Source organism: Aedes albopictus, chromosome 3, assembly GCF_035046485.1.
Source record: "Aedes albopictus strain Foshan chromosome 3, AalbF5, whole genome shotgun sequence".
Taxonomy (NCBI): domain Eukaryota; kingdom Metazoa; phylum Arthropoda; class Insecta; order Diptera; family Culicidae; genus Aedes; species Aedes albopictus.
Genome location: NC_085138.1, coordinates 118,662,683 through 118,734,771, shown reverse-complemented (window position 1 = coordinate 118,734,771; position 72,089 = coordinate 118,662,683). Strand labels below are relative to the sequence as shown.

Sequence of the window (72,089 nt, the reverse complement as noted above, 5' to 3'; positions counted from 1 at the left end):
CCCCGAAGGAATTCCAGGAGGAATCCCCGAAGGAATTCCAGGAGGAATCCCCGAAGGAATTCCAGGAGGAATCCCCGAAGGAATTCCAGAAAGAATCCCCGAAGGAATTCTGGGAGGAATCCCCGAAGAAATTCCAGGAGGAATCCCCGAAGGAATTCCAGGAGGAATCCCCGAAGGAATTCCAGAAGGAATCCCCGAAGGAATTCCAGGAGGAATCCCCGAAGGAATTCCAGGAGGAATCCCCGAAGGAATTCCAGGAGGAATCCCCGAAGGAATTCCAGGAGGAATCCCCGAAGGAATTCCAGGAGGAATCCCCGAAGGAGTTCCAGGAGGAATCCCCGAAGGAGTTCCAGGAGGAATCCCCGAAGGAGTTCCAGGAGGAATCCCCGAAGGAATTCCAGGAGGAATCCCCGAAGGAATTCCAGGAGGAATCACCGAAGGAATTCCAGGAGGAATCCCCGAAGGAATTCCAGAAGGAATCCCCGAAGGAATTCCAGGAGGAATCCCCGAAGGAATTCCAGGAGGAATCCCCGAAGGAATTCCAGGAGGAATCCCCGAAGGAATTCCAGGAGGAATCCCCGAAGGAATTCCAGGAGGAATCCCCGAAGGAATTCCAGGAGGAATCCCCGAAGGAATTCCAGGAGGAATCCCCGAAGGAATTCCAGGAGGAATCCCCGAAGGAATTCCAGGAGAAATCCCCGAAGGAATTCCAGGAGGAATCCCCGAAGGAATTCCAGGAGGAATCCCCGAAGGAATTCCAGGAGGAATCCCCGAAGGAATTCCAGGAGGAATCCCCGAAGGAATTCCAGGAGGAATCCCCGAAGGAATTCCAGGAGGAATCCCCGAAGGAATTCCAGGAGGAATCCCCGAAGGAATTCCAGGAGGAATCCCCGAAGGAATTCCAGGAGGAATCCCCGAAGGAATTCCAGGAGGAATCCCCGAAGGAATTCCAGGAGGAATCCCCGAAGGAATTCCAGGAGGAATCCCCGAAGGAATTCCAGGAGGAATCCCCGAAGGAATTCCAGGAGGAATCCCCGAAGGAATTCCAGGAGGAATCCCCGAAGGAATTCCAGGAGGAATCCCCGAAGGAATTCCAGGAGGAATCCCCGAAGGAATTCCAGGAGGAATCTCCGAAGGAATTCCAGGAGGAATCCCCGAAGGAATTCCAGGAGGAATCCCCGTAGGAATTCCAGGAGGAATCCCCGAAGGAATTCCAGGAGGAATCCCCGAAGGAATTCCAGGAGGAATCCCCGAAGGAATTCCAGGAGGAATCCCCGAAGGAATTCCAGGATGAATCCCCGAAGGAATTCCAGGAAGAATCCCCGAAGGAATTCCAGGAGGAATCCCCGAAGGAATTCCAGGAGGAATCCCCGAAGGAATTCCAGGAGGAATCCCCGAAGGAATTCCAGGAGGAATCCCCGAAGGAATTCCAGGAGGAATCCCCGAAGGAATTCCAGGAGGAATCCCCGAAGGAATTCCAGGAGGAATTCCAGGAGGAATTCCCGAAGGAATTCCAGGAGGAATCCCCGAAGGAATTCCAGGAGGAATCCCCGAAGCAATTCCAGGAGGAATCCATGAAGGAATTCCAGGAGAAATCCCCAAAGGGATTCCAGGAGGAATCCCCGAAGGAATTCCAGGAGGAATCCCCGAAGGAATTCCAGGAGGAATCCCCGAAGGAATTCCAGGAGGAATCCCTGAAGCAATTCCAGGAGGAATCCCCGAAGGAATTCCAGGAGGAATCCCCGAAGGAATTCCAGGAGGAATCCCCGAAGGAATTCCAGGAGGAATCCCCGAAGGAATTCCAGGAGGAATCCCCGAAGGAATTCCAGGAGGAATCCCCGAAGGAATTCCAGGAGGAATCCCCGAAGGAATTCCAGGAGGAATCCCCGAAGGAATTCCAGGAGGAATCCCCGAAGGAATTCCAGGAGGAATCCCCGAAGGAATTCCAGGAGGTGCAACAAACTGCCCATTGTAAAAAGGCAGTTTGTTACAAGTTGGCATATTTGATTAAAAGCAGTAGTTGAGTATTTTTGAGTGTCCAAATTTACTTTGGATCAATTAATTAGAATTGAATCGATTTGGCCTAGATCCACTCGCCACTGCGAGCATAACAAGCCACATATAGCCCTGACTTTGAATACTTTTCAAGTTCAAGGGGAGAAAACTTTGCATACACCATATGCGACAATATTTATAAACACTCTTCCTCTAGAACGACCACCGATAGTATGGCGTTTAGCTGAGAGTTGTTTATGTTTGGAGAAATATCGATCGGACGCGCGATCAAAACGCAATGCGTGTTGCAAGCGACAGTCCGTCTTGGGTTTTCTTTTTGTTCTTCCATTTAGAACAGATTACCTCTTATGGAACATGGCCTATGTATCGATGGATAAAGACAGGAATCCATCTACTGATTCATTTAAGGCATAGATTTAGCCACTCGTTCAAGGCGAGAACCTGGGGTAAGGAACAATCGGTCCGACTGTGATTATGAGTATTCGTGCTACAGAGGTTCTCGAACGAATTTGAGTACGAGACATTTTCTTCATATATTTGAGTACGAATCAGTCAATTGGGAAACATCATTTACATCACGGAATAGATCTTATCCCCACCACTTTGTATTAATAGTGTTTGGGTCAACACTTATTTTATTTGTAGTGGAATTTTATTTATGGGTAGGGGTTGCAAATATGGACTAGAATACCCCACCATATTTCATGAATAACTATAACGAACATGAACGAATATGAACCCGATCTCTCCCTTCCATTTATCACGGATAAATATTCCGAAGTTGAACCGAACTCTCCCCACCACTCTTTAGGGATATTCTGTGGGACCCGTATCCCGATCGAGACCGATCGTGGATCCGATCTCTCCCTTCCATTTATCACGGATAAATATTCCGAAGTTGAACGAATATGAACCCGATCTCTCCCTTCCATTCATCACGGATAAATATTCCGAAGTTTAACGAATACAGATCCGATCTCTCCCTTCCATTTATCACGGATAAATATTCCGAAGTTGAACGAATATGGATCCGATCTCTCTCTTTCATTCGTCACGGATAAAAAGTCCGAAGTTGAACCGAACTCTCCCCACCACTCTTTAGGGATATTCTGTAGGACCCGTATCCCGATCAAGACCGATCGTGGATCCGATCTCTCCCTTCCATTCGTCACGGATAAATATTCCGATGTTGACCCGATCTCTCCCCACCATTTTTTTTAGGGACCCGAATTATCCCGATACTGAACGAAAACTTTTTTTTTGTCATGGATAATTAACTCGGACGTGGTCGGATTGTAAAATAGAAAAGGCCCCTTTAGGGTCGGACTTCATGAGGATGGTTTGCCTTCAAATTATAAAATGATGGGTTCGATTTTTATGGGAACACAAGTGATATGGAATGATGTTTAGTTTTCAAGGACGAGAAAAACTATCGGTTTGAAAATATACTTTTGGTGTGTAGAAACGGGTTGGGTTCCAATAGAATCGAAGTTTCATTAGATTTGAATATTTGTTTTTAACTCGCCATGAAAAATCAAAGTTTATCCCGAGCTCAAGATTTTTTTCTAGGCGCAGGGGCTGAAACGCATGCAAGTTCGGGGGGAAAATTTTGGAATGCGATTGGTCAAATGAACCGTTTGAGTTCATGTAATCAACCAAAAGGGGAAATATGATGAATATGATTGGTCAAATGAATCTCTTTGATTCAAAAAGGCATCATATGGGGAAACAGCACAAATGAAAGAAGGATATATGCACATCTCTTTCCAGCTCAGGAACTCCAGGATTCCTTTCTGATTCCAGAGTGGGGATGATTGAAAAGTGTAATGCATATGTATTGTAATGAGAGTTGATGTGTAGGTTGAAATCTCAGGATATAAAAACCGCTGCCGGACCCTTGATCGAGGAAGTGCTTAGAATTTTTTTAAGAGTTGTTATTAAGAAGTTGAGTTATTTAGGGAGTTCTTAGTAAGTGATATTGAAGTGTATAGTGAAGACTAGGAAGTTCGTTTTTATTTTGTGAAAAAAAAAAGAAGAAAAACAGGAAGAGTAATCATTAAGCTCCTGAAAATCTGACATGGAAAACGCAGCTAAGTATAAGAACTAATAAATAACCTATTTTAAGGATTCATTTAGCTTTTCCACAAATATCACATCCGAAAAGTACATTTTTTTTAAATTTTTTTTACAATCGCTCGAGATTGGGGCGGTTGCAGAGGAATCCCCGAAGGAATTCCAGGAGGAATCCCCGAAGGAATTCCAGGAGGAATCCCCGAAGGAATTCCAGGAGGAATCCCCGAAGGAATTCCAGGAGGAATCCCCGAAGGAATTCCAGGAGGAATCCCCGAAGGAATTTCAGGAGGGATTCCGGAAGGAATTTCAGGACAAATGCCTAAAAGAATTTCAGGAGGAATCCCCGAAGGAATTCCAGGAGGAATCCCCGAAGGAATTCCAGGAGGAATCCCCGAAGGAATTCCATGAAGAATCCCCGAAGGCATTCCAGGAAGAATCTCCGGAGGATTTCGAGGAGCAATCTCCGAAGGAATTCCAGGAGGAATCCCCATAGGATTTACAAAAGAAATCCCAGATGAAATTCCAGGAGGAATCTCCGAAAGAATTCTAGGAGAAATCATCGAAGGAATTCCAGAAGAAATTCCAGGAGGAATCCCCGACGGAATCCTGGGATGAATCCTTGACGGTATTCCAGGAGGAATCCCCGAAAGAATTACAGGAATAATCCCCGATGGAATTCGAGGAGGAATCCCCGAAGGAAATCCAGGAGGAATCATTGAAGGAATTCCGGGAGGAATCCTTGAAAGATTTCCAGGAGAAATCCCTGAAAGAATGCCCGAATCCCAGATGGAAGTTTATGAGGACACTCCGTAGGAAGTTCAGATAAAATCGTTGAAGGAAATCCAGGAAGAATATTCCGTAGGAATCACCGAAGAATTTCCAGAAGAAATCTCCGAAGGAATTCCAGGAGAAATTCTCGTAGGAGGGCCTGGAGGTATTTCCGAATGAATTTCAGGAGGAATCCCCGAAGGAATTCCAAAAGAAATCCCCGAAGAAATTCTAGGAGGAATGCTCGAAGGAATTTCAAGAGGAATCCCTGGGGGAATACAAGGAGAAATCCCAGAAGGGAGTCTAGGAGAAATCACCGAAGAAAGTCTGGGAAGAATCCCCGAAGCAATTTCAAAAGGAATCCTTGAAGGGATTCCAGGAGGAATCCCTGAAATAATACTAGGAGAAATACCCGAAGGTATTGTAGTAGGAATCACCGAATAAATTCTAGAAGGAACCCCCGTAGGACTGCCTGAAGGATTCTTCGATGGAATTTTAGAAGGAATCCCCGATAGACTTTCAGTTGAAATATTCGAAGAAGATCCAGAAGAAATCGCCAATGGAAGTCTGGGAGGAATCCCCGAAGGAATTTCAAAACAAATCCCAGAAGAAATTCTAGGAAGAATCTCCGAAGGAATTTCAAAATAATTCCCAAAAGGAATTCAAGGAGAAATCCCCGAAAAAAATCTAGGAGGAATCCATGAAGGAATTCCAGGAGGCATCCCGAAGGAATTCCAGGATGAATGCCCCGAAAGGATTCCAGAAGGAATCTCCAGAGGAATCGCCGGAGGAATTCCAGGAGCAATCACCAAAAGAATTACAAAAGAAACCCCAGATGGAATTCCAGGAGGAATCTCCAAAAAAATTCTAGGAGAAATCCCCGAAAGTATTCCAGAAGGAATTCCCGAAGGAATCCCAGGATGAATCCCCGAAAACATTTCAGGAAAAGTCCGCGAAGGAATCCTGGGATGAATCCCTGACGGCATTCCAGGAGGAATCCCCGAAGAAATTCCAGGAGGAATCCCCGAAAGAATTCCAGGAGAAATCCCCGAAAGAATTCGAGGAGGAATCCCCGAAGGGAATCCAGGAGGAATCCCAGAAGGAATTCCTGGAGGAATCCCCGAAAGATTTCCAGGAGGAATCCTCAAAAGAATGGCAGAAGGAATCCCCGATGGGAGTTTATGAGGAACCCCCGTAGGAAGTCCAGGAGGAATCTCCGAAGGAATCCCCGAAGGATTTTTGTGAGAAATCCCCGAAGAAATTTCAGGAGAAATTCCCGAAAGAATTCCAGGAGGAATCCCAGAAGGAATGCCTCCTGGAATCCCGGAAGGAATTTCAGGAGAAATCACGGAACGAATTTCAGTGGGAATCCTCGAAGGTATTCCAGGACGAATCCCTGTAGGAATTTCAGAAGGATTCCCGGAAAGAATTCCAGGAGGAATCCCCGAATGAACTCCAGGAGGAATCACCGAAGGAATTCCAGGAGGAGTCCCCAAAGGAATTCCAGGAGGAATGTCCGAAAGAATTCCAGATGGAATCTCCGAAGGAATTCCAGGAGGAATCCCCGAAAAAGTTCTAGGAGGAACCCCGAAGAAATTCCAGGAGAAATCCCCGAAAGAATTCCAAAAGGAAACCCCGAAGAAATTTCATGGGAAATCCCGAAAGGAGAACCAGGAGGAATCACCTCAGGAATTCCAGGAGGAATATCCGAAGGAATTCCAGGAGGAAACCCCGAAGAAATTTCAAGAGGAATCTCTGAAAGAAGTCCAGGTGAAATCTACAAAGGAACTCCAGGAGGAATCCCGAGGGAATTCCCGGAGGAATCCCCGGAGGAATTCCTTGAGGAATCCTTGAAGAAATTCCAGAATCAATCCCCGAATAAATTTCTAGTGGAAGCCCTGAAGGAATCCCCGAGGGCATTTCAGGAGGAATCTACGGAGGAACTTCTGGAGGAATCCCCAAAGGAATTCAAGGAGGAATCGCCGAAGGCATTCCTGGAGAAATCCCCGAAAGAATTCCAAGATGAATCCCCGAAGAATTTTCAGGAGGAATTCCCGAAGGAATTCCAGAAGGAATCGCTGAAGGAATTCAAAGAGGAATCTCCGAAGGAATTCCTGGAGGAATTCCCTAAAGAATTCCAGGAGGTATCCCCGAAGAAATTTCAGGAGGAATCCCCGAAGGAATTCCAGGAGGAATCCTCGAAGGATTTCCAGGAGAAATCTCTGAAGGAATTCTAGGAGGAATCCCCGAAGGAATTCCAGGGGGAATTCCTGATGAAATTTCACGAGGAATCCCTGCGGGAATTCCAGGATAAATCCCCAAAGCAAGTCCAAGAGGAATCTCCGAGGGATTTGTAGGCGGAATCCTCAAACGATTTTCAAGAAGAATCCCCGAAAGATTTTCCAGCACAAAATCTTGAAGGATTCCATGAAAAAAAGAAATCGAGGAGAAATTCTTGGAAGAACTTCACGACATTAACGTTAGCCTTGTGTGTTAATACAGTGCTAATGTAGAATTGACACTGGGCTGGTCCACACTTATATGAAAAACAAAAATTTCGAAGCCAAGTCTTACCTCCTAAATTAGTTGTTTTGGACTCCCAGAAGTTACATTCAAAATTTGAGCAAAATCGGTTGAGCCTAAGGGGGTGCTCAAAACGCTTAAAGTTTGTATGGGAAAACTTGGCCAAATGGCAAAATATTGAGATTTCATTTTTGATACAATTCCTTTACATGTATTGGAAAAACAACAATAAAGTTTATCCTTACTTTACCTAGGGTATAACTTTTTTTTGCAATTTCTCATCGTAACAGGCTGTTTTACCTCACGCAAGTATGCCAGGAAAAGGCCTACTTTCCCACACCACATTAGCAGTGCTGTAATGGTTCATTACAGCACTGATTTGCGTTGCGTAATGAACCATTACAGCACTGTTTTCAGTTTTGATCAACTTCTTGATGCTTTCAGGACGCAGTTTTGAAAAATTTTGACAACTGCACAGTATAACCTCCTATGATCAGTCTTTCTTAAGCATGTCTATGATCATCAGTGTGCAGTTTGATAAAAAGGTTTTGTTAAAAACTATCCGCAAGCGGTAATTTATGAAATTGCAAAAAATGTTGTACGCATCTCGGTGCAGAACTCGATTTTTACAGCGCTCGTCGTAATTATTATAAGTGTACGACTCGTGCTATAAAAACCTTCATTCTGCACCTTGTTGCGTAAACTACTATTACAGACGTTGGATCACTTTGCCGTCTTCGACAAAGTTGTTTGGCATATAGTCACCTACAAAAATACCAAAGGGTTTATTCTTTGAATGCTTACTGCGCCACCTAGCGGCAAAATTCGAAAACTTAAAATTTCTGCATACATTTGGCCAAGTTTTCTCATACAAACTTCAAGCGTTTTGAGCGCCCCCTTAGGCTCAACCGATTTTGCTCAAATTTTGAACGTAGCTTCTGGGAGTCCAAAACAACTGATTTAAGAGGTAAGACTTGGAATTTTTTGCAATTTTTGTTTTTCATATAAGTGTGGGCCACCTTAATTGACACCCACTGTATTAATCCTATAATAGCCATATAAAGCCATGCTGCGGAAACGGCTAAACAGTCTCGAGGAAATCAAACGATACTATTTGATTTTACCTAACGTTTCGACTACTTTCTTGGTTTTCTGCAGGAATTAATCATTAACAGGTTATCAATAACAGGTTAACAGCAATTAACCCCTGAAGAAGACCAAAAAGTGGTCGAAACGTTGGGTAAAATCCAATAGTATCTATCGTTTGATTTCCTCGAGACTGCTTAGTCGTTTCCGTAGCATAATTATTCCATTCAGTCGAACCCTCTCAATCCATGTCGATATAGATTGTTTACACTTCAGACTACACCAAAGGTACTTATCGCCCGAAACTCGTGATTTTTTTTCAGAATGGATTGATCTGTAGGAGGCCGGGGTAAAATTATGAAAACCCAAATGACTATGAAATTCTTTCGCAAATTTGTTAGTCTAGTTTTTTAATAGTAGAAAATATAGCATTATTTCTACATGTAATGTTTTAAAATGCCTACTTTTACCATTTTTACCATTCTAAACTACTGTGCGTCGGATGGAAATGGGTGAAGTTCATTCGAACCTAGCAACTACACCTGTTCTACTTAACAATGTAAAAGAAACAAGTGACAAAGATCAAAGGGGCTTTGACCGTATACTTACCAACCCACATACTAATCGTCTGCCTTTTTAGGTCGATTCAAACACTACTGTCTGCCCCACAATGTATAGGTCTTCTTTGTGACTTCACCGTCCTGTGTCACCGGGCGGTGGTGCGTTCAATGAAGCGACCGTCTCGAGTGAAATTTGACAATGTTCTTCTGACTTCGCTAACACTTCAATCATGTATAGATCTCAAACACGTGTGCCATCCATTCGATTGTAGTACCTAAGTTGACACCTACCTGAGAGCATTTTGAAGCAAGTTGTCACTAAACTAAATTTTGACATTTTTTTTCTTCTCTGGGCTGCGCTTGCTTGTCTCAGTTGTCACAGTATAGATTGTCAACTGTTTTCCGGTGCCGCCACCCGTGTAGGAATTTTCCATCAAAGTGATAACATACAGCCCTTGCGGTTTGGCCCCCTGCCAGAGCGGATGGTCGCCCATGTGTAAGGGTGATGTATGATCGTTGTCATTGTCTCGCGCCGGCGGCAGTCCACTGCTGCGGGAAGACTGCGAACGTTCAATAGTAGATAGATAGGGGAGGATATGCTATGAAGTAATCAAAACTGGTATTTCTCTATATAAGCGAACTTCTTCGAGTATGAATCAAGTTGAGAAAGTATTGGTTACTACAATGATTCCAAAGAAATGAAAATTAAAAATAATCATAATAATGGAATTTGTGTAATGATAGAAAAACATCTCTTTGGAAATTAAATATTTCAACCATTTTACATCAGCTAGAAAATATAAGGCGACAAACATATCTAAAGGTCCAATCTGCAAATGAGAGGCTCTCTTCGTTCTGATTCTCTTTAAATTATTACGATTTAACAGTGGGCATTACAATTTGTGATGTGTAGATTGGAAAAGGATCGTTTAATCTAGCACCAGGGATCGAATCCCACTCCCGACATACTCATAAAATATGAGTTCTTCCTTCGGAAGGGAAGTGAAGCGTGGGTCCCGAGATGAACTAGCCTAGGGCTAAAAATCTCGTAAATACAGATAAAAAAAATGTTTAATCTATCTTCCGACGCAAAAAGTAAATCAAGAACAATAAATACAATCACGTTATAGTTGAAAGAGAGGAGACTTAAAGAGATCCTCTCATCTTAGGACCCATAGAAATGTTTGGCCTGATATGGTAAATAGGAGAAAATTCAGTTAGTTCTAGAGTTTCATACAACTTGTACAAAGTGAGAAAATGACAAAAAAAAAACTTTTACCTACACTTTCTTGAAAGTTGCTTAACCTTAAGGCGAAACTGGACGCATTTCCTCATTTTTTTGGTTTTTGATTTTTTATTAAATAACGAAGCAATATTCATACATAGTTAGAGGAAGGATCGAGCTATCTCCTGGATTTTTTTCAGATGTTACACTTTTTCCAATTTTTCAAACACCATATTTTTTAAAATTTTATTCAAGAATGGTTTTCTTAAAACTGAAAAACATTTTCCACCTGAAAAAAAAAACAGGAGATACCTTGATCCTTCCTCTAACTCTGCACGAAAACCAATTTTGAAAATATTGCTTCGTTATTTAATAAAAAATAAAAAAAAAACAAAAAGTGAGGAAATGCTTCCAGTTTCGCCTTAAGTATAACTTTTTTTTTAATGAACTTACAGACATTTTTTAGTTTTTTACTTACCTGAATTTCACATTCGTCTGCCCATTTTACCATACCCTCCTGTACGGAGAAGGTTACATCGCGAGACAACGACAGAGTGGACAGTTAATGTTGGAAGATTCTGCTGGTGAGCAACAAAGTATAGCGCTCCGGAAAAAGCAATGATTCAATCGATTGAATTCCGCACCCAACCGACGACGGTCTGAGTTGAACGCGTAATGCTTGAAGCTTAGTCTTTCCAAGTAGAACGAGTTCAACGGTTTGAAGGTGTTATTTGACTCTTTGATAACGTTAAGCTCTCTAGAACAAATTAGTTAATAAATTCGTAATATACTGAAGCCTGGTGAATAACCGTTAATCACATCGTGGGTTATAGGGTCCTATATCGCTGATATTCAGCAACAGCAAGTCCATGCTTAGGGTGAAGGATTCGATTCGATTCGATCCAGAAAATATTATCGGTAACGGAAATTTATTCGACTTTTTCAGGCATTCAGCCGTAGTAAACTTATAAAATTCATCTAAACACCTTAAGAGGTTTTTGCATAACTGGATTACATATATGGGGTGAATTTGAGTATTTATTATCGGTAGGTTTATTCTCTTCGTCTTGAGGGGGATTTGTCGGTTAAATCGCCAGAATCTTGGTCGTATAGTTCAGCTTGACTGGGAAGGGTTTTTGTCTAACTTTGAGGTGAATGGGTTTAGAAAACACTCATAACAAAAAAAAAACAAAACTGCCGGACATACATAAGTTTCCCTAAATGACATTAAAATACCAAATGTTAGCGCTTATTATTACTGATTTCTTAAAGTATAGACTTATGAAAAAAAAACAGAAAAAAATTGAAAAATGGCACAGACTAACTGGACTGGAACATGACGAATTTCGCCCCAAATCGCATTCGGAGTTGGCAGCACCCTCTCAGATTACAATGAAACTTTCTGGGTATGTACACCAAGACTAGATAAGCCACTTTGCATACTTAGTTTCTTCAAAATTTATCTGGACTGACTTTTGAAAAGGGCTAAACTTTTTTTATGGATTTTTTAAAAATGTTTTTAATCAAAAAATGACTACTCCTAAAAAAATGTGTTGTATGGGTGATTATCACAAAATAAGTCAAATTTTAAGAAAAAAATACTGAAAAAAATCCAAAATGAGCCCTACACTGAAAAAAATCATTTCTTAAAATTCAAAGTTGATTTAAAAAAAAAACATGATTTTGATGAAATTTTGTCTCAAGACACGTAATTATGTTCCCTACCAACCATCCATACATCACAAGATGGGCACTTTTAAGGAAAAAAAAAGTTTTTCTAACAAAAACTTTTTCATGTCCAAATTATTATTTTTTCAGTGTCTTTTATTTAAAACAAACTAAACCAGTGAAGGTTATCTAGTAATCTCAAAATGCAATGAAACTTATTGTGTCATATGCGACAATGCAATGCACCCATATTCACGCAGCAGCACTCTAGAAGTACGAAACAATATACAATTAGAACACGCATTTCATACGTGCTGCTGTAATTTCTACCCAAACGTTTCTACCCCATGTTCTTACCTAATATTAGGTAAGACTATTTATTAGATTCGAACTACCTAATCGAAAAAAAAACAAATCAAGAGTTGTACCTAAAGCAAATATGAATAAAACAAGAAAATGAATCGGTATCATTCAACGTGTTACTTCTCTTTGGTTATTAAAGGCAGTTCTGAAAAGTAATGGATCAATCGTATAAATCAAAATTCAACAAATTCAAGTGCAGTGCAAAAATAAACAATCCAAAGTGCAACCGTCATAATCTACGGGGCATGTCATTAAGATTGATAGATAAAATTCATTCCATGGGATATACACATGAAATCGACGAATCGATGAGTATTTGTGAGTCATGTCGTGGATTGATAAGTCACAACAGAAGCCCGAATACGAAAAAACGCCGATCGGATGGAAACGACGAAACTATGCAACCATCATTTAGTGGGCAGCAACATCATGATGTTCCAGAACCAGAACCGTCAACGAGTGGTCAACAAATCGAACATGAGCTGGGTAAGTAAGCCTTCAACGTGTTAGCTTCTTTTATATAACTCATTTTGCAGCTCGTTGCAAAACTACATTTTTCAGTATTCTTCGTATTTATCCAACCCGGCAAGCCTCGTTGGATAAATGTACTACTTGTGTAAAAAAAAAAAAATCATTTTTGCAACTCGTTGCATAAATAACTATCATTAACTTTCGACTGCATTCATTATTATATTGTTAACCTTAACTTTTATCTTACAGATACGGTACCATCTATTCCATCATTGGAGTCAATTCCGTCAACAGATCAACTACAGGGTCCCCATAATATTGAGAAGTTTAATACCATTGCTGAAACATTGAGTTTATCGCCAATCTCATCTAGAAACATGAGAAGTATGGAATATCGCATAAACAAATCATTGCAGATTACGAAAGCAGTTCGAAAAAATATCTTCGGAATAGATTCAACGGATGTTGGCAAAGTGGAGGCGTATGACGAGATAATTATGCAGTTAAAGGATAAGTTCAATCACCCTACAACTGACAGAAGCGAACAGATTAAAATACTATCTGTACTTGGTCTTGGTCTTGGTCGGTAAATAAATCACAAGAAAATTTAACGCACCAATGTATATGGCGAGGCAGGTGAAGGATCTTGTTTATGAACAGGGTATTCTTTGTACCACCGAAAAAAGCAGGGGGCATGGTATTGATGACGATACAAAACAAATAGTAAGAGAATTTTTTGATGATAATGATATCAGCAGGCCAATGCCAGGAACAAATGATTTTGTTTCTGAGGTTCGAAATGAAAAAAAAACAACAAGTTCAAAAACGACTTTTGATGATGTCGCTCAAAGAGGCTTATATGATTTTTGTAGATATGTACAAAACTGTGAATATTGGTTTCACAGTATTTACACAGTTGCGACCAAAGCATTGTATTTTACTTGATTCCACTGAACAGTACATTAAAATGTCAGAAGATCTCGAAGAAATATATAATAACGCCAAAACAATACCAGGCATTTAGAAATTCCATAGTTTTTTGCCTATTCCTGGCGACAAAGTAAAGGCAAACAGGTATTCTAATTCAGAAGATGAACCAAAAATATTTAGTATGATCGGAAAAAATAGAAAAGAACATGTTTGAAATTGGCTCTAAGACACATATATATATTTGAAAAATTCATAATTATAAATAATTGTATATTTAAAAGTGCACTTCAATACATATTGCGATCAAACATTACATTTCCTAAGAAAATACATTTGTAATATTTTGAAGTTTTTTATGTATAGGAAAACCCTTCCAAATGATTGAATAAATAACACAAAATCTCCTAGAAAATTGAGTTTCATTGGATTCTGGGATTGTTATGGCCTTCACTGGTTTTATTGTTGATAACAAAATACACTGAAAAAAAAAATCATTCGAACAAGAAAAAGTTTTTGTTAGAAAAACTTTTTTTCCTTAAAAGTGCCCATCTTGTGATGTATGGACGGTTGGTAGGGAACATAATTACCTGTCTTGAGACAAAATTTCATCAAAATCAAAAATGGTGTTTTTTTTAAATCAACTTTGAATTTTTAGAAATGATTTTTTTTCAGTGTAGGGCTCATTTTGGGTTTTTCAGTATTTTTTTCTTAAAATTTGACTTATTTTGTGATAATCACCCATACAACACTTTTTCGTAGGAGTAGTCATTTTTTGATTAAAAACATTTTTAAAAAATCCATAAAAAAAGTTTAGCACTTTTCAAAAGTCAGTCGAGAAAAAAAAGCGAAAAATGAGTATGCAAAGTGGCTTATCTGGGCAAGGTCTACACACCAAGAAACTTTCGTTGTAATCTGAGAGGGTGCTGCCAACATTTGTTCGAGTTGGCGCGAAATCCGTCATACAAAATAGTGTTTGACTAAGGAAGTTGTCAGTTAATAACTGTGGAAGTGCTCATAGAACACTAAGCTGAGGAGCAGGCTTTGTTTCCATTGGGATGATCAAGAAGAGGAGAGAGAAGCGTTGCTGAGACAGACCGTTTTCATGGATCATCTAAATAACTTCGAATTGTTCGATGCTCTCTTAGATGTGCTGATTTTGAAACATTTTCCTTAATGATAATGTTATGTACTTCAGAACAAATTAGTTAATAAATCCATAATATTTATACTGAAGCTTGGTGAATGACCGTAATCACATCATTGGTTGTAGGGCCCATATAGAAACGCGCGGGTATTCAGCAAAACCATGCCAAGGGTGACGGATTCGATTCCGGGTCGGTTTAAGAAAAAAATTGGCTATGGAATTTTTTTGGACTTCTCGGGCCGCCCCGAAGTAAAATCACGAAATTCATCAAAACATTTCATGAATGTTTGCCATTAATGAATCCCATATGTGGATGCCTTTAAAAAATGATCGCGCTTGTTATTACTAATTTCATATAAGGTACACCGGGGCAAGTTGAAACGGGTGGGGCAAGATGAAACAATTTGATTGCCATTACACATAGTTTTTGATTCAAACAATTTTCAATTTGTTTTGAAATATGTTTAATAACTTCGTATTTCAACTTGCCCCGGTGTACCTTGACATTTTTATGAAAAGAACTAAATAACCGCAAAATGACTGACTGTAATCGATCCATGAACGAGGAGATCGCTGAGCTCTTCATGCCTGCCACACGATATACACATGCAGGAAACTCTCGATTTATAATTGTAGAAGTGCTCATAGAACCCTAAATAGAGAAGCACAGGACATTACCCCGAATTCCATTACCCCGTCGTTTTAATTTGACCCCCGCTAATCCGCACATCGTTCAAACTAAAAGTGGTTCAAACGACATTCTGCTCATGAAACGGGGTGAAAGGGAACGTAGAACCAAAACAAAACAGTAAAAAGGGTTACCAACACTGTGTTTTTCGATGCTTACCCGGCTACCATAAGTTCTAATTAAAATGAACCCTATTGGTTTGCATGAGGTGTCGTTCAAACCAACGAGGGTAGATGGTAATCAGAATGATTTATGGGTATCTTACGTTTAAGAAGATAGTTTAATACTTTCACTAATAGACGCCAAATATGGCCCGCTTGATACTAAATCTACCCCATCAAATTAACAAACGCACCTTAAGGTAGGGTAATGCGCGCTCTAGAATTCCTGTTTTGACTTGTAATGAAATACTTTGGGACCCCATCGAACTATTCACGGCAGGTTTCCTTCGGGATCTAAAAAAAATGGTCAAAAATGCTGATTTTTCGTTTTTTTTTGTCAATAACTTAGAAACGAGTAGAGATATCGCAATTCTAAACACATTCTAAAATCATTGGTTTTAGTAGAATAGCGTTTTTTTCTTGAAAAAAATCATGGTTTTTTAGTCCCATACATTTTTGGACAATTTCAGGCCCCTTGAGGGATCACTTAGCCTTGAGATACGGACTTCAAATTTTGACACGATCATTTCTTAGCTCAAATGATCATTTTCCACTAACGAACTTATAACATTTCCAATTTTTACAAAATAAGGGACGACCCTAGGGACGACCTATCAGTTAGGCTTAGTAAACATCTTTTAAATTTTAATAAAAATATATGGGGTTTTTCATTTCATTTTGATCTTATGGACAGATTCTTCTTCTTCGTGGCCCGCGTTCCCTCTGGAACTTGATCTGTCTTTTTCAACTTAATGTTCTTTAAGTACTTCGACAATTATCAATTAAAGGGCTTTCTTTGCCTGACGGGCATGGCTTAGTCACAGACAAACAGACGTAACACCTTGAACGATTATCTTGGAAATCCATTGCCCAGTTCACACTACCATCACCTGGTGGAAAAGTTGCACGAATCACTGTGTTGTGCCATATCGTCAACAGAAGGCGCGAGCGTGAAACGTCAAACACAAAGAAAAACGATGCACGCGCCTCTGGTTGTGAATGCTTCAACTATGAAAATTTAAAATGAACGTTAAAAGCGTGGTCGATGGAAATTTCGCAAGTGTTACGTCTGTTTGTCTGTGGCTTAGTATTAAGGGTATGCGGTATGGGATTTTTTCAAGGCGAAACGAAACGAAACGAAACGAAATATAAGATTTCTGGTATGATACGGTACGGAACGCAGTGGAACCACCAACACTGGATGAGGTTAAAAAGGCCCTTAAGGAGCTGAAAAACAGCAAGGCTGCTGGGAAGGACGAGATCCCGGTCGAACTTCTTAAGCACGGAAGCGAGCAGCTACATCAATCAATCCATCAGATTATTATAAAGAATTGGGAGGATGAAGAATTGCCCACCAGTTGGTTGGATGGCCTCATATGCCCAATCTACAAGAAAGGGCACAGACTGGAGTGTGCCAATTACAGAGGGATTACCCTTTTGAATTCGGCGTATAAGATACTGTCGCGTATCCTGTTCAACAGACTGCGACCTCTTGAGGAGTCCTTCGTCAGCGAATACCAGGCTGGTTTTCGTGAGGGCCGATCAACGACGGATCAAATGTTTATTCTGCGGATGATCCTAGATAAATTTCGGGAATATAACTTGCAGACTAACCATCTGTTCATTGATTTTAAAGCAGCGTACGATTCAGTGAAAAGAAATGAGCTTTGGCAGATAATGTCAGAACATGGTTTTCCGGCGAAACTAATTAGGCTGATACGCGCAACGCTGGATGGATCAAAATCAAGTATTCGGATCGCGGACGAAGTGTCTACGTCGTTTGTGACCTTGGATGGATTGAAGCAGGGGGATGCTCTTTCAAATTTATTGTTCAACATTGCACTCGAAGGAGCGATTAGGAGGTCAGGCGTGCAGAGGAATGGCTCTATCATCACACGGTCGCACATGCTCCTCGGTTTTGCGGACGATATTGATCTCATCGGCATCGATCGTAGGGCAGTGGAGGAAGCTTATGCTCCTCTGAAGAGAGAGACAGCGAGGATAGGCTTGACGATTAACTCTACCAAGACGAAGTACATGATAGCGGGTAGAGACAGAAGCAGGCCTAGTGGTGTTAGTGCTGAGGTAGTGATTGATGGGGAAGTGTTTGAAGTTGTTGAAGAATTTGTTTATCTTGGAACACTTGTGACATGTGACAATGACGTTTCCCGTGAAGTGAAAAGGCGTATTGCAGCTGCGAATAGGGCCTTTTACGGGTTGCGAAGCCAGCTTAGGTCCCGTAACTTGCAAACGCAAACAAAATTCGCTCTGTATAAGACGCTGATTCTTCCGGTTGCCCTCTACGGTCACGAAGCGTGGACGTTAAAGGAGGTAGACCGAAAAGCTTTTGGAGTTTTTGAGCGCAAAGTGCTGCGGACAATTTTCGGTGGGAAACAAGAAAATGGAATGTGGCGCAGACGCATGAATCACGAGTTGTACCAAGTGTACGAAGATGCGAATATTGTGAAACGTATAAAATACGGCAGACTTCAGTGGGCTGGACACGTAGTGCGAATGTCGAAAGAAAGAATAGCGAAAACAATATTCAGCAGAGAACCCGGTAGAGGTAGGCGACTTCGTGGGCGGCCGCGAACTCGCTGGCTGCACGCGGTTGAAGAAGATCTACGATCCCTACACGTTCGGGGAAACTGGAGGAACATCGCCCAAGACCGACGAAGATGGTGCTCTACTATACGCTCGGCATTGGAGTAAAGTTACTTTGTAGCCAACAAGGTATCAAGGTATCAAGGTAGGTACGGTACGGAACGAAACGAAATTCAAAAATGTTTAGTGAGATTGTTACGAAATCCGATTTCACTCGGTATTTTTCGAAACGAAACGAAATTTTCAATTACATCAATTTTGTGAGAATTATGAAATATGAAACGTGAAATATGAAAGCATAGATAAACTTGAAGTTCAAAAAATAAAACACAATCATCTCGAGGTATTAGGCCAACAATTCTACCAGATGGGTCTGGACTATGGCGGACCTAGTGTGAGGGATTAAGTACATGCCCTTTTCCCCGAGGGCCTGGGATCAAATTCCACTCCCAAAAGACTTGTAAAATGTGAGTTCTACCTTCGGGTCTGTCGATTCGAGACTGTGGGTTATGAAATCAACTAACCTAGAATTAAACATATTGTTACAACAGTTGAAGAAAAAAAAATAAAAAATAAAAAAGTTTTTTCAGAACTTATGTATTTGAAAAAAAAAATCTCACCTGATATTATCAGCCCAGAGTATGTTGGTGAATAAACTGATGAAATCCAGCTAACAAACGACTATTTTACCGAAATTTAGTATAAAAGTTGGCTGCGCACACAGCGCTGCGCTGGTAGAGTTTGTCATGCTCGTCTGAACTTTTGACATTTTCGATTTACTCCTAAAATTCGTCAAAAAATATCGGTATGTACCCCTACGATCACATACTTTCCACTTAAAATACTTCAAGAATTCCGCTATGAATTCCTACATCGATGTCTTCACCTGAGAATATTTTAAAAATTACATGATTAAGGATTCCATTAAACTTAAATTCATCCATATATCGCCAAAGTACTCTTTTCAGTGTCTCCAAACTTTCTCATTTAAGAAGACCTCCATGAAAAACAAAAAGAAGAACATGAAATTTTACGGATAATTTTTCAGCAAAAGAAATAAGCGTGCAACCGTGTATAACGCGTCGTCATACAGATTTGATGTGGAACTCATTCAAGAGTTCCTCTGGAAACATTTGCTATTGTATCCCGAATTCTATATCATCCTATCCTAATGTTCTCCATTACTCTGCTAAAAATTTCTGTTGGGAATCTAAACTGAAGACAGAAACTAAGCTCGTGTTTTTTTGCATTTGGTTCAGCAGAAAATTTATCTAAAAAATTAAGTATGGTCCCGCATACCGCCAATGTTGAAAGCATATTTATTGAGCAAGATCTTGATGGAAGGTCCAAGATAAGAAGTATATCCGAGATTTTTTTGTCTTTATATTAGAAATTGGGAGTAATTTGTCTCTCGCTTTTCGAGATGGTTTGTTCTGTAACACTTTTGTGTAACTTGAGATTAGCAAGCGGAATTCCGTTTAATTTCGTCAAAATCTATTTTTAGGAGACGCAATTTTTAGAATTTGGCGAAACGAAACGGAATTCAAAATCATAAATTTCGCCTAGGTGAATTCCGTGGAATTCCGCTTGGAATTTCGTTGCGAGATGTATTTGGTGAAATTATTCGGTATACAGCATACCATTACTTAGTATATTGTGAGGCAGGGACAATTATATACAAAGCCCAGGGAAGTCGAGGAAAGTTCTCGACCAGAAAAGGAATAAAACCTGCCGTCTCCAGATTGGCGATTCAAAAGCCTTACCCACAACCCGAGCAGAAGGGAATACCAACAGCATAATAAAATGTGTTATTTTGGCAAAATAACTGAGTAACGCAAAGAGTTATTTTCATGTTATTAACATAACATGCCATGTAATAAACTTGTCTGTCATAAGCGGCAAAATAACAAAAATCGTAACAAAAAATGTTCCTGGAATACCAGTTAAATAACAGGTTTTGTTAGTTTCATAACAACTTAATAACAGGGAATTTATACAATGTTTCAATAACAAATTTTGAAATTATAAAGTAATTGATAACAATATGGATGCAAAATGAGTTTTAATATCAGAATCAAAACAAAGATTTTTTTATCCTCGCAAGGTAGGTTTTAGCCATTTCAGAGGAAAAAATGAATTCCAGATGGTTCCATTTTGAAAATAAAAAGTAATAAACAACCATGATTAAGGCCAAAACTCACTATTACTCATAAGCCAGTCATTCAAAGAGAATGGCACGCTTCCAGTCTTCCTGGCCCAAACGGCCTTGAGATTATTTCAAATTTGTTTTGTTTATGAGTTATGGTGGATCATGGTTCTTCACTTTTTTATTTCCAAAATAGAACCAACAGAAATTATACATTTTATTCACTGAAATGTATCGAACTAAATAGAAATAAAAATTACAAGTAATTCTTAGTTCCATGTCAAAAGTTCAGTCTAACCGATTCATAGACACCGAAGACATGGCTCATAGACTCCGAACATGGCTATTTGTATGGGAATCAGCAAATGTTATTTATGCAATTCAGTAACATAATTTATATTTGATTTACAGTCGACTCTCCACATGTCGATGTTCTACATCTCGATATCTCTCCCTATCTCGATGGTTTGGTCGGTCCCTTCAATCTGCATACATTTTACCTTTCTAAATGTCGATACCTCCTTATCTCGATATCTCTCTATCTCGATGCGATCTCGTTCGATTTTGTTCTAGATTTTCTCTCCATATGTCGATATCCCTGTTTTTACAGGTTACTAGATCTCGTTTCATAGGTGCAAATATTCTGGGAAGGCGAAGTGACATCTGTTTGTTGACGGTTTTTCCTGGTTACGGATGATTTTTCAATCTAGTGTGCATAACAAATTGGTTCTTGAATTCAATCTCTCCCTTTCTCGATGGTCCCTTCAATATCGAGATGTAGAGAGTCAACTGTAATTAGTTTTGATATCATAATGGCCATTTTTTCCGAACTCATTTCAGTTGCATAATGAAAATAGTTGTATAATTTTCATAACTCATTTGAGTTGCATTATGAACGTTATGCAACTCAAACGAGTTGCATTATGAAAAAAATCATTGCATAAAATTTTGTATGGAACTCGTTGCAAAACTCAATTTTTTCAGCACTCTTCGTAATTATCCAACTTGGCAAGCCTCGTTGGATAAATGTACGACTTGTGCTGAAAAAATCAACTTTTTGCAACTCGTTACATAAATAACTATTTTTCATTTCTTTTGCTGTAAATCTCGCATGGTGTAGTTGTGATTGCAAAACTTTATTGTTGTGCTATTGATGATCGAATGATGGTGCACTCTCAATAATACAATAATAACAGAACTTGTTCTACCACAAAACATCTTATTAAAATGTTATTTAACCCTCCAGCGCGCGCGCCGTTGTAAAAAGTAAAACACTCTAAAAAAACCTCGCTTGTCGTATACAGCGCGAGCGCGGTGCAGCTTCAGCTGCTTGATGGCGCGCGTCCTGGAAGGTTAAAGAAAATATACTAATAGCAGGATCATAACACAATAAGGTTGCCCAACGAAACCTGTTATGGAAAAGTTATGCCTCAATAAGTTAATAATAACAAACCAAGATATAAAAACAGGTTTTGTGATTCAGTTGTTATTATTTTGATATTCTCCTCTGCTCGGGAAGGCTAACTGGAGACCCTTATGGTCAGATGGATTTCTATAAAACTTTTTGTTGAAATTGTTTCATGAACGCTGCGTATTTATTCAAAAAGTTTTGGTGGAATCCAACAAGAAGTCTTGCTAGGATTCGTTAGGCAGCTCCTGCTGTTAATTCACTTTCACTTTCACGAAATTTTCGAAGGACTCCTAAGATCTGTTACTGGAGTTTCGAGATGAACTAGCCCCGGGCTAAAAATCTCGTCAATACAGATAAAAAAGAGTTACTGGAGAAATCCCCCGTCGGCTGAGATTCCTTGCTTACCTTACCTTACCGGTCAAACTGGGGCCTGAGTGTCCTCTGCTGTACTGCTGTACGTAGAAATCGTCTCCATCTCCAATTGTACTCGGTCCGGCTGTGTACCTCCAGTACCGCACCCTGCGAAGGGTCCGCAAATCGTCCTCCACTTGATCGATTCACCTAGCTCGCTGCGCACATCATCTTCTTGTACCGGTTGGATGGCTCTCAAGAACCATTTTAATCGGATTGCTTTCCGACATTCTAATGACGTGACCCGCCCACCATAGCGTCCCGATTTTCGCGGTGCGGACGATGATTACTGAAATTTCAGTAATGCCGAAAAGAATCCTTTTGAAAAACCACATCAATCTGCAGGAACCCTTCGGCTACGCCACCAACACCTCAGCATGATCCCCCAAGGGTTTGACGCATTACCCATGTCAACACCGAAGCTTAATCATTGCAGGAGATAGAAACAGGCATTCGTAGCATTGAAGTCGAACAGAGCCCCGGGAGTCGATCGCATGTGCATGGAGATGCTAAATTTCCGAATCACTAAGAAAAGTCGTTTCCAATAACGCTTTATCCATAACATTGTGTGGCAAGTTCATTTATGCAGTATTGTGTATCAAAATTAATTTTTTTGATTGAACCATGACCTGTGAAACCTGTGAAAAGTGCCGTCTTCTCGTCACAATGGAAGAGCAGCCATACATTGTGTGTACTGGTCCGTGTAGCCGAGTGTACCATGCCGATTGTGTAGGACTGGATGAAGTAAAACTGGATGCAGTATCTCCGCCGAACAAAAACAGCTGTTGGATGTGCGATGCATGTTTGATCGAGTTCGTAAAGTGGAGAGCTTATCAACAGAAAAAAGTAGCCGATCCGACCGTTCCCGAAACAAAGTCTGCACTGCAGCTAGACGTGGATGAGTTGAAAATCAAAGTGGCCTCAATTATGTCTACACTTGCCTCGACCATAGTGACCCACACTTTGAAGACGAAGACTATGGATTGCCATTCGACTCCATGCTCATCATTGTGTCTTGATAATGCACCTAGAGAGAACTCATTCTCTCGCGTTGGAATATCATCTACGCCTGACGTTTCGTTACACTCATCCGATCCAGCGGACACTGATGGCACCTTTGCGTTGTTGTTGTCGAACATTGATGGAACGGTTTCAGAAGGAGAAATTCAGCACATGGTTTCTCGATGTTTAGGTGTCTATAAAACTGAATGTAGTAATGTGAGGAAACTCGTTCCGCGTTGGGTAGATAGTAGTAGCTTGGACTATGTATCTTTTAAAGTCGTTCTAGATAGTAAATGGAAGAATTCAGCCTTAACATCGTCTACGTGGCCCAGAAATATCAAATACCGTGAATTCGTTCGAAAAAATTGTACGTGGAAACCAGGAGATGAATAGATTTGTTGTAAAAGTTTTTATTTGTTTTCGTATAATTTGTATTTCGATAGTTATTTTGGTTAATCTTTAACGCTTAAGTTGTGTGTTATTTGATTCACTGGTAGTACTATGAAGACTATGTCGTTGAAATTCGTAAGAATATTTGCCTATCCGTAATAAGTGAAATGTAACTAGTGCTGAATTTAGTAATATTAGTATAAGCATTATTATTCAATAAGACTGTAAAAGTCAGTTGAATTATCATTAAATAAATAAATAAAATAAATAAATAAATGTCATTCTAGATGCTGACTCCATAGTAGATACTAATGCATCAACTATTTTGCAACATATGGGAAACCGCGACATTTCCGGCCGACTGGATGTAGGGCGTCTTAGTGAAGGTACCCAAAAAGGGTGACCTGACTGTATGCGATAATTGGCGGGGCATTATGTTACTGTGTATCGTTCTCAAAGTACTCTGCAAAGCGACCTATAACACCGTTCAACACTAAATTTTTTTTTTGGGGTGAGAAAAAAAACAACAAAGGTTTGGGGCCCTAGAAGTGTCATAGTGAAAGAATTTTTGAAAATATTGGACCGGGCCTTCACAGTTCAAATCCAAAGTTTGTATGGAGAACTTGGGGTGTTCAATTGATATATGCATTAGAACGCGCTGTGCATATATTCAGGCATTAGACAATATCGAAACTAGCCCAAATACGGAAAACACCTAAAAATATGCACGGCACGTTCCAATGCACATATCAATTGAACATCCCAAGTTCTCCATACAAACTTTGGTTTTAAACTGTGAAGCCCCGGTCCAATATTTTCCAAAAATTCTTTCATGACACTTTCAGGGTTTCAAACCCCTGTTATTTTTTTCTCATCCCATAGCACCAAATTTTGTAAAATTTTGTTGAGCAGTGTAATCAGATGCAGGATAAGATTGACGCAACCCTCCGATGGCAGCAGGCAGGATTCTTGCCGGACGATATTTTGTAGACCATATTGTCACGCTCCGTGTCATCGTGGAGCGCATCAATGATTTCAATGAGTCTCACTACTTGGTTTTCGTTGATTACAAAAAAGCTTTATACCGTCTCATTCACGAAAATATGTGGGACCTCTCGGAAAATCGTCAGCCTTACTGAAGCGCAGTACGAGACATCTTCGTGCATGCACAACGGTGTCTAGTCCGATCCCATCCGGATCGTTGCTGGAGTGCGGCAAGGTTGCATGTATACTATCACCGCTACCGTAAACCGGGGTCAAATTGATCAGCAGGGTAAAATTGATCATTTGGGTACTACAGTGTAATTGCATACCAGGAACTTCTAAGCGTCGCAATGATCTCAAATTTCTTACTTTAACTAGTTCATAAATGTCTAGAGATGAGTTTTGTCTTTTAATTTTTTAGAAAAAAATTAGTTTTACCTTATTTTTTAAGGAATTTCTAATGTATTTCTCACTTAGCTGAAACCATTGCTTCTAAACAATCGATTGCAACTAGGACTTCCCGTATTTTTTTTTTGTTTTAACATTTTTGTGGAGCCTCTGTTGGAAAGTTATGAAGCTATTCCGAATATGAATAAGTTAAAACAGCCAAGGGCTGAAAGTCTCTTCAATAAAGACAAATCAATAAGTTTAAAAAAGTTCTTTTTCGACGAAAAAGTCATTTATTGTAACAGAAATCTCTTATTTCAAAGGAAATTGCCTGCCTTTAGGCGTTAAGAGGGAAATTTCAAAATTTAATTTGGTGTTTTAAGTGTCAAATTCACTAGTTGTACGAGTTTTGACGCGTTATTCGGTTTTGGAAGAGCAAAATTAAGTGGATAAGGAAATGTTTCTTTTTAACCGATGCTTAATTGTATACTGATCAATTTCGCCCCTAAGTGGCATCTTCAATTTTTTGATTTTTGAAGTTATTTAACTAAAAGTTTAAATTTGCTGAACAAAATAGCAAAAAGGCCTGCTTTGAGGGTCTCTGTCAGAGTGCCAATACGAACCCGTGGGGTGACGCTTACAGGATCGTTATGGCCAAGACGAGAGGGGTGATGGCTCCTACAGAGCAATCTCCAGAGATGTTGAAGGGGATCATTGGAGGACTTTTTCCACGTCATGATCCTAGTCCTTGGCCTCCTTTCGTAGGACAACCGGGGACTGGAGCTGGCGATGAGGAGAGGGTCACCGATGTGGAACTTGCGGGGATAGCTAAGTCCCTTAGCGTAGGTAAGGCCCCAGGTCCGGACGGAGTTCCGAACCTGGCCTTAAAAGTAGCTATTGCAGAGGCTCCCGAGATGTTCAGGTCTGCTATGCAGAAATGCCTGGACGAGGGAGTTTTCCCAGAAGCTTGGAAGAGGCAGAGCCTGGTACTATTGCCAAAGGCGGGGAAACCACCCGGAGACCCGTCGGCATATAGACCAATATGCTTGATTGACACGGCGGGGAAGGTGCTCGAAAAGATCATCCTGAATAGAATGTTGCGGTTCACCGAGGGCGAAAATGGTCTTTCGAGTAACCAGTACGGCTTCCGGAAGGGGAGGTCCGCCGTAGACGCTATCTTGTCGGTTACAAAAACCGCCGAGAAAGCTCTCGAGCCTAAGAGGAGGGGAATTCGCTTTTGCGCGGTAGTGACTCTGGATGTAAGGAATGCGTTTAATAGCGCCAGCTGGTCTGCTATTGCCGATGCGCTCTTGCGTCTGGGGATACCGGAGTACCTGTACAAGATTCTCGGAAGTTACTTTCAGAATCGTGTACTAGTCTACGACACGGAGGTGGGTCGGAAGTGCTTTCACATAACCTCAGGAGTCCCGCAAGGTTCCATCCTGGGTCCGGTGTTATGGAATGTCATGTACGACGAGGTGTTGAGGTTAGAGTATCCAGTGGGAGTGGTGATTGTCGGATTTGCCGACGACATTACGCTCGAAGTCTACGGTGAAACGATCGAGGAGGTAAAGTTGACTACCAACCACTCGATCAAGGTTGTGGAGGCGTGGATGCGGTCCAGGAAACTGGAGCTGGCTCACCACAAGACAGAGGTGACGGCTGTTAACAACCTGAAGTCGGAGCAGCAGACGGAAATCAGTGTAGGAGAGTGTACTATAGACTGTTTCAGAAATTATAAATACACTAACGATTAACTGCCATTTCAATTTGAGCACAATATCCAAAAAAGTTTCTTATAGCTCTTATAGTAAACATGCTAACGAAGCAAATAATACCAATTTTGTAGATGTTTCTGGTAAAAGTTAAAAAATAGGGCTCTGTAAACTAGATGATTAAAATTTGAAGTTGCACAAAGTGGTCAAAAAATGTAGCATAGTAGAAAAGAAAAAAATCTCACAGATAAAATATTTAATTTTCAAACACGATAAAAATTGCTGTATGGATAATAAAAGATATTTCTCGATTGGTAAGAGTAATTTTTAATGGAATATTCGATCAAGAACCACCATTTCGGGCCTTCTCAAAACAAAATTTTTTGATTCAAATTTCTCAACAACACCAGTAGCAACAAACGTTAAGCAAACGAATATCTTAATTACTGCTTACTGCATTCGTTTTTATGGTATGACAAGCTTTGGCATCTGAAGGTCGAATGAGCTGAAAAAATAAGTTTGTTTAGATTAAATGCGTTCAGGAAAGCTAAGAAACTGTGTTGTAGTTCTTATGTTCCGTAGAAAACCTTAAAAAATGAGAAACTTGATTTCCGAAAAAATGTTGTGGAAATGCCTTTATCGATTTTTCCCAAATTTTGATCAAGGCATTCCTTAGACAACTTGTTGAGAAAGCGAACGTGATAAAAATTTAGATATTTTTTGGTATTTAGTGATCAAAAATGTTGAAATCATTAAAAAACACCTTTGTGCAAATGCAAATTTGAAAAATTATGATATTTGTTAGAGAACTCGACTGTTCTTCAAAATATCAAGACAATTGAAAGGAAATATAAAAATCTGGAGTACAATATGCTATACTCTGAAAGAAGTTGGTAAAAATCATCAGAACAGTTCGTTTAGTTTAATAAACAAAGTGTATTTATAATTTCTGAAACAGTCTATATCCTGTCAAAGCGCTCCGTCAAACACTTGGGCGTGATGATCGACGATAAGCTTACCTTCGGTAGCCACGTCGATTATGCCTGTAAAAGAGCCTCCACAGCTATTGCGGCACTGTCCCGGATGATGTCCAATAGCTCTGCGGTGTACGCCAGTAAGCGCAAGCTTCTGGCTAGTGTGGCTACGTCCATACTTAGGTATGGCGGCCCGGCGTGGGGCACCGCGCTAAGTACTAAATGCTACCGACGGAAGCTGGAAAGTACTTACAGGCTTATGTGCCTGATGGTTGCGAGCGCGTACCGTACCGTGTCACACGACGCTCATTACTGGTATGGTGCCTATCAGCATTCTTATCAGTGAGGACATGGAGTGCTTCGAAATGCGCGGCACAAGAGGCATAAACAGGACTGCCGGGATGGCCTCTATGGTCAAATGGCAGCGCGCGAAGTTACTTTCCACCTGACACAGGTCCTTACAGGTCATGGTTGCTTCCGACAGTATCTACACCGTTTCGTGCATGCGGATTCTCCCGAATGCCCAGTGTGCAATGGTTTAGAGGAAACGGCGGAACACGTTTTGTTCGTGTGCCCGCGTTTTCGCACAATGCGTGACCGCATGCTTGCCACATGCGGGGAGGACACAACTCCGGACAACTTGGTCCAGAGGATGTGTAGGGATGAGTTTGGCTGGAACGCCGTTTCAACGGCTATTACCCACATCGTCTGGGAGCTACAGAGGAGGTGGCGCGTGGACTCGGAGAATGGCTAGTCCAGATGCAGTACAAGAGGTGGTCCAGGGGTTCGGAGTCGGCTTCGTAGGTCATACCGGTGCCCTGCGGTCGAGATCGACCCTTACAGCGATTAAGTGGCCGCGGAGAGGATGTCCCGGTAGCGGTGCTGTCGTGGCGTCGGTCTACTGGGTTGGATCCAAGCCCGCGGTTGGAAAGGGGTCCCCGGCAAGGGTCGGGGCAAGTGGAGACACTGCCGTCAGCAACCTACGGATGCATCTTATAGGGCCTGAAGGGTAGTGATACCCTTCCTTTGCGGGCAGGTCAGATCGGGTTGCATGTGGGCATCAGTTCTTGATGTCCGCTCAGCAGTAGGGCGCGGGCGGGGTTGACTCTGCCCGCCTTCCGAGGACAAAGGGAGTGGCGAGGACCACTCGGGAAACTGGCTAAGCGCCAGCATGCTACCGTGATGAACTCTCCAAAGCGAGTCATCGATGTTCGTTCCTGCAGGCTACGCAGCCAACCTTGTGGGTGCGATGTGCACTAGCCCTTCTCTGAAGCAATACCTTCTTGGTGGTTCCGGAGAGACGTAGGGTTTGGCGACCATAGGAATGGTTTAGTGGGTACGAGGAGAGAGTAGTCCTGGATTTTACTTTTGTTGTAGAAGACAGGCAGACAGACAGGCCGTTAGGGTGTCTGTTGAGCAGATTATCCCCCTATGGTTTAGAAGGAAAAAAAGAGCTGCCTCTGCGAGTTTAAGAAATGTGTGGAAACCAGTGCTGAAAATGTCATTTCGACATATGTATCTAAATTCAACTAATCCAGTTCATTGTAGAAGCTCAACCTGAGAATATGGTATATGAAAAAGTCGTGCAGCTAGACCAGCTCTACAGGAAAGCTACGGAAAACCGCTCTTTTTTTTTTTTAATATTTTAGGTAAATGTCATGGACTACCTTCGAAAAATGCCAATTGATATTCACCATGAATATCATTCGCATTTTTCGAAGGTAGTCCGTGACATTTATATCAAATATTCGAAAAAGATCGGATTTTCCGTGACTTTCTTGTAGAGCTGGTCTAGCCGCACAAGTTTTTCATATACCATATTCTCAGTTTGAGCTTCTAAAATGTGCTGGATGTGGTTTAATTTAGATAGGGTAAATGCACCAATAGTGGTGCTTTTAGTTGCTCCTTGTAGTAAAATAATTAAATCAAATTGATAATACACAAAATAAAAAGTATGAAAACGTTAATCGGTAGTTTTTTACTCATATTTGCTAGGAAAAATGTAAAAACCGTTGTTTATTTAAGTTTTTGCTAACAAATCACTTGCACCAACTATAGGTACACGGTTCCTATTATGGAGGTAAAACTTAACATTGGTTCCTATAGTGGCGCATCCCATTGAATTCTTATGGGACCCACCACTATAGGAACACTACCACCACTATAGGTGCAAAGGAGCCAAACTATTAAGGAAAATAATTGTTTAATATAGGGTTTTTGGCAAATAATGAACACAAAACTGACTTAATGTTATTAACAGGGATGGCATTCACCATTTGCAAAGAGTTACATTCACTTGCTACTATCTCAGTTCATAAGCATGCTATCAAAAAAGCATGCGTGTGCGACCCTTATGATATTCGGCAAACTTTCAGATAAAACTACAAGGTAAAAGTCATCCATACATTGTTTTTCGATAGCATGTTTATGAACTGAGATAGTAGCAAGTGAATGTAACTCTTTGCAAATGGTGAATGCCATCCCTGGTATGATGCATCGATTAAAAATGTCATTTGCAAGCTTTTTGGTCGGAATAATGCTAAAATGCCACTACCACCACTATTGGTACTACCTCCACTAAGGGAGCTTTTACCCTATGTCGAAATGACATTTTCAGAACTGGTGGAAACAGAATCAGATTAGTCGACGCAGCAAAATCCGAATTTTCAACACAAATGTGAAATCTTCGCTGTTGTATCAGTGAAGAACACGCAACGGCTACATATCCTCATCGATAGATGCCAGCGGCATATAATTCGCGCATAGTGGCCTCGCTTACAATTTGATCTCCAACGTGGAGGTCCATCGTCGATGTCACCAACAGCAGGAAGCGTCAGTCTACTCATCACTGTAACGAATTCACCTGGAATTAACCCAGCAGCAGTCATCGCAGTATGTCACCCATCACCCTTCCCAAGGAGAAAGACGAGCCAGCAGAGGATAGCGGGAGCTTGATAAAATTAAGGACACGAGTCTGGCGGCAGGGACATTTCTTTTCCGTTCCAAGTCGTATAGAAAACTGTGGGCACGCCGGAGTGGTTGGACAAATTTGTTGGATTTCTTTATTTTCCACATTCTTTCTTAGATAATTAGTTTGCGAGCATAAAACTACTCAACGTTCTGCTTTCAGTTTGTTTCTTCTTCTTCCCGTTCAGTTGGTTTCGATTTCCCATTTTAGTCCCCTCCTGGTCAAGTGAAAAAGTGATAAACAGGGGTTGTTTGGTAAATCAATTGGGATTTTTGTTTTTGTAATTCGACAATGTTCTTAATTCCTGTTGTTTTTTTTTGGTTTTGAACTGAAAGTGCCTTACATTCTAGGGGGAGAATAAATTAAATAGGATTGGTGATGTACTTGTTAGGGGTCCACTATGCTATTACCACTATATACAACGAGTGAATTTGTGACTATTTTGCATTAAGAGAGACATGTTTTTGTTTTGCGTTAACTGATAGTAATTGTGTTGATACAGGTGATAGAAAACTGAAAAAACTGGCACGTTTGTTTTTTGGTTAGATCTGTTTTGAGCAATCACAATAGCAAAATCAAGACAACAGTTGATTTGGCGACAGAACTTGCAAGCTTTTCCTTGTGAACGACATTATCCATTGGCAACGAAACGTACATTCAATGTTAAATTCAACATCGCTAACGATAACCGATAACTTGCGTCGGTATTTTAATTTGGTGTCTCGTTTTCTTCAATTTGTCGGTTTCTTGAGTTGCACATTGTTTTTGCACTTGGCACAGTCAGTGTGTTCACCTTATTCGATTCCGTGTTCGACCGCGTTGCGATCGCAAGAATTTTTATACCGTTGATCTGAATTCGTACCACGATTGAATGTGCGTGCTAGTGCCATAACCAGGACCGTGTTGCGACCTTGTGCGGGTTTACTTCTGTTGGTATTGCGTTTCAAACGTTAGGGTATACTGCCCCATCGCATATTGTTCTCACACTTGGCTTCTGGTTTGCTTTTGCTAATATGATTGTGATTCAATATCGTTTTTTTTGTTGCAATTTGTCTTCTGCTTCTTTTCCTACCGAATTTGCAGTTGATGAGTTTTTCGTGAATGTTTAGACACCGAATCAACCATATGTTATACTTATTTACCGTCCGATCACTGTTGGGACAATCAGCGGATCAGGTTGGTTGGTGGTTATGTGTGGCTTACCGGTCTCTATAATGTGTCTTAAACGCTAGGAGTGTGTTGCTGCCAGTGATGGGATTGATTTAACCGTACCTTATGAACTAAAATACTTATTTAGACACCCTGCTTTGCGTTTAGTATTAATCTAGTCATTCTTGTTTTGAGTTGGTTTACCATGTAAATATTAATTCTCCTCCGATAGATAAATACATCAATTTTTAATTGAAACATCCTATCCGTCACACGAATACATACCTACGCTTCTCGATTCTTCTTCTGTTTCAAGATTTGCTCTCAGCAAGTTTTACCTTAAATGCAAATACATCTTTGAAGCACCATTGCCTTATCGATCAAGTCTCTTTGAGAAGAAATCCTACCGATCGATGAACTGCTTTTAGCTATACCTGTCTACGGTTCCTAGAAATTAAAGCATCTGTTTCAGTTGTAGGTGTTTATGGTGGATACCATCTAACTAGTCATATTGAAAAACTAATGATGATCGTGAAGCGTACAGACAGTACTCATCTTTTTACAAACTTTCCCAGTTTTTTTTTTGCGCGTATCTAGGACATCTGCAGTTTGTGTAGATTTTAGTTCTCATTTCTAATACTAACGATTTATTGTTCCATTCGAGGCCTTAGAAGAATTATCTAGTAGTTAGTTTTTGTTTTATCGACCTTTCTCGTTTTGCGGCTTTTTTTCTTCTTTGAGTGTACCTATTCCGCTTGAATATGATTCGTTTCAATTTGGCCACTTTCTCTTTCTATCTATCAACGGAGTTGGCTCAGCAACTTTATAGCACCATTTTGAGAACATTAATGATCTTATTTTCGTGGTGGTATGAATCATGTCTCCCGTACTTGGTTCGGCGTGATGTTCACATGCTTGTGTCGGCGATGGTGGTGTAATTGATTTTTAATCGGTACTTTGGTCGGCCGGTACAACTGAATGTGTTTGTTTATCTTCAGGGTAAGTTCAATGACAATCGATGATGGCGGTGGTGCCCTCCCTCCATTGTGACTTGTGTGTTTTTGTTCGAATCTGATTTTGGAAAGTCAAGACCGGTATCTTCGAGAAGCTTCGAGGAATGGTCGGCTTCTTTGTGACCAATTTCAAGCTCGTGGTGATAATGTGGGGACATTAAATCGCTCTTTAAACTGGGGTGGGTACCATTTTTGGGAGCCGCAGTTAACGTGGCTCTGGAATGGTGGAGTCAGTTTGAACCTGTTCGTGTTTGTTGTTTGTTTATGATATCGAATTCATTTGCGCATTGGATGCAGTCTTTAGAATGGTCAATCGAACTTGTATTACGTCAACACTCGGAGATTAAGAATCTTATCTAGTCATCATTACAAGATCCATTTACATTTTTCAGGAATTTATCTCTGGACTACTTGTGGTAGTCCAAAATACGAAAAAAAATACATAAAAATCGGATTATGTAGCTTCAAGAGAGTTTTCCTAAGAAATTTCTGGAATTCTCCAAAGAAATTCTTCCAGAATTCCTCCGGAAATATCTCCAGATATCTACATTAAAACCTCTTTCTTGAACTCCAAGATTCATCAGCAAGTATTTCAAGACTTTTGTAAAAAAATCTAAAATATATTTTAAAATTTTGACATTTTTTTCGAAAATTGTTTCTGCCAAACTCTGTTGGAATGACTGTAAACAGTTCATTCGGTCCATTCAAAACTGGAGTCTAGTTACAAATCCCTCCATGAAATCAGTGAATATTACTAAATTATTACGTTCGGAGAAAATTTAAAAAGTAATCGTAATTTGTTGCTTTAAGAAAGCATAATTTTCTGGGATTCCTTAAAGAAATTATTCCAGAATCTCCACTTATCTAGATTAAAAACTTCCTTCTTGGACTTCAAGATTCTTCAGCAAGTATTTCAAGACTTCTGTAAAAATATATATTTTATAATTTCTACCATTTTTTTTGGAATATTTTTCTGCCGAATTCTTTAAAAATTACTGTGAACAATTCATTCGTTCCACTCAAAATTCGAGTTCATAATTGATCCCTTCATAAAAGCAGTGAATTCTTTTTACTTACGAAGAAATTATAAAAAAACGGAATTTGTTGCTTTAATTTTTTTTTTAATTCTTGCACTTTTTATTTTTGAAATTGTTTTTAGAAAATTCTTACACAAATATCTCCAGCTATCTGCATTAAAAGCTTCTTTCTTGGACTCCAAGTTTCATCAGCAAGTATTTCGAGACTCCTGTTAAAAATGTTGAGAACTTTTTTTAATTCTAGCCACGCAAAATAAACGTCCAGTTACGATTCCTTCTATGAACCCATAAACTTGTTTCCATGTGGAAGAAATATAAAAAATCGGATTTTGTTGCTCTAAGAAAGCCTTCCCAATATTTTTCTGGGATTCCTTAAAGAAATTCTTCCTGTATTCCTCCAGATATCTACACTAAAAGCTTCTTTCTTGGACTCCAAGATTCGCCAGTAAGTATTTCAAGAGATTTCTGTACAAAATATTCTAAAATATTTTTTTTTAATTCTAGACATTTTTCGAAAAATTTCTCTGTTGAATTCTGTTGGAATAACTGTAAACTATTCACTCGTTTCATTCAAAATTCAAGTTCAGTTACGAATCCCTCGATGAAAGCAGTAATTTTTTATGCATGCGGAAAACATTATAAAAAACACGGAATTTGTTGCTTTGAGAAAACTTTCTCAAGAAATTTCTGGGATTCCCTAAAGAAATTCTTCCTGAATTGCTCTAGAAATATCTTCAGATATCTACACTAAAAGCTTCCTTCTTTGACCCAAAGATTCGTCTGCAAGTATTTCAGGACTTTTGTGATTTTTTTTTATTTTTTTTAAATTTTTGCATGTTTTCAAGAATACTTTTCTACTAAATTCATTCATGTTCCACTTAAATTTCGAGTTCAGTAACAAAAGCAGCGAATATTTTTTACATGCAGAGCAAATTGAAAAAAAAAAATGGATTTTGTTGTTTTGAGAAAACTTTCCTAAGAAATTTCTGGAATTCACCGAAAAAAATCTTCCAGAATTCCACCAGAAATATCTCCAGATATCTTAATTTAATACTTCCTCCTCGGACTTCTATATGTTTCAAGTTAAAAAAAAATATTTTAATTTTTGCATTTTTTTTTTGAACTTTTTTCGTGTTAAATTCTGTTGGAATCACTACAAATAGTTCATTTATTCCACAGTGCAACTACGATTCCTACCACGAAAGCAGTGAACATTTTTTCATGCAGAGAAAATTATTCAAAAATATCAGATTTTGATGCTATGGCCTGGAAAGCCTTCCTGAGAAATTTTTTGGATTCCCCAAAGAAATTCTTTAAAACCTCTTCCAGAAATAACTCCAGATATCTACATTACAAGATTTCTTCTTGAACTCCAAGATTCGTCAGTAAGTATTTCAAGATTTCTATAAAAAAAATTAGAAATATTTTTTTATGAATTCTGGATTTTTTTTCGGAATGTTTTCCTGCTATATTCTGTTAAAATTACTGTAAATAATTCAATCATTTCACTCACAATTTGTGTCCGGTTATGAATGCCTCCATGGAAGCAGCAGTGAATATTTTTACATGCGGAGAAAATGCAAAAAAAAAACGGATTTTGGTTCTTCAAGAAAGCTTTCCCAAGAAAATTCTGAGATTCACCAAAGAAATCTCTCCAGAAGTATCTTCAGATACCTTCATTATAAACTTCCTTCTTGAACTCCAAGATTTGTCAGCAAGTATTTCAAGAAAAATTTCATTTATTTTCAAATTCCAATTATTTTTTTCTGAATTTATTTTTGCCAAATTTTGTTGGAATACTTTAAACATTTTTTTCGTTTCTCTCACAATTCGAATCCAGTTACGAATCACTCCATGAAAGCAATGAATATGTTTTACTTGCGGAGAAAATTATAAAAAAAACGGTTTTTGTTGCTCTAAGAAATCCTTCCTAAGAAAGTTCTGAGGTTCCCCGGAATTTCTTCTGAAATATTTTAAGATATCTACATTTGAACTTCCTTCTTGGACTCGAAAATTTGCCAGCAAGTATTTCATGATTTCTGTAGAAAAATAATCAAACATATTTTTTCTATGTTCTAGCATTTTTATTTTTAATTTTCCTGATAAATTATGTTGGAATTACTGCAAACAATTCATTCGTTTCAATCAAATTCGAAAAAAGTTACGAATCCCTCAACTGCCTGTCTACACCCAATTGTCCCATGTTATGTGGGAATCCCAAGTAACATGGGACAATTATGCGTAAAATGGCAGTCAATGGATGCAGTGATCCTTTTTAGGAATTTCGGAGGGAACACAATTGAAACTATTTTAAAAAATCTCATCATAACGCAAAAATAAAAATAAAAATATTTTGAGAGTTTTTGTTCTTAAAACTCGGAAATCTCAGACGTCATCCTAGAAAGGTATACAAAACAAATACTAGTCATTTGGTCACGAGTTGTAGGTAGGTTTTTTGCTTGACATATCCCAATAGTTTCATCTGGAAATTACTGTGAAATTTCTGCTAGAAATCCACGAATTATCCAGAAGTAAAGTTAAAAAAAAGGAAAAAAAAATGGGAACCTTTACTAAAACATTCCAAAAACTGCAATGAACCATAAATTCTGCCAAAGCTTTTCATAAGGCTTGTTTGCACGTTGCTATTGCTGTTATGGTAATCTTTTTTATGTGAATGATTCTGAAAAACTCTGAATTTACATGGCGACCGTAACATTTCGGAAATGCGACATACCACCACCTCCATCGCAATGCTGGTTCTTTATTATCTCATCGTGTTTGCCCCAGTAGCGACGAAGGCCATTGCATTGGAAGGCATTGGAAACCAGGTTGCAAATGAGTCAGTGCTCCAGTCCCCTCCAGTGCACTCCTCAAGTACATATCCGCCCTCCCCCATTTCTAGTACAGATGTCTGTTTTATGTAAATAACCCAGACATCGGCTCGACTCGACTCGACGCGATTCGAGCGCACTCATTAGGCACTGTTCCAAAGTCACCCATTTTCTTGATTACTGTTTGCCGGTCGGTGGCGGCAGCGCTCGAGTAACTAAGAAAGAAAGACCGAGGACAAGCGCTGTCGTCGTCCGTCACATAGCCTGGCGGCCATCAAGAACCGCAAGCATGGCAACAAATGGGAACAGTTTCATCCCCCCCCCCTATGACTTGCAAACGGGTTGGAAGGAGTTCACACTCACAGGTCACCTCTTGACCCCGAGTGAATCGGGGCTCTCGGTTCACGCACCAGCACCCGCACCACCATCGGAGGGATTTCAGATGGAAATAATGCAATTTGTTATCGGTTCCCCGGGGAGGCTCGGGTTGAGCCTCTCACTCCGAATCATTTTTTTTTTCTTTTCCATAAGTTATGGAGGAGTGGGATGAATCCGGTTCGTAGGTGACAATATGTAATGGAATAGTGCAGTGGTGCGCTCACATCACATCCTTTCTTTGCAGGATGAATAATGGCCTTTTGCGTGGGACTGTGCTGCAGTCGATGCTGTCAACGAGATAATTGACAATGGATGGTGATAGTGCTGGCAGGATGAAGTACGAGGAATCGCTGTGGTATTGTGCTGGTAATCATGGAAAATAGGTCGGAGTGCAACAATGGGCGAAAGGTTATGGACCTTTGGGACGAATCAAGTAACGCCATATTTTCGAGGAATTTCAGAAAAGTCAGAAATTTCAAAAACTTTAGAAATTTCAAAAACTTTAAAAATTTCAAAAATATTGGAAAATTCCAGAAATTTAAGAAATTTTAAATAGGTATTTGATAAGTTTTAGGAATTTTAAATTTTTTACAAACTTCAGAAATTTAAGGTGAATATATAACGAAGCCACACCTCGAATTTTCAAGACCACAAATCTGATTAACCAAAGTACGGATTGCGCTGAAAAGTTGATCGATTGATGCCCCACTGGTGGTGACCATAGATTTGTGCTTTTGAAAATTCGAAGTGTGGATTCGTTATATATTCACCTTAAGAAATTTGAGAATTTTTATAATTTTTAGAATTTTTAGAAGTTTTAAAACTTCTAGAATTTTTAGAAATTTTGAAAATTTTGGAAGGTGCAGAAATTTAAAAAAATCCGTCAAATTTTTGAAATGTTAGTATTTATTTTACATATTTTAAAAATTTCAGACACTCATAAAATTTGAATTTTAAATTAAATTTTAGAAATTCCAAAAATTTTGAAAAAATTAAGAAATTGCAGAAGTTTTTATTTCTTCTTTGTGTCGCGCTTTTTTGTATGCTGAATGCATGACATGGTCAATATATTTCTGAAGGCCTCCCTCCAAAACGGTGGGCGACATTTTTAAATGACCCCTAGTCTAATTGATTCTAAAATCAATGAACAGCTCGGGTTGACTGTGAAGCCAACAGTGTAACCTGCCATCCGACATAGGAAAGTAGAAATGTGACGTTGAATTAACCATACAATATAGTCGAATTGACAGTAATAGTGTTTTTAATAATAGTATTTTTATTGAAAACAGTAGCCTGTTAGAACATAATCATAAAGAAGCTAGGATTTCAAAAAAAAAAAACTATCTCAAGTATTCTTTCTAAATGAGTTGAAAGGGTTAAAGAAGACTTTAGGTAATTTCAAGGTTTCAAGGTGTTTCATGATGACTTCAAAGGAGTTTCAAAAGATTTCAGGTGGAGCTCATGGAATTTTACATATTATGGTGTCAGAGGACTTTTTGAGTAACATGGGGTTTTCAGGGGACGTTAATAGGGTTTCAAGAGGGTTAAAGAGTTCATCACAGGACTAAGATTCCGCAAGATCATACAGAAATTTCCCTGATAATTTGTCAAGTAATATTTCCTGAGATTGCTCTATGGGCTTGTCTAGGAGATCTTTGAGAGATTTCTCAGTGAATCTAAAAAAAATTGCGAGGAATGCCCACATGAACTCATGAAAGGATTCTTCCAAAAAATATATAAAACTTGTCCGGAAAACTCCTACAGAAACTTCCACAGATAACTCATGAATCATCATGGATTTCGATATTCGTACAAAAGTCCTCAAGGCGTTTCTCCTAGGATTTCTGCAGGAATTGTTCTACATATTGATTCTGTTTTCCCCGCAGGTTCTGCTTTAGGATTCCCTGTAAAACTTGCTCTAGGCCTTCCAGGGAAGGCTCTAAGGGATCCTCCAGGATACTTCAGGTATTCCCATAAGATTCCCATCAGGAACTCTTCAAAACATAATGTCAAACTAGGAGTCCTCCAGGAGTTCTAGATAGGATTTCTTCAGTGATTTCTTGATGTTTTCCAAATTTTCTTCTCGAGTTTTCTCAGCAAGTTCACCAATTCCAACTTCAAAAATGAACTGTAGCAGCTTCTCAAGGATCTCTCTTTTTTATAATTTCCTAAAAAATGCATGCAGGATTTCAGTGATACCTCCAGATGTTGTATTTGGGTGTATTTGGGTGTACTTCCTCATAAAAAAGGTCCTACAGATATTGCTTTATTTGGAGTTCCACTCATCATGGATACAGTTTTAACTTAAATCGATTGAAAGAGGTCGTTGGAACAATCATGAATTTACGTAAGTTTCATGACGGTTCTCAGAACCTCCTTGAAACTAACTGGAACTAAACTGTTTCTCTTTGGGTATTCCTCCAGGGCTTCTTGTTCAGGAAGTTATCTAGGGGCTTACTCAAGAATTGTGGGGCTCGGAAATTCTTTCAATAACTCCTGACTAGTTCATCTCGGGACGTTCGGCATTACTTCCCTTTAAGAGGAAGAACTCACATATTGTGAGTTAGTTGGAGTGGGATTCGATCCCAGATCCTTGGCGTGGAAGTGAACATTCTACCCAACATTTCTGAAGTTCCTGCAGGAGCTTCTACAGAAAATCCTTCAAGGTTTTATCCTTCAGATCCTTTATGCTCCTTCTGGATGTTTTCTAGAAATACCTGTAAACTTTCAAAGATTCCTCCAGAGGTGCTATTTGAGTGTATTTAAGTGAATTTTGTTTAAAAAAAATCCCCAGAAAATTCTTCATGAATCACTCAAACAAATCGGTCTGAAGGAATCAGAGATACTTTGTTTAGTTTCCATAGGAATGCCTGTTGGGGTCCACAGAGATTCTTCTAGAGTTTCTTTCGTTTTTTTTTCAGGAATTCCTCATAGAAAACTGCCACGAATTACTCCTTGAATTCCACCAATACTCCAAAGTGTTATTTTAAGTAAAACACGTTTGAAGAGGATCTTGGAACAACCATGAAACCAAACTAAATTCATTTAGGTTTTATGAGAGTTCTCAAAACCTTCTTAAAACTAATTGTAACTCGAATTGTTGCGTGGAATTCTTCGGCTATTCGTCCAGGAAGTCATCCAGGGGTTCACTGAAAACTTCGGAAGATTCCTTCAGGAATTTTCCTTCGAATGCCTGTAGGAACTTTTTTGGATAGGATTCATGTAGAGATGCCTTTTGTGTGTCCTCTTGATATTCCCAAATTTCCTTGAATTCCTCCACAAGTTCCATCATTTTTTCTCAGAGTTTGCTCAGAAAATCCTCCAGAGAATTCTCAAGGAAGTCATCTAGGATTTGCTCCAGGAACCAGGGATTCCTTCTTGAAGTATCCCTAGGGATGCCTGTAGGGCTTCAGAGATACATGTAGAGTTTCTTTTGGGGGTTCCTTTAGGAATTGTATCAGAAACTCCTCAATGGAATCCTCCAGGGATTGCTACAATAATTCTAACAGCGTCTCAAAGTACTGTTATAAAATAAAATAGCATTTAATAGGTTTTTGGAGCAATAACGAAAACAATATAAAATCATCAAGGTTTTATGAGGGCTTTCAGAACCTCATCAAAGCCAATTGGCACGCAAATTGTTGCTTGAGATTCCTCCAAGAATTTCTGCAGGAAGTTTTTCAGGGGTTTATTTAAGAATTTATCAAAAATTTCCTTTAATTTCCTTCGAAAGCCTGTAGGTTCTTGTCCAAGGACTTCAACAGGGTTTCCTTTTAAAAAGTTCTCTTAGCATTTTTCCCAAATAAAACGGGAATTCCTCCAAAAGTGCCTTTAGTGATTCAAAGTTTTGATTTTTTTCCAGACTTAAAGCTAATTCTTCACACATTTTTTTAAAGAAACCCTTCAGATGCTTTCACAGGAATTCCCTAGGAATTGCTCCAAGAATCAGCGATCTCTTGTGGAATATGATTTGAAGTCAAATAGATTTTAAGAGGTTTTTGGAACAGCAATGAAATAAAAAAAACATTGCTCTCAGAACCTCATTAAAGCTAATTGGCAATCTAATTGTTGCCTAGGATTCTCCAGGAATTGAGGAAATTTATCCAAAGATTCCGTTCGGAATTTTCTATCGTAATCCTCTAAGTTCTATTTCAGGGACTTCTACAGGGACTTCGAAAATTCTTCGAGTATTTCTCCAAAAGTTCCTTCAAGAATTCATGATTTTTCCATATTTTTTTCCAAAATTCGATCAAAAAATCATCCACAGGCTTTCACAGGATCTAGGATTTGCTCCAAAAACTAGGAATTTTTTCTTTGAGTATCCCTAGGAAAGTCTAGCCTAGGGATTTAGAAGTTTCTCTAGATTTTTTTTTCGGGGGTTTCTTCAGAAATTGTTTCAGGAATTTTTCGCCTTAAGACGACATAGTAACTTTTTTAAGCCAAATGATCACGAAGAGAGCCTCGGAAAGACAATAAAATCAATTTAAGTTAGGATAGAAATACGTATTGTAGCTTGGGATTCCTTCAGGGAGCTCTCCTAGAAGTCCTTCAAATGCCTATTGGTACTACTCCAAGGATTCATGCAGAGAATCTTTTTGTATGTCCTCCTGGGAATTTCTCCCGAAATTCAACCTGAAAATCCTCCAGAAACACCTCCAGTGTCTCATCTAGAAACTCGTAGGAATCCAATCGAAAATCTTCTTGGAATGTTTTTTTTTTATCTAGTTCATTTATTTGGGACTCAATCGCGTTTACCGCTTTGCGGGGCCAAAGTTCAATTTTACCTTCTTGGAATGTTCATCAGAACTTTTCCAGTTTTCATTCTAGACTTCGTCTTAATTGTTCCTGTTTCAACCGCAACATGTAGGGGTTTTAGCTAATTCCCGTCTAACTAACCACTGAGCAATAATGAACGAGTTTATCCTTTCACCTCGCCTTATTGCTCATGGTCAATTTGATATCAACTTTTAATTAATAAATTAGCTTACATCTCATGTTGTACAAAATATTGTGAAAGAACTATAATTTCCCCTAAATAATATGATTGAATAATTGTCCCTCGATTTCTGTTCCCGTCTAGTCCACGTCTATATCGGGCACAACCTGAATTCAATTCCCGACACACCTACGTGACACTATGGTACATAGGATAACCCAAAAATATGATCTGACAGTGTTTATTCGAAGAGTCGGCCAAATTCTACGTAATCCAAGTCAAATCCTGTGTTCAAAGTACTTTTGAGCAGAAAGCTTTTAAATTCAGATGGATGTAGCTTTAGAATGACGAGCAAAATATTTTAATAATTATTTTTCCCACCTGATCACAGTGCAACGCTGAAACCTTTATTTGTGGTTGTGAAATACGACGTTTCGTCTACAGAAAATCCACGCACACGTTTGTTTACATCTTCCCTAGACGAAGGCAACTTGTTGTTTACATTTGACCGACGGAAAAAAACAATTCATTTGAATTATTGAACATGTTTTGCTACATTCTGCAGCAGTGAAATCCAACTTTGCGGTGCCACTGAGCTTTTGTGGAACTTGAATTGTAGATGGGCCCAACAAGTGAATCTGGCGAAGTCAAAATTGTACAGTGATGAGGAACAATTCGGCTAGCTGCTGCTTTGGTGTGGTTGCCTTCGTCGTTGGCAAAATGAGGAAATTTTCAACTAATAAGTGGAGTTGATAGTCTACATCTTTTTCCATTTGAAGAGCGATTGGAAAAAGGTAAGTTGTAATTATTGGCTATTTTCCGTCTGATATGACGGGAATTAGCGCATATGACGAAGTAGATTGCTACTCTAGAATTTCAGAGTGATTCTGTAATCCATGCTTTATAACAAAACAGTGTGGTCATGGTTCTATGAAAACCGGTTCAAACTGTACGTAGATAATTTGTCCACACTTCTTCCAAAAACATGATGATAAATTTTCAAGCTAATCGTACTTCTCGGGGCGGCGTGAGAAACAAATGGCTAGGCCCCACAGGAAAACGGAAGTACGATTCACGATCTCATCTCGCGCTCGTTCTTTGTTCTCAAATACATATGTGTATCTTCCCAGATTAAAAATAGTTGATTCATCGTAGGAGTTGAACTAAATTGAACCTTATCTCAATGGACACAATGATCTCACAGCGTAGTGTTCCATAAATAAATAAATAAATAGTTTACACACGAGATTAGTCCGGGGGAAGCAGCAGAATGCGGATCGGACTTCGACGAGTGATAACACAATTTCATTTGCTCCAATATCAGGCAGGTAGGTATATGTGGAACTGTGAAGCTCCTTCGCACGCCGACAGTACGTGCTCGGTAGGGCACGTGCGTATCAGATCGACTTCACCTGTGTCGTACCACGCTGGCGCTCTCGTACCTTATTGTCTTTATAGACAACCAACCGTTTGTACTCCAATTCTGCCCGCACGACAAAACGGCGGTGACCGGTTATGCTAATGGCGCAAATAGACGACCAGGCGACAAAAAAAGAAACAGAGTGCATGCCATATGCCAAGTGCCGCGGCGCAAAGCCGCGTAGTCACAAGTGATGTGATCTACCTGATACACTGGCGGTGGCTTGTTGATTGCGGTGGCGGCTGCTGCATTCAGCAAACAGTCAAGTCATCGTCGAAGAAGTGCGGCGTTTTTCACCTAGAACGACGACGACGACGCAGATTTAGCATACATTTGTCCGGCGACCGACCTACCTACACGGTGGCGGTGGCGGTGTGCGCCCGCCGCCGGGAGTAAAAATAGAAGCATCATCATCATGTGGATGTTGATGTGGCTACCGGAGACATCGTCGTTCTTAGCGGGACCGCCGCCGCCGCCGCCATCAAACAACAAACGCACCGTGACGCATGATAATGACAACCAACCAACGATGCGACGCAACGACGCTTTGTGTGCAGAATTCTTGCTTCAGATGACGGTGATTGTGTTGTGGTGACCAGCAGCTAACAGCAGCGGCAGCGTCATCATCATCAGCGTAGCCGTGCGCGGCGCGGACTTGGTTGGATGGTTCGAATGTTGAAAATCTGGTTTTCTAAGAATGCTTCACTAGATAGAGTTCTAGAACGCTGATCCGCTGGCTGGTGTGCATTGGCATTTTGCGGTGGTTAGTTTTTACCGAGAATGTTCTATTATTCCTGACTGTCACTGACTATCGGACTGCGCGACGCTCAGGGCTATGCGTTCGAATGCACATGGCGATCGTTATGCCTAGGACTTCAAGCAGGAATGCGTTGAGTTGGTTGTTGTCACGTCTCTGGTTAGATTTATTCGTGCGATGGCAATCATTACAACTTGTAAGATGATCTGGTTGGACGTTTTCAAGCTTAAATTGACTTACGGGAATCAGATACACTCATCAAGATTTTTCTTTACGATTGATCAGAAAAATATAAAAACACGATGCAACTCTAAGAACTTTCTTATTAACCAAATTAACTTCGAAATTAACCAAATTTTGAAGGGTCATTAATCTGCGTTATCCTGAATTTCATATTGAGATCTCTAATCAAATTCTCATGATTACTACCGCAATTACTAGGTATTGACAAGGCCCAGATTTGCAAATATGGGAGCCCGGGAGCACAATGTTTGTTAGGGAGTTCTTGCTAGAAAAACTTTCATCATTTTTACGACTAAGTTTCAGTATTCTTTTGGAGGTAATTAAGTCTAGGACAATCAATTAGTGTAGCTAGACAAAAAGTTTGTACTATCACTATTCATTTATATCGAATAATCGAGATTTAGGTGTGAAAACGATGCCCATGGAATCCATAGATTTAGTCGAAAGTCGTGATAGAGTCTCTAGAGAAATTTCAAGAAAATGTATATCAGTAATTTCAGAAAAAATACAGTGTAATTTTTGGGATCGTTTCCGTGAAACCTCCAAGAGGAATTTCTTGCTGAATCCTTTACGGCCCAATAAACATTTTCTATTGGAATTTTAGCATAAAAAGGTATAACTCTACCAAGGGTCCGTATATTCGCCTCATTCCACTCATATTCACCCCTCTCTGCTAAAGCGATCGACAAAGATGCGCGAACGGGTTGCTTTGAACGAACCACGCAACCCCATCGTTAGTACGATGCGATGCGGCATTCGCTTGGTTTTGTTATTCGTTGCTGTTCGTTCGTTAGTTCGGTTCGGATGCAAATGAGTGAATGGCGAATGAACATAGAAAGAGCACCGAAGAGTTCCGTTTCGATCGAAGCATTTGTAATTATAATTAGCTCAGCATTTTTGCTTTTAATGTATGCTTTTTAAAGTGGATTGTTGATTGGATTGAAAAGCTAGATCAACAAAAAAATAAAAGTCACTCACGAATCGCATCGTCGATCCATCACCAGGCTTGACAGAAACTCTCTCGCGAGAAAATGAGGAAGCGGTTTTGGCGAATTTCTGAGGAGAAAAAATGAAACTAAGAAATCACAATGCAAATCCTCAACAGCACCGAGCTTTTCGCGTAACGAGGAGTTTGACCAACAAGCTTCATGTGTTTCTCACGTCCACTCACACTCAAAAGCTCTTGCGAGTTCCACTCCCATACAAAGAAAGACTCTCGAGGCATCATCGGCTTTATTCTCGTTCGCCTCTGCTTCGCTCAATTTTTATTGTCTCTCTGTTTGAGGTTCATTCGCTCCCTCGCGATGAGGCAGAAGCAAAACACCGCTCTAGAGAATGTTGTAAAATTCTTTTGATTTTGAAGAGAATGATCAAGCCTGGCCATCACTAGCGATGCGAATGGAAAGAACAAATCTGAACGAATGAACAATTTGCGAGTGTGGCTCGCTGGAGTTTGCTACCGTCGCTGACAAGCAAGAAAATAAATAAAAGCGATAACCGTTAGCTGCAGAGTGGATTCAAATGCGAACAAAGATGCAAAGTAAAAATCAGGAAACCTGCAACACTGTTTGGGCTATTTCTGAGAACTTTACCAAAAAATTTTGACATGAATTTCGGGCGAAATTGTTTGAAGATATGTACATTTTGCGGTACTTTTTCTGGCAGAAATTTAAGAAACTCTTGAAATAATTTGGGGGGTGGGGGGTTTCCCATGTTAAGTATTTATTAAAATGTTCGTTTTCATATTCTTACTCAATTTCCAAAAAAAAAAAAACTATGACAAATGTAAGAGAAAAAATTGAAAGATTATAAGAAGCTAGACTAGTATTTCCAATAGAAAACCAATCATATTACAAGAACCTTGCCAGGTTGCAGTATAGTATCTGAAGTCCTTATTTTAACATTCGAACCAAAAGATGTGTCTTGTACTAGTTTTACCTTGTTTCACATTTTTAGTGGTGAAGAGAAACTTTGTGGGGGTCCGAGGACATGGACTCCTCCTCTAAATCCGGCCGTAGGTAAAGTTACTCTCGACAGAAGGACACACGCAAGTATTTGCAGATGCTCTTATTTCACATATGTTATATATATATATATAATATATAAATATTTATCATACGGAAAAACAGTGCAAAAGAGAGGCTAAAAAATCACACCTGTTTTTCAATCACGGTGAATCCTAGATTCCCATCATATAAAGCACTGGAATATAATAGTGATCAATCTTTTTCTCGTACTATGCTTTATACTTCATAACCAATTCGATTCCAGATTACTGACTGATCAATTAATTTTAAAACGATGTAATCTTTAAAAAAAAATGAGATTGGATACATCCCTTGACGGCCGTTTGCGTCTACGCCATGCTCGTTTTGTTCACAATATAAATTCAATTTCCGTCATATCTATATCATTACACTGTGGTTTACTCAAAAAGTATAAAACAACTGTAATTGTTTGTTCGGAAAATCTAACTTGGTGTGGTTCCCTTTGTAACAAAGGAAGAGCATTACCTCGTAAGTGTTGTGAAATTTAAACGATAAATGTAGAAAAAATACTCAATAGCATTGGAACGTTAGGTGTCATCGATAATCTACTTCTTTATGCCTCTAGGTATTGAATTATCCGCGAATATTGAATATTTTTCGTCTGATATGACGAACATTGGCGCATATGACGAAACAGATTTCTACCCTAGACCACTCCTTTGATATATGTATATGAGGACGTCGGTTAGTCGCTCCGCCTCTCATTGAGTAGATGTCATCCTTTCCTTCTATTTCTAGAGATTTGGATGTTAGACCTGTACGTACAGGTTTTCTCATTCTCTCAATAATCTAGAGATTTATAATCGTTATAAACATTTTTTCACCATCGAAATTGTAAAGAGTCCAGAATGTTGAACTACTATTATAACAAAAACTTGGAATGGCGTTTACATCTGCTTTATGGACACATATTATTCATTGAATCTCCTGGCATCCATTTCATCAATTTTGTTGAGGATGTACAAAAGTATTTAAAAAAAGAATCAAAGTTTTTTTAAAAACTTTACTTTGGTCGAAATTTTAGACTTTAAACATTTCAGAGATCTAAGAGAATACATGGAAGAACGTTGCAAATAAGTGAGGAATAAAATATCACCTGGAGAACTCTTAAATTCTGAGGGAATGACAAGGGAAATCGTTGTAGAACATCATGGAGATCACCTTGTCATATATCTAAATATATGAAATCCCGAGCTTTCCTCAGATGTTTTATTTGGATTTTTATTGAAATGCTCACAACCCAATCTCTTACGTAGTCATGCTACATTTCTTTGAATTTTAAGTAATTTAAAGGAATTTTTTGTTCTGGTTACATCAACTCGGAACCCACGGCTTCTAGACTCTTCATAAGAAAAAACTCACGTTTGGCGAGTTGTTCGCAAGTGAAATTGTGATCCCACATTCTCAGCGTGCAATGCACGTGGTTTTCCTTGAATTATAAATATACAATATATGTACAATTTTAGAAGAATTTGTGGCAGAATTACTTGATGATTACAAAAATATTAGCAAACTTGTAGAGTAATTATAATTGTAGAAATCAATTGGTAATTATGAATAACATCTGGGGTAAACTTTTGAAAATTCCGGAAGACGAAATTGCGGAATAATTTGAAAGTATTATGGCGGAGCTAATCTGAATATTCTTGTAATTTTCTTTGAACACTTTCCACTGGACTTCACTGAAAGATTCTTGGTAACGTCTTTTCTCAAGTACCTAACTTCTTCCAAATTCCCGGAAGAACATTTTAGACACATTTTCTATGGTATTTCTGATAGAAATTTTGATGGAATTTCCGAGGGGGTTTTCATGGTAGAATTCACTGGAGTGCTCTGTATTGAAATTTTTATAATATTGGCAAACAGCTTAGTATACAATATAAGGAATTAAAAAAAAAACTTCTAGATGAGTTTTTGTCCTGAAGGTTCTTGTGACGAATTTTCGAAAGTTTCATTCGCACATAATTGACTAGATCAGGGGTTCTCAAACTTTTTCAGCTTGCGACCCACTTTTGATTTTTAAAGAATTTGGCGACCCACCAGCACGAAAATTTATAAAATAAGTTTTTTTTTTGCAAATTTGGACTTGAAGGCATTTAATCACTTCCATAGGTTGTGATAAACTTGATGTGGAGCCTCGTAGCCGTACGGTTAGAGTCACCAAGCTTCTAATCGCACCATGCTGTGGGGTGAGGGTTCGATTCCCGCTCCGGGCGATGAAACTTTTCGTGAGAATAGTTTCTTCTCCGTATCCACTGGTGCATGCTCCATGTGTCCCTTGTCTAGTGTTAAGTTTCATTCAGTCTGTGCAGCCTTTGGCTGAAGACAGTGTCCGCGTCTTTTTTAAACTTACGTGACGTAGCTCTCAATCTATTTATAGTGCTCTTATAGTATTTTTTTTGCAAAAGTCTAAGAAAGGTTAAGATGAACAAGTTTGCAGCATCAGTTAACTCTTAGTCTTAAAAATTTGAAATAGGATTTCAAGTTTCTGCAGCACTTTAAAATTAAATCTCGGTTGAAAATACTACAGATATTCCCAGCGAGTGGGTGAACATCAAATAGTTTTTAGAATTCTAGTACTGCTAAATGGTCAGATGAGTCCTCTTGAAATTTTTAATAATATTCTTCATTCACACTTATTTTATTTCCAATTTTATTGGAATCACTTTTCAGTTGTTCCGTTTAAGTTCAGATGATCGACTTTCATCGGAATTTTAAAGAAGTTTAACTTTACTGAAGTTTGTTGAAGAGAAGGTTTCTTGTCGAAGTTCGGTATTTTTTTGCTAGTTTTTGGTATTTCTAAATTTTGATATTTTTACTGCTGAAACTGGCGTGTAAGTCAACCACAAAATGCTAACGCAAGCAACAACTTTACATTAAAAAATCGTTACGAAAACGCAATCGCTAATGCTAATGCTAATCGTACTATACTTAGCCGGACCACCACTAGGTGGCGGAAGTGAGCAAACGTCAAACAGTAGCAAAAACAATACCAACGACGCGAGTGGTCAATTAACCAACTCCCGAATATTTGAATCAACCATTAAAGCGGTGTTCGATAAGAAGCGAGCAGAGTGTAAAGTCTGTTTATCTTTGCTTAAAACTTCCAATTGAAAACTCAGAATTTCGGAATCGTTTCAAGAACAGTAGTTTCAACATTCAATATACTCCACACAAGACTTTCTAGAATTTCTAGAAATAACTCTTCTTGAAATGGATTTTCCAAGGGAGTATTCGAAAATTAGAAAATGGCTAGCAATAACATTCGGCATAATTTAAAAAAGACCGCGTGACCCACCAAAAATCAGCCCGCGACCCACCAGTGGGTCGCGACCCATAGTTTGAGAAACGCTGGACTAGATCATTAAAAGTTTGAGTCGAGTCAAGTACAATACATTAAAGACGACCTTACAGTTGAGGTCAAACTACGTATCTGTCAAAGGATGCAAATTCTTGGTGGAATTAAAAGAGAACAGTATTTAATCTGATTTCCTTTATACTTACAGGTATTCCACTAACACGCCCAGGTTCATCATCATCATTAAAGTTTGTTTATGATTCCCCGTGTTTTGTAGGTGAAATTCTAATAGATTTATGAATTTTCTGATAGAAATCAACGAAGAATTTTGTCAGAAAGTTTGCTAGAATAATTTCTTGTTTTTTTATATGTTGATTTTTCAGCCAAATTGCTTATGAATTGTTTTATGAATTTTTCAAATGTGTGTGTTTTTTTTAATATCTGCAATTAGATAAAGTCAAAAGTATACCCGATATTCCACAGCTTTTGAAGAATTGTGAAGAACCTGGAAAATCACTGAAAGCCAGAGATGTTAGTTTTTGAAGTTGAGCATACACTTATGTACTTGCTTATTGCAATAGCATTCTAGATAGTAAAAATGGGATTTTCTGAGAAACAGAAATTTGAGACAATAGAAATCCAAAATTGATAATCAAACAACTAGGCTTCGCCCATCAATGTCAAAACCATGAATCTAGAGTAAATAAGGTTGAAAAATATGGACCCAAAATAGAAATTCTTCAATCTATTAAAACTCGAGTACATTTCACATGTCTGGAGCAACATTTGAAAAGGTCTTGTGTCTTTTTCTGAAACGCTCCGTAGGGTCTAACAGCAGCCCACCCACGCAAATGAACACCGTTATCCGAAAGATCGAAGTTTGCTCTATCTGATAACGGTCTTAGTTTGTGTGAAGCTGATGGGGCTCAGGAGCGACGTGTTGAGTCATTGTTTACCAATTCTTGTATGCCCTTTCCAAATGTTGCTCCAGATGTGAATTTACTGAATTTTCCCCTTTTTGAATAGCCCATCTTGAAGCTATTCAATAAATTGTTCCAAGGTGTTTGAGCTGGACGCATAAGCAATTCAAGACTCGACAAACAAAAGAGAGCTTATCAAGGCTTATTTCAACTTGCAATTTGCCGGAAATATATCAGTTTCCTTCAAATAAGCTGAAGTTTGATTATGTATTTTTAATTATGTTAATGAATTATGAGCTCATTATATTTGCGTCAACAGCATCAGGCAACAATTACGATTCATTCTTGAAACTTTCGTCGAAACTTTTTTCTTATACCGATTACTTATCATCACCACTTATATCACCGCCAAACTTTGCCGGAGACATGATTCTCAACCGCGCCCGAAAAAAAAACCCACTTCATTCTACCCCTCGCACCCCACCCCAAACTTACAGCTACACTTCCGTCTGCTCGTCGTTGCTGGTGCAGGAGTTGGTGGCAAAGTTGCAGCCCCACTTCCGGGAGCTATCACAGACTCGTTTCAGTATCGATTTCTTCTGGATGCACAGGCTGTTGAGCTCGTCCGACGGATACCGCTCGAACTCGACGATGAACCCGTTGGCCACGGCGACGGCCGCCGCGTGGTTCGGGGTAAGGTACTTGCACGAACTATTACTCCGCGACAGACTGGCGATTCGTACCTTGTGCGATTTGTGGTGCTGGCCGCCGAAGGAGTCGGCTCCATCCGGTCCGGTTCCGGCGCCGGTCCCGTTGGGGGTGGCCTGATGAAAGCTAATGTTGGCGTTGTAGTTGTTGTTGTTGAAGTGGGTGTTGCTGCTGGTGAGCTTCTGTAGCCGCTCGTTGGTTTTCTTGTCAATCCCGAGCAACCGCTTGACGCCCCGGCGGACTCGTTTATTCCGGTACGCGAAGATGAATGGCGAGCTGAGGTTCGCGATGACCACCGTGAATATGGCCAGCAGGGCTTGGTCGGAAACCAACACCAAGTCTACATGGCCCTGCATCAGTACCAGCACTCCGTACGGGAGATACGATACCAGAAACATAATTATCACCAGAATGCTGATTCGAGCTGCACGTGATTCTTCGCGGTATTTGAACAAGGAAGATGCATTTGAGAGTCGATGTCGAATCGAAGTCATGTAGCTGAGCGCCTTGGGAGGCACGTGTACGGCGGGCAGGGAGAGAATGTGATGATTACCGATGTGGTCAAACTCCTGTGATGCGAGTTTTTGAAAGTTCGGAGTTGAGTGAACCTGCCGCAAACCAGGACGAATTTCCTGGTTTTGTTCACTGAAGCTGACCAGTCGACCAGCACTGTGGTTGCGTCGAATTTTGCCTTGTGGTTCTGTCGGGGGCGTTAGCATGATGTTGTGATTCCGGTCTTGTTTCATTGATGGCTTTGGTCTGCTAATTGGTGCGGACAGTAGCTCCACTGCGGTGGCACTGTTTGCTATTTGTACTATGGCCGGTTTTTCTTCCGAAATTTCCTTGCACTGGTGAGTGGGTGTCGGCGTCGGTGACAACAAAGGCTTCAGGCAGACATCCTTGGGTTTAATACTACTATTTTGTTGAATACTATTTACAGTGATGGTTTCATCTTCATAATGAATCTGCTTATCGATTTTCATAGTCAGCCCGTCGCACCCGTCTCGGTCCGATTGCTGGCGCAGCTGCTCGGCTTGTTTTTCTGCCTGCTTCTGTGCCGACACGGCTGCCAGATTCAGTGCACTCTGTAGCAGCGGAGAGGACCCATTTTGCCGCATCCGCTGACCGCTCTCGCGAGCTTCCGAAAATATCCTCCAATACATGCCACATACCAGTGCAAACGGCAACAGAATCACAATCACAAAGTACGTGTAGGAGAAAATGGTGTTGTACAAATCCTCGGAAATGTTGAGATGATTTATGAGGCCATTATCGTGGTGGACGGCCGTTAGGTTTTTATTATTTAAATGACTAGATTCGAGCGCTGCCGCTGCTTCAGAACTTGTTATCCGGTTGTTAAACAGTGTAATGTTTTTCTGATCACCACGAAATCCGGAAGCAATTCCGAAGGCTATCCCCAGCAGCCAAGTCGTTGCGATAAATGCCCAAGCCTTGAGCTCGGAAATCCTAGAATGGTACCGCAGGGGATCGGTAATGGCACACCATGTATCACCGACTACCAGCAGTACCGAGAGAGCACCGAGAGCCACGGCCAAGTCGAGCCCCCAACATCTTATCTTGGTTAGCGTCAGTTTCAGATCGATTACATCATCACGGACAGTTTTCACGTGCAGCACATCTTCGATATTTACACCGCTTCTTATCAATATAGTATCACATTCGATGGTGGTTGTAGTTGTGGTGGCGTTCAAGCATTTAACTATCCTATCAGTTTGATTATTTACACTACTACCGTCACTGGCGGTGGCATTCACTACGGTCGCGTATGGAAGTCCAGTGTTTCCGGAGGTCGTTGCCGCCGTAGCGTTTGTCGTCGAGGTTGACACGGTGGTTGCGGCCAGCACCACGACCGTTGACGGCTGTGCCGTCGATGCCGTCGTTTTCGATGTAAATGCATTCAGCAGCAACGATGGGCCCAAAATTATACAACATACCAAGTTCACAATCAGCAAGTTAATCACGAACCGATTCGCAGTCGTTCGCAAACTAGGGGTGACCCAGAAAGCGCCCAACGCTAGGATATTCACACCGATCGAGCAAAGCAATAATCCACCGACCAGGCAGTCTACGGCTAACATTGTGCTACGCTAGTTTCACTTTTGGTCGCTTGGTTGGGTTTCGTCATTTTTTGTGTGCACAATTTCATATGAACTGAAAGTTTCGCTTCTTCGCTTGTCTTCGCTTCAACTGTCACACCTCATGGCACCTCGTGGTGATGCGGTGTGGCTAATGCAATTGGCACCGAAGTTTCATTGTCGCTTCTTCAGCTCTGTCACTCTGAGACACATTCGCTTGACACTGAAATCCACTGGCTAATTTATGATATGACCGCACTTTGTGGATGTGCTTCTTCATTGATTCCGTCGCTATATCCAATGACAAACACGCATCCGCTTCGAAATCACTAAGAACTGATCGCACGCGTCCACCGGATATTTTCCCACGACACTGTTTTCTCGATCATCTTATTCTTCTGTCATTTCACGTTTATCATACAGCATATAAAATCGTTTCACACAGGGATTTACAAATCTCTATCCCCCAAGCACTGCTTTCGAGAAAACACTTGCTCGTCGCGCGGCAGCCTTCTGATGAATGAAACAATGAATCAGCACCGATAGCTTGCCAACCACCGACTAACTGACTGCGTCCTCTGGATGTTGGCGAATTTTCACAGACGACCGTCGTCGTATCGTTCTTCCGCGTGCTGCTGCGGCTTTGTGTGAAGACACGAGTGATTTTACCGAGCGCCGAAGACGTGCTCGGATTTTCTCCTATTCTTTTGCCGCCCGCTCGGGTTCTGCTACACACGTTCTGAATCCCCGATAATACCAGTGCCGGCTTGCGTGCGCCTACAAGTCAACTGATCGGTGTGTTTGTATTGGTGCAGCACGCTGGCTTGGTGAGGCCAAAGACTCGGGTCGTTCGGCGGTTCGGCGAGTCAGTCAGTCAGTGTTGTTTTGGATTGCAAATCGCTGACTGTGGACGCGCTTTTCGCACCGGCAAACTTTCTGTATGCCGACGATTGACGTAAATTTCACATGCACGTCGAGCGCCTTAAAATTGTTTATATTTTCCCCTGGTTCTCGTTCGTTCGTTCGTCCGCCGCCGCCCCGCAGTCGATTGCTTCAATTAAAGTTTTCTTCAGCGATGCAGAATGGATAACTTGTTTCGATTTTTTAGTGTTCGTTTTTTTTGCTTTCTGTATTTTTATGCCGCACACTAAAGACTGGCTGGATCTGGCGGATCATGTGTGAAGTTTGAGTTAGTCCGTCTAGTTTTGCTGGTGCCGAAGTTCAAGTTCACGTTTCCGCTGGAGGCCGGATTCCTTCGCGCGTTGGTCAAATCTGCAATGAAAAGGTTGAAGAGAGAGAAACATTTCAGATGGTTTCAATGTGATAAGCTTCCGTAGAGTTATTGGCTTGTGTTGTGTTGATTATATGCTTTATTTTGCAATTATGAACTGCATGTCAAGGTTCAGTGCAAAATTAACACATTCAATAGTAAGTGAAGCGGATCTGGAGAATGGACTGAAATTAAATTTCAAAAACTTGTGCACTGCATACCAGTTTAAAAACTGGTGGTTTTGATTTGTCTGGAAAACATTGTTTATCCAGCTTAGAAAAAGCCATGTCATCCCGTGTTTAGTTGTTAAAATGGGTTTGGATGCTAAGACAATTACACCGTCTTCGACCTTGCGACCTCTACAGACTGAACAATACTAACATTTGACAACGGACAACACATATAACACCCAGTGGCCCAGTGGAGAATTTTTCGTTTGACGAAAAGTTTTCCCCGACTGGAACGGGAATCGAACCCGCACTCCAAGGCTTACGAGACACCTAAACGACTGACGCCGCTAACCGCTCGGCCACGAAGCCCACTGAAAAAATGAAAACAAAATAAGCAGTAAAGTTTTTTTGTAGATTAATATTGTAATAGAATTTGAATTTTTTTTTATATGCACCCCAGTAAAATAGGGTAACCGTTTCAATTTCAAGCACAGTGGCCTCTTTGGTTATATTCCTCTCGGAGACGGATCACAGAAAAGTGAGCATGTCTATAGAAACGTCTAAACTTTGACTCCCCAAAACTTTTTGACTTTTTAACAAAACATATCTTCATAATAATTCAGAAAACTACTCTTCACTTTTCGATCTTTTGCTTTGCCAACCTAAAAAAATGAGAATTGAAAACACTGCAACAGATGAAATTGTTTCACCCTCCCGCACTACAATGGACTGTAACTTTAGTTCCAGTCACTATGAAATTTGGAATGTGTATTGTCTTTGCTAGTATACTTTCAGATTATTCGGTACAAAAAAGATCGATATTTTTCCCCCGCGAGGTATGTAGCCCCTTAAATAATGACTCAATCAATAGATAATAGGCATGTACATCTAAACCTCCATTTACACAGCAAAAAAATATGAAAGTTAAGCAGCACGTAAATTGAAGATCAACTGAAACTTGCGGCAGAAAAATATAAATCATCAACATTCAACGTCAACCGAGCAGCCCGCTGCTGGTTAGACGGTTTGTTTACAGATTTTAAAGCATATTCGCTTTAAATTTACATGCATCTGCTATAAATCATGCCAGCCACTCTCCGCCATCAGCTAAACGAACGGCTGCTCGCAGCTCTGGAGGTTTCGCCGTTGTTTCTCTCAGTACTCTCTGCAGCAGCCGGAGCATGTCGGGAATGCGTGCATTATGGTAGAAGCGGTTTAACTTTGACTGTCTGCTCTTCAACAAGCTGAGATAGCCGAAAGAGCTCGGGCGTGCTACACCCCAAGGATCTAAGTTCAATTCTCACTCGGATTTCAATTTTTCTTTCTATTTTCTAACAGATATCTGCAATGTAATTTTAAGATCGCACAAAAATTTCCATCATATATGACGGGGTCCTTTTGTTACATTCGATCCGTCATAATTTTACAGGTTTTTTTTTCGAACTGTGTAGATAAAATCCATTTAGGTAAAATTGATTTAGGTCCCTCCATTTGAGTATCAGTACTGATTGTGTTCAGAGCAGTTGGAGTGTTTTTGATTAGGGATAAGGTTGGTTTACTGCCCATACAATCAATTTGCACGTATAATGAAGTTTATGTTTATGTTATACGTACTTTTAAGTGGAGGCGCTATACGTGCATTGACGGAAGAATAGTAACGCTATATGACTTGAAGCGATATCTTATGCGATGCACCGTGTGCACTACCCAGACAACCAGGAATCGCATAAGGATGCACGCTGTACATCGTATAAAGGATTATTTTAAGTCGCTATCGCATATCTGTACGGCTGAGGGGCAATTTTCATCGCATATGATGTTATTTTTTGAGCATATTGCGATGTATCTGATAAAATCATATATGATTGCAAATTAACTTTTATCATGTATGACTAAATCGTAGTAGACGATATTCTGATGTTTTATTGCGACGAACTTTGCTCATTCGCAAAAGTATTCGAGCAAACTCGCATAGTGTCAATTGAATTCGCATAATTACGTACTGCGATGGTTATAAAAAGACAATATCACCGTTTTCGACCTTGCGGCCTCTACAGACTGAACAATACTAAACATTTGACAACGGACAACACATATAACACCCAGTGGCCCAGGGGAGAGTTTTTCGTCCGACGAAAAGTTTTCCCCGGCTGGAGCGGGAATCGAACCCACACTCCAAGGCTTACGAGACACCTAAACGACTGACGCCGCTAACCGCTCGGTCACGATCAAACAAAAATGATGACTTTTTAACTTGTTTTGTAACCATAATGCTGACTGTTCTTGTAGCTTTTTGGCACTCCAACAGCACCTCTTTCATTGTTATCATGAATCACATCGCAATATACCAACGTTAACAATTCTAGCTTATGCGAGTTTGTATGCACATTTTAACGAGTTTTTTTTTACTTCTGTGCGATTTAGTTTGTACACCAATGCGAGTTTAACTGACATAATAAGAAAAGTACCAAGCGAAGTCGTAGAATCATCGTAGTGTTCAATTATGCGAATTCAATTGACACTTTGCGAGTCCGCTCGAACTCTTTTGCGAATAAGTAAAGTTCGTCACAATAAAACATCAGAATATCGTCTACTACGATGTAGTTATACATTACAAAAGCTAATTTGCACTCTTCTATGTCTTTATCAGATACATCGCAACAAGTTCAAAAAATAACATCATATGCGATGAAAATTGTCCCTCAGTCGTATATGTATGCGATAGTGAGTTAAAATAGTACTTTATACGATGTACAGCGTACATCCTTATGCGATTTCTGGTTGTCTGGGTGGAAATAAGTGGCGAGTGGAGTAAGGGAGAGTTTAGGGCGTGCTCAGGGGGAAGCGTCTGCTTAACGTCTCTGAAACCTGCCAAAAAAATTCTGTAGCTTTCTGAAATGACTTCGAAGTCTCCCTAAAACCCCCTCGGACCTCATGTAACGCACCTGAGACCCTCAGAAACCCCCGAAAACGCTTACATAACGCCTGCGTAACACCTCTGAAACACGCCTCCAATCATCTGAAGCTTTAAGAAATGCCTTCGAATTCCCCCGCAAACCCCATCGGATCCCCAGTAACGCGATTGAGACCCCTCGAAACCCCCCGAAAACGCCTCTGAAGCCCCCATGCAACGCTCAGACTTCTCCCACTCCTGAAACTCCCTTGAAAGCCCTCTGAAACTCCGCATGATCCCTTTCAATCTTCATGCCAGGCGTTCCTAAACTTTTTTGTAATCTTCCATTTAGGTGATAAACTGAATCCTTTTAGGTAAAGAATCCAATTAGGTAAACAATCTATTTAGGCAGTCCTGACTCATTACCGAAATGGAGGCTTGGGTGTAGCTGTTATCATTATCTAAAAAGGTACACCCAAACCTCCATGTAGGTAATGAGTCGGGACTGTCTAAATAGAATTTTAACCTAAATGGATTCAGTCTATTACCTAAATAGAGTACACGGTTGCAATGAAGTTTCAAAAGAGAGAGTGACTAGGAGATCTAAGTGTCCGGCCATTTGGCCGAATGCCCTTTGGCCGAATTCTGATCAAAAGAATTTGGAAGCGTGGGCAAATTCTGGATAACATTCCATAAGGCTGATACAAATTTTATTTTGACTTTTTGTCTCCCCTCCCCTTCAAAATTTTTTGGCTGGATTTTGCATTTTGATGGAGCAGATAAAAAAAAAAATATCAAAATTTCGGGTCTTGCTCAAAATTCTTTAACAAATCCGATGAGTTTTTAAAATTTTTCAAAATAAATGCTTTATTATTTTTATCCCCCCCCCTCGACCGGTGGTGGGACAAAAAGTGAAATAAATATTTGTAACGGCCTAACTGGAGATTTAAAATCGGCCAAGTGGAGTTTCAAGGGGGAGGTACGTAACACGAAAAGCCGTGCAAAATTCCGCCAGACAAAAAAAATATCGAATTTCGGGTCAAACTCGGGTCGGGTCAATTTTTATCGTATGTTGGGCCACTGTTGGACCAACATCGAACAACTGTTGAGTCTAAGTTGAGTTTGGTGGCCAAAATAAAAACAGGACAATGATAGGTTTATATCGAGTTTGATGTCATCAATGATGATAAAAGCTTTAAACCTACAGCACCACAATTGCCTATCTAAATTTAAGCTGGAAATATTGGTTAATTTCGCAGCACTGCAAGGGGTGTTTAGGGGGCATCTCTCAACACTGGGAAGCTACCCCACCCATCTCACTATTTTCCACATAACTCCATACACTACTTCTCTACCGTAAACCAACATTATACCTTACCTTAAGTATTCCCATTGCTCTGAACACAATCAAGTTCTATTTAGGTTACGTTACCTAAATAGATTTAACCTACATGAAGGTTTCAGTGCGTCGAACTACTATCTACCAAGCGCCCTCATCTCCAATCAACGGCGCTTTGAAGATAATGGAGCCCTTAAAGCTTCTTCCAAAGCTTAAAGCAAAACATTCTTGCGGGTATTTTCACCTCAACATGCGCTGTGCTCTCACGGCACTGAATTCGTGACGTTTTCTCGAACTGTTTATTTTTTTAAATGTTATTTTGCAGAAGCTAACAGCTGACTTCTGTTAGGCAGAGGTGTGTAAACTATATCTTAAGATGAAAGACAGTCATGAAATCATCATGAGGACGTTTTGAACATACGATGGTTGCTCGCCGCGTGACGTTAAAATCATTGTCGGTGACCTGAACGCGCTGGTAGGAAGAGAGGAAATGTACAGTAGTATCAAATTCTCGCTCCAGTCGACTTTTTTGATTCCATTTAGGTCTCATATGAACTGTGCAAACTTTCAGCGCAATCGGTGAAACTATAATTTAGCGCAAGCGGTTCAAAATTTTCATAGGATTTACTATGGGAAAAGTTGTACTTTCAAACAAAAAATCCCAGAGGTCGTTCTTTGTCTCCTTAACCTTTGCTGTACTAACATACTTTTTGGCACATCATTTTTACCTTCAATTTGCTCTAACTTAGTCAAATCTTAACCGATTTTAATTTTCTTGGCTCGGTTGGATCGGGATTTTTCCCTAGTTTTGAAGGTCCAAGGATGGATTGGATTGGCCAAGTGGTTCCGGAGATATTCCGGATTCCGTTGGGGTAATAGATTATCTTAGACCAGAGAACTCTAAAATTTGTCATCTGCTTGATGGTTTTCGCATTATTTCTGGGCTATTTATCCTACAAAAACTCGGTAAAATGTTTCGACAATATCTGGAAGCATTCATGAACTCTCTGGGAACCACCTGGCCAAGTTACAGATTCCACGGCCCCAGGGAAGTGGCCAATTACCGACCTGAGCCAAACCCTAACGTGCGACCTATCAAACTTCATGAATTTTCAGTGCCAGCTTGTTGGTGATCATTACAAGGATGACCCTTCTTTGTGGAACCATTTGGCCATGTTCCGGACTGGGAGCCACACCCCCGGGGAAGTGGCCAATTACCGACCTGAGCCAAACCCTAACGTGCGACCTATCAAACTTCATGAATTTTCAGTGCCAGCTTGTTGGTGATCATTACAAGGATGACCCTTCTTTGTGGAACCATTTGGCCATGTTCCGGACTGGGAGCCACACCCCCGGGGAAGTGGCCAATTACCGACCTGAGCCAAACCCTAACGTGCGACCTATCAAACTTCATGAATTGTCAGTGCCAGCTCGTTGGTGATCATTACAAGGATGACCCTTCTTTGTGGAACCACTTGGCCATGTTCCGGACTGGGAGCCACACCCCCGGGGAAGTGGCCAATTACATACCTGAGCCAAACCCTAACGTGCGACCTATCAAACTTCATGAATTTTCAGTGCCAGCTTGTTGGTGATCATTACAAGGATGACCCTTCTTTGTGGAACCACTTGGCCATGTTCCGAACTGAAGGCCACGCCCCCGAGGAAATGGCCACTTACCGACATGAAACAAACCCTTGCATGCGACCTATCAATGTTCTTGAATTTTCAGTGCCAGCTCTTTGGTGACCATTACAAAGTTGACCTTTTTTGGTCGAATCATTTCTCCATGTTTCCGACTAGAGGCCATGCCCCCAGGGAAGTGGCTACTAACCGACCTGAGCCAAACTTCATGAATTTTCAATGCCAGCTCGTTGGTAATCGTTACAATGATGACTTTTCTTTTCGGAACCACTTGACCATGTTCCGGACTAGGGACCATGCCTTCATGGAAGTGGCCACTCACCTACATGAAACAAATCCTAGTATGCGACCTAACAAACTTCTAGAATTTTCAGCGCCAGCTTGTCGGTGACTATTACAAGTACAACTTTTCAATGTGAAACCACTTGGCCATGTTCCTGAAGTTCCAGAGGAATTCCCTACGGACATTCCAGAGGAATTCCCGAAGGAAATTCCAGAGGAATTCCCGAAGGCAATTCCAGAGGAATTCCCGAAGGAAATTCCAGAGGAATTCCCGAAGGCAATTCCAGAGGAATTCCCGAAGGAAATTCCAGAGGAATTCCCGAAGGAAATTTCAGAGGAATTCCCGAAGGAAATTCCAGAGGAATTCCTGAAGGAAATTCCAGAGGAATTCCAGAAGGAAATTCCAGAGGAATTCCCGAAGGAAATTCCAGAGGAATTCCCGAAGCAAATTCCAGAGAAATTCCCGAAGGAAATTCCAGAGGAATTCCCGAAGGAAATTCCAGAGGAATTCCCGAAGGAAATTCCAGAGGAATTCCCGAAGGAAATTTTAGAGGAATTCCCGAAGGAAATTCCAGAGGAATTCCCGAAGGAAATTCCAGAGGAATTCCCGAAGGAAATTCCAGAGGAATTCCCGAAGGAAATTCCAGAGGAATTCCCGAAGGAAATTCCAGAGGAATTCCCGAAGGAAATTCCAGAGGAATTCCCGAAGGAAATTCCAGAGGAATTCCCGAAGGAAATTCCAGAGGAATTCCCGAAGGAAATTCCAGAGGAATTCCCGAAGGAAATTCCAGAGGAATTCCCGAAGGAAATTCCAGAGGAATTCCCGAAGGAAATTCCAGAGGAATTCCCGAAGGAAATTCCAGAGGAATTCCCGAAGGAAATTCCAGAGGAATTCCCGAAGGAAATTCCAGAGGAATTCCCGAAGGAAATTCCAGAGGAATTCCCGAAGGAAATTCCAGAGGAATTCCCGAAGGAAATTCCAGAGGAATTCCCGAAGGAAATTCCAGAGGAATTCCCGAAGGAAATTCCAGAGGAATTCCCGAAGGAAATTCCAGAGGAATTCCCGAAGGAAATTCCAGAGGAATTCCCGAAGGAAATTCCAGAGGAATTCCCGAAGGAAATTCCAGAGGAATTCCCGAAGGAAATTCCAGAGGAATTCCCGAAGGAAATTCCAGAGGAATTCCCGAAGGAAATTCCAGAGGAATTCCCGAAGGAAATTCCAGAGGAATTCCCGAAGGAAATTTTAGAGGAATTCCCGAAGGAAATTCCAGAGGAATTCCCGAAGGAAATTCCAGAGGAATTCCCGAAGGAAATTCCAGAGGAATTCCCGAAGGAAATTCCAGAGGAATTCCCGAAGGAAATTCCAGAGGAATTCCCGAAGGAAATTCCAGAGGAATTCCCGAAGGAAATTCCAGAGGAATTCCCGAAGGAAATTCCAGAGGAATTCCCGAAGGAAATTCCAGAGGAATTCCCGAAGGAAATTCCAGAGGAATTCCCGAAGGAAATTCCAGAGGAATTCCCGAAGGAAATTCCAGAGGAATTCCCGAAGGAAATTCCAGAGGAATTCCCGAAGGAAATTCCAGAGGAATTCCCGAAGGAAATTCCAGAGGAATTCCCGAAGGAAATTCCAGAGGAATTCCCGAAGGAAATTCCAGAGGAATTCCCGAAGGAAATTCCAGAGGAATTCCCGAAGGAAATTCCAGAGGAATTCCCGAAGGAAATTCCAGAGGAATTCCCGAAGGAAATTCCAGAGGAATTCCCGAAGGAAATTCCAGAGGAATTCCCGAAGGAAATTCCAGAGGAATTCCCGAAGGAAATTCCAGAGGAATTCCCGAAGGAAATTCCAGAGGAATTCCCGAAGGAAATTCCAGAGGAATTCCCGAAGGAAATTCCAGAGGAATTCCCGAAGGAAATTCCAGAGGAATTCCCGAAGGAAATTCCAGAGGAATTCCCGAAGGAAATTCCAGAGGAATTCCCGAAGGAAATTCCAGAGGAATTCCCGAAGGAAATTCCAGAGGAATTCCCGAAGGAAATTCCAGAGGAATTCCCGAAGGAAATTCCAGAGGAATTCCCGAAGGAAATTCCAGAGGAATTCCCGAAGGAAATTCCAGAGGAATTCCCGAAGGAAATTCCAGAGGAATTCCCGAAGGAAATTCCAGAGGAATTCCCGAAGGAAATTCCAGAGGAATTCCCGAAGGAAATTCCAGAGGAATTCCCGAAGGAAATTCCAGAGGAATTCCCGAAGGAAATTCCAGAGGAATTCCCGAAGGAAATTCCAGAGGAATTCCCGAAGGAAATTCCAGAGGAATTCCCGAAGGAAATTCCAGAGGAATTCCCGAAGGAAATTTTAGAGGAATTCCCGAAGGAAATTCCAGAGGAATTCCCGAAGGAAATTCCAGAGGAATTCCCGAAGGAAATTCCAGAGGAATTCCCGAAGGAAATTCCAGAGGAATTCCCGAAGGAAATTCCAGAGGAATTCCCGAAGGAAATTCCAGAGGAATTCCCGAAGGAAATTCCAGAGGAATTCCCGAAGGAAATTCCAGAGGAATTCCCGAAGGAAATTCCAGAGGAATTCCCGAAGGAAATTCCAGAGGAATTCCCGAAGGAAATTCCAGAGGAATTCCCGAAGGAAATTCCAGAGGAATTCCCGAAGGAAATTCCAGAGGAATTCCCGAAGGAAATTCCAGAGGAATTCCCGAAGGAAATTCCAGAGGAATTCCCGAAGGAAATTCCAGAGGAATTCCCGAAGGAAATTCCAGAGGAATTCCCGAAGGAAATTCCAGAGGAATTCCCGAAGGAAATTCCAGAGGAATTCCCGAAGGAAATTCCAGAGGAATTCCCGAAGGAAATTCCAGAGGAATTCCCGAAGGAAATTCCAGAGGAATTCCCGAAGGAAATTCCAGAGGAATTCCCGAAGGAAATTCCAGAGGAATTCCCGAAGGAAATTCCAGAGGAATTCCCGAAGGAAATTCCAGAGGAATTCCCGAAGGAAATTCCAGAGGAATTCCCGAAGGAAATTCCAGAGGAATTCCCGAAGGAAATTCCAGAGGAATTCCCGAAGGAAATTCCAGAGGAATTCCCGAAGGAAATTCCAGAGGAATTCCCGAAGGAAATTCCAGAGGAATTCCCGAAGGAAATTCCAGAGGAATTCCCGAAGGAAATTCTAGAGGAATTCCCGAAGGAAATTCCAGAGGAATTCCCGAAGGAAATTCCAGAGGAATTCCCGAAGGAAATTCCAGAGGAATTCCCGAAGGAAATTCCAGAGGAATTCCCGAAGGAAATTCCAGAGGAATTCCCGAAGGAAATTCCAGAGGAATTCCCGAAGGAAATTCCAGAGGAATTCCCGAAGGAAATTCCAGAGGAATTCCCGAAGGAAATTCCAGAGGAATTCCCGAAGGAAATTCCAGAGGAATACCCGAAGCAAATTCCAGAGGAATTCCCGAAGCAAATTCCAGAGGAATTCCCGAAGGAAATTCAAGAGGAATTCCCGAAGCAAATTCCAGAGGAATTCCCGAAGCAAATTCCAGAGGAATTCCCGAAGGAAATTCAAGAGGAATTCCCGAAGGAAATTCAAGAGGAATTCCCGAAGCAAATTCCAGAGGAATTCCCGAAGCAAATTCCAGAGGAATTCCCGAAGCAAATTCCAGAGGAATTCCCGAAGCAAATTCCAGAGGAATTCCCGAAGGAAATTCAAGAGGAATTCCCGAAGGAAATTCCAGAGCAATTCCCGAAGGAAATTCCAGAGGAATTCCTGAAGGAAATTCCAGAGGAATTCCCGAAGGAAATTCCAGAGGAATTCCCGAAAGAAATTCCAGAGGAATTCCCGAAGGAAATTCCAGAGGAATTCCCGAAGGAAATTCCAGAGGAATTCCCGAAGGAATTTCCAGAGGAATTCCCGAAGCAAATTCCAGAGGAATTCCCGTAGGAAATTCCAGAGGAATTCCCGTAGGAAATTCCAGAGGAATTCCCGTAGGAAATTCCAGTGGAATTCCCGAAGGAAATTCCAAAGCAATTACCGTAGGAAATTCCAAAGGAATTCCCGTAGGAAATTTCAAAGGAATTCCCGTAGGAAATTGCAAAGCAATTCCCGTAGGATATTCCGAAGGAATTCCCGTAGGAATTTCCAAAGGAATTCCTGTAGGAAATTCTAAAGAAATTCCCGTAGGAATTATCCTCTGGGAATTCCTTAGGAATTTAGTATGGGAATTTCTTTGGAATTTCCTACGGGAATTCCTCTGGGATTTCCTTCGGGAATTCCTTTGGAATTTCCTACGGGAATTCCTTTGGAATTTCCTACGGGAATTCCTCTGGAATTTCCTACGGGAATTGCTCTGGAATTTCCTACGGGAATTGCTCTGGAATTTCCTACGGGAATTGCTCTGGAATTTCCTACGGGAATTGCTCTGGAATTTCCTACGGGAATTGCTCTGGAATTCCCTACGGGAATTGCTCTGGAATATCCTACGGGAAATACTCTGTAATTTCCGCCAGGAGTTGCTGTGGAATTTCTTACGAGAATTTCACTATAATTTCCTACGGGAATTCTTCTGGAATTTCCTACGGGAATCCCTTTGGAATTTCCTACGAATATTCCTCTGGAATTTCCTCCGGGAATTCCTCTGGAATTTCCTCCGGGAATTCCTCTGGAATTTCCTTCGGGAATTCTTCTGGAATTTCCTTCGGGAATTCCTCTGGATTTTCCTTCGGGAATTCCTCTGGAATTTCCTTCGGGAATTGCTCTGGAATTTCCTTCGGGAATTCCTCTGGAATTTCCTTCGGGAATTCCTCTGGAATTTGCTTCGGGAATTCCTCTGGAATTTCCTTCGGGAATTCCTCTGGAATTTCCTTCGGGAATTCCTCTGGAATTTCCTTCGGGAATTCCTCTGGAATTTCCTTCGGGAATTCCTCTGGAATTACCGCTGGGAATTCCTCTGGAATTTCCGCCGGGAATTCCTCTGGAATTTCCGCCGGGAATTCCTCTGGAATTTCCGCCGGGAATTCCTCTGGAATTTCCGCCGGGAATTCCTCTGGAATTTCCGCCGGGAATTCCTCTGGAATTTCCGCCGGGAATTCCTCTGGAATTTCCGCCGTGTATTCCTCTGGAATTTCCGCCGGGTATTCCTCTGGAATTTTCTTCGGGAATTCCTCTGGAATTTCCGCCGGGAATTCCTCTGGAATTTCCGCCGGGTATTCCTCTGGAATTTCCGCCGGGTATTCCTCTGGAATTTTCTTCGGCAATTCCTCTGCAATTTCCTTCGGGAATTCCTCTGGAATTTAATTCGGGAATTCTTCTGGAATTTACTTCGGGAATTCCTCTGCAATTTCCTTCGGGAATTCTCTGGAATTTCCTTCGGGAATTCTTCTGGAATTTACTTCGGGAATTCCTCTGGAATGTCCGTAGGGAATTCCTCTGGAACTTCAGGAACATGGCCAAGTGGTTTCACATTGAAAAGTTGTACTTGTAATAGTCACCGACAAGCTGGCGCTGAAAATTCATGAAGTTTGATAGGTCACACGTTAGGGTTTGGCTCAGGTCTGTAATTGGCCACTTCCCCGGGGGTGTGGCTCCCAGTCCGGAACATGGCCAAGTGGTTCCACAAAGAAGGGTCATCCTTGTAATGATCACCAACGAGCTGGCACTGACAATTCATGAAGTTTGATAGGTCGCACGTTAGGGTTTGGCTCAGGTCTGTAATTGGCCACTTCCCCGGGAGTGTGGCTCCCAGTCCGGAACATGGCCAAATGGTTCCAAAAAGAAGGGTCATCCTTGTAATGATCACCAACGAGCTGGCACTGACAATTCATGAAGTTTGATAGGTCGCACGTTAGGGTTTGGCTCAGGTCTGTAATTGGCCACTTCCCCGGGGGTGTGGCTCCCAGTCCGGAACATGGCCAAATGGTTCCACAAAGAAGGGTCATGCTTGTAATGATCACCAACGAGCTGGCAATGAAAATTCATGAAGTTTGATAGGTCGCACGTTAGGGTTTGGTTTGGGTCTGTAATTGGCCACTTCCCCGGGGGTGTGGCTCCCAGTCTGGAACATGGCCAAGTGGTTCCACAAAGAAGGGTCATCCTTGTAATGATCACCAACGAGCTGGCACTGACAATTCATGAAGTTTGATAAGTTGCGTGTTAGGGTTTGGCTCAGGTCTGTAATTGGCCACTTCCCCGGGGGTGTGGCTCCCAGTCCGGAACATGGCCAAATGGTTCCACAAAGAAGGGTGATCCTTGTAATGATCACCAACGAGCTGGCACTGAAAATTCATGAAGTTTGATAGGTCGCACGTTAGGGTTTGGCTCAGGTCGGTAATTGGCCACTTCCCTGGGGCCGTGGAATCTGTAACTTGGCCAGGTGGTTCCCAGAGAGTTCATGAATGCTTCCAGATATTGTCGAAACATTTTACCGAGTTTTTGTAGGATAAATAGCCCAGAAATAATGCGAAAACCATCAAGCAGATGACAAATTTTAGAGTTCTCTGGTCTAAGATAATCTATTACCCCAACGGAATCCGGAATATCTCCGGAACCACTTGGCCAATCCAATCCATCCTTGGACCTTCAAAACTAGGGAAAAATCCCGATCCAACCGAGCCAAGAAAATTAAAATCGGTTAAGATTTGACTAAGTTAGAGCAAATTGAAGGTAAAAATGATGTGCCAAAAAGTATGTTAGTACAGCAAAGGTTAATTCAAATCGATCAACGCTTCTTGTAGAAAAATCATTTATGAAACTTTCCTTCAAAGACCGCAAAACGATTGGATTCTTATGGAAAAAGTTATTGATTTATTACCGATTAGTGATCCAACGAACGGCTTTTTGTTTTGTTTTATCCGCAGCACTGTAGCTGCTGCCTTGGCTGCTGCTGTTTCTGGGGGTGGTGATGCCTCCCGCCACCCCATGCAACAACGGCAGCAGCAGTGCTGCTGATAAAACAAAACAAAAAGCCGTTCTTTGTATTACTAATTGGTAATAAATCAATAACTTTTTCCACAAACATCCAATCGTTTTGCAGTCTTCGAAGAAAAGTTTCAAAAATGATTTTTCTACAAGGTGCGTTGATCGATTTGAATTAAGGAGACAAAGGGCGACCTCTGGGATTTTTTGTTTGAAAGTGCAACTTTTCCCATAGTAAATCCTATGAAAACTTTGAACCGCTTGCGCTAAATTATAGTTTCATCGATTGCGCTGAAATTTTGCACAGTTCATATGGGACCTAAATGTGATCGAAAAAGTCGACTGGAGCGAGGATTTATTTTTTCCATACAAGCGTGTCCCATACTAATGTACAGACCGGTAATCGGGCGAAACAGTCTGTACGCCGTATCGAATGATAACGGCCAGCGATGCGTAAACTTTGCAGCCTCCCATAGTATGGTAGTCCGAAGCACCTTCTTCCCCCGCAAAGATATTCACAAAGCCACCTGGAGATCACCCGACCATCAAACAGAAATCCAAATCATAATTGAATTTTATTGGCTTTTCTCGGTGAACTTAATACTACTCAAAGAAGGAGGGAGTAACGAAAGTAATGAAAGAAACGGTGGATAGAATCGCAAGTGTGCGACGAGAGAAATTGAATAGAAGTTGAAAATTAACAGAGGGCCATAATTGAACAACACAATCACAACGACGACCCCTTTGCCTAACGTTCTCGTGTTGAACGGCTAGGTACTAGTAGTTTGATGATGACTACTAGCCCTAGACAGGCAAAAAGATCGTGGTTGTGATCTGTTAAATGTTGTTCGGCTTTGCTTTCGGTTCTATCGATCTGTGACACTTGTTCAGAGATTCATATCGAGCGAACGTTACTTATTTTGATTTTCGCGCTTTCATCTCGTATGCTCCTATTGTGTCCAAATGATCTTATTCGAACCGAGTTTCATTCTTTCTTGCCAACTGGATTTTACTTTCTAGGTTTAATCACCGCATGACTTTATCATAATTGAATTTTATTGGCTTTTCTCGGTGAACTTAATACTACTCAAAGAAGGAGGGAGTAACGAAAGTAATGAAAGAAACGGTGGATAGAATCGCAAGTGTGCGACGAGAGAAATTGAATAGAAGTTGAAAATTAACAGAGGGCCATAATTGAACAACACAATCACAACGACGACCCCTTTGCCTAACGTTCTCGTGTTGAACGGCTAGGTACTAGTAGTTTGATGATGACTACTAGCCCTAGACAGGCAAAAAGATCGTGGTTGTGATCTGTTAAATGTTGTTCGGCTTTGCTTTCGGTTCTATCGATCTGTGACACTTGTTCAGAGATTCATATCGAGCGAACGTTACTTATTTTGATTTTCGCGCTTTCATCTCGTATGCTCCTATTGTGTCCAAATGATCTTATTCGAACCGAGTTTCATTCTTTCTTGCCAACTGGATTTTACTTTCTAGGTTTAATCACCGCATGACTTTATCATAATTGAATTTTAGAATGAAACTCGGTTCGAATAAGATCATTTGGACACAATAGGAGCATACGAGATGAAAGCGCGAAAATCAAAATAAGTAACGTTCGCTCGATATGAATCTCTGAACAAGTGTCACAGATCGATAGAACCGAAAGCAAAGCCGAACAACATTTAACAGATCACAACCACGATCTTTTTGCCTGTCTAGGGCTAGTAGTCATCATCAAACTACTAGTACCTAGCCGTTCAACACGAGAACGTTAGGCAAAGGGGTCGTCGTTGTGATTGTGTTGTTCAATTATGGCCCTCTGTTAATTTTCAACTTCTATTCAATTTCTCTCGTCGCACACTTGCGATTCTATCCACCGTTTCTTTCATTACTTTCGTTACTCCCTCCTTCTTTGAGTAGTATTAAGTTCACCGAGAAAAGCCAATAAAATTCAATTATGATAAAGTCATGCGGTGATTAAACCTAGAAAGTAAAATCCAGTTGGCAAGAAAGAATGAAACTCGGTTCGAATAAGATCATTTGGACACAATAGGAGCATACGAGATGAAAGCGCGAAAATCAAAATAAGTAACGTTCGCTCGATATGAATCTCTGAACAAGTGTCACAGATCGATAGAACCGAAAGCAAAGCCGAACAACATTTAACAGATCACAACCACGATCTTTTTGCCTGTCTAGGGCTAGTAGTCATCATCAAACTACTAGTACCTAGCCGTTCAACACGAGAACGTTAGGCAAAGGGGTCGTCGTTGTGATTGTGTTGTTCAATTATGGCCCTCTGTTAATTTTCAACTTCTATTCAATTTCTCTCGTCGCACACTTGCGATTCTATCCACCGTTTCTTTCATTACTTTCGTTACTCCCTCCTTCTTTGAGTAGTATTAAGTTCACCGAGAAAAGCCAATAAAATTCAATTATGATAAAGTCATGCGGTGATTAAACCTAGAAAGTAAAATCCAGTTGGCAAGAAAGAATGAAACTCGGTTCGAATAAGATCATTTGGACACAATAGGAGCATACGAGATGAAAGCGCGAAAATCAAAATAAGTAACGTTCGCTCGATATGAATCTCTGAACAAGTGTCACAGATCGATAGAACCGAAAGCAAAGCCGAACAACATTTAACAGATCACAACCACGATCTTTTTGCCTGTCTAGGGCTAGTAGTCATCATCAAACTACTAGTACCTAGCCGTTCAACACGAGAACGTTAGGCAAAGGGGTCGTCGTTGTGATTGTGTTGTTCAATTATGGCCCTCTGTTAATTTTCAACTTCTATTCAATTTCTCTCGTCGCACACTTGCGATTCTATCCACCGTTTCTTTCATTACTTTCGTTACTCCCTCCTTCTTTGAGTAGTATTAAGTTCACCGAGAAAAGCCAATAAAATTCAATTATGATAAAGTCATGCGGTGATTAAACCTAGAAAGTAAAATCCAGTTGGCAAGAAAGAATGAAACTCGGTTCGAATAAGATCATTTGGACACAATAGGAGCATACGAGATGAAAGCGCGAAAATCAAAATAAGTAACGTTCGCTCGATATGAATCTCTGAACAAGTGTCACAGATCGATAGAACCGAAAGCAAAGCCGAACAACATTTAACAGATCACAACCACGATCTTTTTGCCTGTCTAGGGCTAGTAGTCATCATCAAACTACTAGTACCTAGCCGTTCAACACGAGAACGTTAGGCAAAGGGGTCGTCGTTGTGATTGTGTTGTTCAATTATGGCCCTCTGTTAATTTTCAACTTCTATTCAATTTCTCTCGTCGCACACTTGCGATTCTATCCACCGTTTCTTTCATTACTTTCGTTACTCCCTCCTTCTTTGAGTAGTATTAAGTTCACCGAGAAAAGCCAATAAAATTCAATTATGATAAAGTCATGCGGTGATTAAACCTAGAAAGTAAAATCCAGTTGGCAAGAAAGAATGAAACTCGGTTCGAATAAGATCATTTGGACACAATAGGAGCATACGAGATGAAAGCGCGAAAATCAAAATAAGTAACGTTCGCTCGATATGAATCTCTGAACAAGTGTCACAGATCGATAGAACCGAAAGCAAAGCCGAACAACATTTAACAGATCACAACCACGATCTTTTTGCCTGTCTAGGGCTAGTAGTCATCATCAAACTACTAGTACCTAGCCGTTCAACACGAGAACGTTAGGCAAAGGGGTCGTCGTTGTGATTGTGTTGTTCAATTATGGCCCTCTGTTAATTTTCAACTTCTATTCAATTTCTCTCGTCGCACACTTGCGATTCTATCCACCGTTTCTTTCATTACTTTCGTTACTCCCTCCTTCTTTGAGTAGTATTAAGTTCACCGAGAAAAGCCAATAAAATTCAATTATGATAAAGTCATGCGGTGATTAAACCTAGAAAGTAAAATCCAGTTGGCAAGAAAGAATGAAACTCGGTTCGAATAAGATCATTTGGACACAATAGGAGCATACGAGATGAAAGCGCGAAAATCAAAATAAGTAACGTTCGCTCGATATGAATCTCTGAACAAGTGTCACAGATCGATAGAACCGAAAGCAAAGCCGAACAACATTTAACA

General features: G+C 40.6%; 1 protein-coding gene across 1 annotated transcript; it reads right to left on the bottom strand.

The window, feature by feature from the left end:
* Nucleotides 1-30,736: 30,736 nt before the first annotated feature.
* On the bottom strand, nucleotides 30,737-54,935 carry LOC109433397 (uncharacterized). Its single transcript, XM_062859524.1, has one exon. The coding sequence runs from the start codon at nucleotides 53,503-53,505 to the stop codon at nucleotides 51,196-51,198; it is 2,310 nt and encodes a 769-aa protein (XP_062715508.1). The 5' UTR covers nucleotides 53,506-54,935; the 3' UTR covers nucleotides 30,737-51,195.
* Between the last annotated feature and the right edge of the window lie 17,154 nt (nucleotides 54,936-72,089).

What these genes read in the sequence shown, in the direction of transcription:
- LOC109433397 (XM_062859524.1), bottom strand. Translation starts at nt 53,505, where the DNA reads ATGTTAGCCGTAGACTGCCTGGTCGGTGGATTATTGCTTTGCTCGATC.